The 69,408-nt window shown below is 50.1% G+C and overlaps 3 protein-coding genes across 10 annotated transcripts in view; 2 read left to right on the plus strand and 1 right to left on the minus strand.

Annotated features, from left to right (window-relative positions):
* Positions 1–472: 472 nt before the first annotated feature.
* Positions 473–19,627, minus strand: ZNF605 (zinc finger protein 605). Of its 2 annotated transcripts, XM_044243599.1 has the most exons (7): positions 19,539–19,627; positions 16,539–16,651; positions 14,906–15,002; positions 14,517–14,691; positions 8,403–8,523; positions 8,085–8,174; positions 473–2,966 (listed from the first exon to the last, which is right to left on the minus strand). In XM_044243599.1, the coding sequence occupies exons 4-7, from the start codon at positions 14,529–14,531 to the stop codon at positions 1,171–1,173; spliced, it is 2,022 nt and encodes a 673-aa protein (XP_044099534.1). In that variant the 5' UTR covers positions 14,532–14,691; positions 14,906–15,002; positions 16,539–16,651; positions 19,539–19,627; the 3' UTR covers positions 473–1,170. The 2 variants fall into 2 exon arrangements, with proteins under 2 accessions (XP_044099534.1, XP_044099535.1); XM_044243600.1 differs by lacking the exons at positions 8,085–8,174; positions 14,517–14,691; positions 14,906–15,002; positions 16,539–16,651; positions 19,539–19,627 and having other exon boundaries at positions 473–2,963; positions 8,403–8,538.
* Positions 19,628–24,403: 4,776 nt separating this feature from the next.
* Positions 24,404–46,928, plus strand: ZNF26 (zinc finger protein 26). 6 transcript variants are annotated; one of them, XM_044243611.1, is made up of 6 exons: positions 24,404–24,570; positions 24,778–24,830; positions 27,651–27,749; positions 39,005–39,131; positions 39,393–39,488; positions 44,973–46,928. In XM_044243611.1, exons 4-6 carry the CDS (start codon positions 39,032–39,034, stop codon positions 46,322–46,324), a joined length of 1,548 nt encoding a protein of 515 aa, XP_044099546.1. In that variant the 5' UTR covers positions 24,404–24,570; positions 24,778–24,830; positions 27,651–27,749; positions 39,005–39,031; the 3' UTR covers positions 46,325–46,928. The 6 variants fall into 6 exon arrangements, with proteins under 6 accessions (XP_044099546.1, XP_044099544.1, XP_044099545.1 ...); XM_044243609.1 differs by lacking the exon at positions 27,651–27,749; XM_044243610.1 differs by lacking the exon at positions 27,651–27,749 and having other exon boundaries at positions 39,023–39,131.
* A 21,804-nt stretch (positions 46,929–68,732) lies between these two features.
* ZNF84 (zinc finger protein 84) overlaps positions 68,733–69,408 on the plus strand; it is a 27,139-nt gene continuing 26,463 nt past the window's right edge. The window contains exon 1 of one of the 2 annotated variants that reach the window (XM_044243604.1): positions 68,733–68,816. The gene's annotated coding sequence lies outside the window, so the exon portion shown is untranslated. The remainder of the gene's footprint in view (positions 68,817–69,408) is intronic. The other variant, XM_044243603.1, reaches the window with a different exon arrangement.

Raw genomic sequence — 69,408 nt, forward strand, 5'->3', positions numbered from 1 at the left:
CTGGCACTGATTTCTGGGAGCTGTTCGGCCTCCTGCTTTCCAGCACGACTTTTCCTTTCACAGACATGCCAATCAGCGCTAAGCCAAAAGACTCAAGGGGATTCCTTGTAGGTTTCTGCAGCCCTCTCTCTAGAAAGCTCTCTCCTCTCCCCTCCCTATAAATTCTAGCTACTCTGGCCTCTCCAAAGGCCAAGTCAGCAGCTCTCTTTGACAAGACCGCATGTGCCCCCTTCCCGGAACGGTAGCCTGGGAGCGCACCTCACTCTGTCCACTGTCTGCCGGGGATCACAGACACCTGCTTGCCATCGGTCTCTAACCCATTCTTTTTTTTTTTTTAAAAGATTTATTTATTTATTTATTTATTTGACACAGAGAGAGAGAGAGATCACAAGTAGGCAGAGAGGAAGGCAGAGAGAGAGAGAGGAGGAAGCAGGCTCCCTGCTGAGCAGAGAGCCTGATGCGGGACTCGATCCCAGGACCCTGAGATCATGACCTGAGCCGAAGGCAGCGGCTTAACCCACTGAGCCACCCAGGCACCCTCTAACCCGTTCTTTCACAAACATTTTACGGTTTCTAGCTGCTGAAGGCAGGGGAGTCAATCTGGTTCTTGCTGTACCAACACAGCAGAGGTTTTCATACTTAAAACACATCTACCATTTTAAAATAACCATTTTCATAACAACTTATATACAACAAACACAACGTTATAGAATTCTTTCAATAGGATCGCGCTTATCAAAATTCTTCCCATTAGGACCTCTCCTCCATACGGAAATCTCCAGTCCAGACGATTCAGCATTTCCTTTGTGTATATATCCTCTAGTGTACTGCTGAGTTACCCTTTCTTGATGAAACCTCTCGCTTGGTTTTTACAGCAGTCCAGTTTCCCCTCAAGTGTCGGTCCTCGAACAATGAGCTGTCACTTCTGACTACAGGGTCTGCTCCACGGCACTGCGAAGACTTCCACGTTAAGTCATCAGTGGGTGACAAGCTGTGTGTTCCGGGAGAAGGCTCCCTTACACTGTCTACTTAAACAAATTCCCTCTCTGAATCGGGTGAGACCTGCCTTCCCAGTGCACGGACGGGGTTGCTCCCGTGTGTGTGTCCTTGGACACATCAAAAGGCGACATCGGATGCCAGATTTCCCACGTTCACGGCACCACGCCGTTTCTAGAGTGCGTGAGTCCTCTGGTGAAGCGTGAGCTGTGACTCCCTGCGGAAGGCGGTCCCATACTCACCGCACCCAGAGTATTTGTCTCCTGTGTGAATTCGCTGATGCCTCATAAGGTGAGACTTTCTAGTGAAAGACTTCCCACATTCACCACATTGATAGGGTCTCTCCCCTGTGTGAATTCTCTGATGGATAACGAGCTGTGCCTTCTCAAAGAAGGCTTTCGCACACTCACTGCACCTGTAGGTTTTCTCTCCTGTGTGATTTCTCTGATGCTTAATGAGCTGCACTTTCTGAACAAAGGCTTTCCCACATTCACTGCATTCATAGGGTTTTTCCCCTGTATGAATTCTCTGATGCCTAAGAAGCTGTGGCTTCCAGGCAAAAGCTTTCCTACACTCACTACATTCGAAGGGTTTCTCTCCAGTGTGGGTTCTCTGGTGATGAATGAGGCTTGACTTTTCACTGAAGGTCTTCCCACACTCCGTGCACTCATAGGGCTTCTCCCCTGTGTGTGTCCTCTGGTGTGAAATCAGGCTGGACTTCTGGGTGAAGGCCTTCCCACACTCACCGCATTCATACGGTTTCTCGCCAGTGTGAGTTCTCTGATGTGTTAGGAGCTGGGACTTCCCAAAGAAGGTTTTTCCACATTCGACACATCCGTAGGGTTTCTCCCCCAAGTGAGTCTTCTGATGGCGGAGCAGCTCGGACTTCTTAAAGAACGCCTCCTCACAGTCACCGCACTGATAATTCTTCTCTCCTGTGTGCGTCAGTTGGTGCTTGATGAGCTGCGGTTTTCTGATGAAGGCTTCGCCACACTCACCACACTCGTAGGGCTTCTCCCCCGTGTGGATCCTCTGATGCCTGATGAGCAGTGAGTTCCTGCTGAAGGCTTTTGTGCACTCGGTACAGGCATACGGTTTCTTGCCCGTGTGAGTCCTCTGATGCGTAATCAGCTGTGACTTCCAGAAGAAGGCTTTCCCACAATCACTGCAGTTATAGGGCTTCTCCCCAGTGTGAGTTCTCTGGTGGGTAATGAGCTTGAGCTTCTGGGAGAAGGCCTTCCCGCAGTCGCTGCAACCGTAGGGCTTCTCCACCGTGTGGGTTCTCTGATGTCTCTTGAGCTGCGACTTCCTGCTGAAGGCTTTCCCGCAGTCGCCGCAGCCGTAGGGCTTCTCTCCCGTGTGCGTCCTCTGGTGTAAAATGAGCAGGGACTTCCTACTGAAAGCTTTCTGGCATTCTCCACACCCGAAGGGTTTTTCTCCCGAATGCGTCCTCTGATGAATAGTGAGCAAGGACTTCTGGGAGAAGGCTTTCCCGCAGTCGCCGCAGCCGTAGGGCTTCTCTCCCGTGTGCGTCCGCTGGTGGACGATGAGCTGTGACTTCTTACTGAAAACGTTGCCACAGTCCACGCACAAGTGGACTCCTGTGTGTGTTCTGTGGTTTGCACGGGGCCATGACCCCGTCTGGCTAGCCTTCCTACATTTACTGCAATCACAGTATGGCTCTCCACCATGGGTTCTATCAGCTTTGATATACAGTAAGTATTTCTTATTGAGCTCATCAGGTTTCTTTCTTCCACGGTAATTTTTTGGAATAAGAAACTCAAAAGGATGTTTCAAACTTTTTTCACCTGAGCCACATTTATGGTGTCTCATTGCTAAATGAACAAAGTTAATGCTTGAATGAAATATTTTCCTAAAAACATCATATTCATGGCCTCTCTCCACACTTCTAAGCTTGTCTTGATTATCCTGGTGCCACATTTTGAGACTGTTATCTAGCCAGACTTCTTCTAAAAAGGAAACAAATGAATCATACTGTGTAAATCTCCCAATGATTATACTCATTGAATAAAACTGAAATGAGCCTAGGATCCCAATTAAAACAAAACAAAACACAAAAACCCTCCCAAATATAATATCTATTTACTGGACTCTAGAAATTCTGACAGACACCGTATGTTAACTAACTGGATTTAAATAAAAGCCTGGGGCGCCTGAGTGGCTCAGTGGGTTGGGGCCTCTGCCTTCAGCTCAGGTCATGATCCCAGGTCCTGGGATCGAGCCCCACATTGGGCTCTCTGCTCAGCCGGAGGCCTGCTTCCTCCTCTCTCTCTGCCTACCTCTCTGCTTATTTGTGATCTCTGTCTGTCAAATAAACAAATAAAATCTTTAAAAAAAATAAAAAATAATAAATAAATAAATAAATAAAAGCCTTAAAAAATGTTTAAACAGAAATGAAAACATTTAAAAGTTACAAGGGCTTAGAAACATGAATTTTTAAATGAGAAAAAATGAAATCCACTCAAGGAGCCGTGACCATGAGCAATTTATACTCAAATGCTGGAGAGACTATTAATCACTAATGTGATTATCTGCTCTATGTCCAGAGGGAAGACGAGGAAGAGCACGGGTAAGCATGCCCACGCCAGGGGCCCCCCCGGGGACAGCAAGTGCTAGAACAGCCCGTGCATGGAAAAGGACTGGCACACCGCTGAGTGCTACGAAGGCAGAAACACCGAATACAGAGCAGACCCAGGCTACCGAGCTACGAAGGCAGAAACACCGAATACAGAGCAGACCCAGGCTATTGAGCTGTCACTCAAAAGACAAGAGAAAGGTTCCTGTATGATCGTCACAGCTGTAGAACATTCTGGTTCAAGGCTGTTGCTCGAAACACCGCCATCACTGACTTCCCTATAAAGGCTCCTCCTTGCTAGCCAGTTTTATTTATTTTTTTTTGACATTTTAACTCAATCTGTAATCTATAATGAATCTATATGTAATCCCACCTGTGCAAATCATTCCAAACCACAAGAAGCCTGTGCATAACACATTAGGACAGACTCTTCAGGACCCAGTGAGTACAACTCTTTGTGGTTTCCACAACATGGTCATTTATCGGCTATTTTAAAGTGGAAGTCTGTTTACCTTACGATAACTTTACTAGTAATTGTGAGCCAATATTCCCAGGAGGTACTCTGCAAGTCAAAAGATTGGGCAAGAACTCAAATATAAGGCAAATACTTCTTTTCTGCATGATTTTGTGTGTGCGTGCGCGTGTGGGGTAGAGACTTACCTAATTCTCAGACATATCAGAATTTCAGAAAAAAGGACCAACTAGAGCTGCTGATATAGAGAATAAAAGGACTCAGTGTTTGGAGCTTAAGTGAGTAGAGATATTAATACTATTCATTGAGATGGGGCGCCTGGGTGGCTCAGTGGTTTAAGCCGCTGCCTTTGGCTCGGGTCATGATCTCAGGGTCCTGGAATCGAGTCCCACATCGGGCTCTCTGCTCAGCAGGGAGCCTGCTTCCCTCCCTCTCTCTCTCTTTGCCTGCCTCTCCATCTACTTGTGATTTCTGTCAAATAAATAAATAAATAATCTTAAAAAAAAATACTATTCGTTGAGATGAAAAAGACTGAGAAAAAGTTTGGAGATCAAAACCAAGAGTCATACGTAGACATCTAAGTGTGAAGTCCCCCTTAAGTGTTTATAAAAAATAGTTTCGGGGCGCCTGGGTGGCTCAGTGGGTTAAGCCGCTGCTTTCGGCTCAGGTCATGATCTCAGGGTCCTGGGATCGAGTCCCGCATCGGGCTCTCTGCTCAGCAGGGAGCCTGCTTCCTCCTCTCTCTCTCTGTCTGCCTCTCTGCCTACTTGTAATCTCTCTCTGTCAAATAAATAAATAAAATCTTTAAAAAAAAATAGTTTCATGAAATCCGAGTAAATAAATGAAAATTTTAAATTAAAATCAAAACGAGAAATAAAATTTAATATATATACAAGTTAATAAATAACATAAAATAATATTTAAGGAGTTCAACTGTATCAAAAAGTATTTAAGAATTTAAAAATCTTGGGGCGCCTGGGTAGTTTTGGGGCGCCTGGGTGGCTCAGTGGGTTAAGCTGCTGCCTTCGGTTCAGGTCATGATCTCAGGGTCCTGGGATCGAGCCCCGCATCGGGCTCTCTGCTCAGCTGGGAGCCTGCTTCCTCCTCCCTCTCTGCCTGCCTCTCTGCCTACTTGTGTCTCTGTCTGTCAAATAAATAAATAAATCTTAAAAAAAAAAAAAAAAAGAATTACACTGGGGGACTCAGTCAGTTGAACGTCCGACTCTTGGTTCCTGCTCAGAGCATGATCTCGGGGTCCTGGGATCTGACCCTCCGTCAGGCTCTGTGCTCAGCAGGGAGTCTGCTTGGGATTGTTTCTCCCTCTCTCTTCCTCTCCTCTGCACCCCACCCCTGCTCTCTCTCTAAAAAAAAAAAAGAAAAGAAAAAAAGGAAAGGAAAGGAAATAAAAATCTTGTCGTCTGGAAAGCGAGTGTGTGGCTTACAGGCATTACGCAGGGCCAGGCACGGGTGAACCCACTTCTTTGTTGCACTCTGGTCCACACCGCCTGCATTCCACTTTAGTTTTCAAACTCATATTCCTTCTTCCACCCTTGCTCCCCTCCATTCTAGTTTCCAGAGAGCCAGTGAGCAAATCAGAAAACATGATCAGGCTTTTTACCCCCTTGCTTAAAAAGAAAAACCCTTTAAAGGGTGCCTGGGTGGCTCAGTGGGTTAAGCCTCTGCCTTCGGCTCAGGTCATGATCTCAGGGTCCTGGGATCGAGCCCCACATCGGGCTCTGCTCGGCGGGGAGACTGCTTCTCCCTCTCTCTCTGCCTGTCTTTCTGCCAACTGTGATCTCTCTCTCTCTGTCAAATGAATACAATCTTTAAAAAAAAACCAAAAACCCTCTGGTAAATGCAAGCTTTTACCATGGCTCAAATGCACAAACACACGCTGGTCTCTTCCAACCGCTCCGCCTTCCTCTCCACACTCGCGCTCGCCGCTGCTCAGCCACACTGAACTCCTTCGAATCCCTCTGATCCCAAAGGCCTCTTCTGCCTCCAGACCTGTGCAATGGCTGCTCCTTTTTTTTTTTTTTTTTAAGATTTTATTTATTTGACAGAGAGAGACACAGCGAGAGAAGGTACACAAACAGGCGGAGCGGGAGAGGGAGAAGCAGGCTTCCCGCTGAGCAAGTAGCCCAATGCAGGACTCCCGGGACCCTGAGATCATGACCCGAGCCAAAAGCTTAACGACAGAGCCCCCCAGGCGCCCCGATGGCTGCTCCTATTTTTGGCGTGCTCTTCCCAGCTTTCAACGTGGCTCATTCAAGTGCAAACATCATTTCAAGGGCATCATAACAATCTAGTGTTTATTTCCTTTCTAGCACTTATCAAACAGGCAATCACTTTACTTCTGTGTCCCCCACTAGAATGCAGACCTGAGGGCAGGGAGGGGTCTGTACTTCTCACTGACGTGTCCCAGCGCAGGCAGGGAGCGAGGCCTCAGTACACGGAGGACCCTGTGCACTCACGACTGCGCTTCTAACGCGCTTCCTTCCTGTATCTCGAATCTTCATAAAGAACTCTGCATTTTAATACACTTTCTGTGCAAATACTGAGTGACGAATAAATAGTTCTGCATTTCCTTCTGCGTTAAAACCCCTGCTCCCACAAGGCTGCGTCATGACCCTTTCACTCGGTTCCTTTCGTCCCACAGGACAGCGGTCATTCTAAACTAACGGGTGAACACAAACATCTACCTTCGCACACAGTACTTTCTGAGGAACACATACCCGGACCGAATCACCCCTAGGAACGGTACCTAGACCTCAGTCATGTGACGTATTTCCTAGGGTGAGCCGAGACACTGGGAGGTGAAGACCATTGCACTAACAGATAGAAAGAAGAAAGGCCCCGCCTTACCTGGCCCCACAACACTCCACTAGTGAGACACTGAATCATCACACACCATAAGTTCTACGGGGAGGAGAGAAGAGCAAGTCACCTGCCATCTTAATACGTGGCGGGAGATTGTTACGACTTCATGGTTAAAAACTGGTGAAAAATTCCAGGTAACCCCTGACCAGGGCCAGGGCTCCTCAAATACAACTGAGCGGCCAGAGATCTCCGAGAGGCTGCGAGTTGCTCTCGCCGGGGGGAGAGAGGGCTCTGACTGAGCAGCGACACCGGGTCTCCGTGGCAAGGGTATGATAACCAAAGGCTCACGTGTGGAGAAAAATGTATGAAACATGTGAAGACACTAGTTCTAAGGGAGGCAGCCCTGACTTCTGGGCACAGAAATCGAAAACAAAGAAGAATGGATAAGACGTTGCCATTTCATGAGGTTCTTCCACAGAAATGTCGTGAAAACATCAACCCAGCCCACGGGGTTAAACCCAGCAGACTCTTGGCGGGTCACTGAGGAGCCTGAAGAGGGACATCGAGGCACCGCAAGGTGCCCGGGAGCCACCCACGCGGACGAGGGATAGAGCGGGGCCTCCCCACTAGGCTCCCGGTGCTCGGTTTTTGCTCTATATGCACGGATTCCCCTTCTACTCCCTTTGGGTCCAAGACAGAAATGTGACAAACGAGAGGCAGAAAAGAACACTAATAGAGGACTGGCGGGTACCCTGCGACAGGACGGGAGGAGCCCTGAGGAGGAGGCAGGAGGCACACCCTGTGGAGTGGGGGTGCAGGAGAGGAGGAAGGGAGCCAAGGAGACTGAAAGAGGACCCTTGTCCCGGAAAGCAAGGTCCGCCACGCCGGCCACCAGCTCGTGCGGCTGGGCAGGGGGGGGGGGGGGGAAGGGGGGGGAGGGCGTGGTGGGGCAGGGGGAATGTGTCACCGCCAGCTCCACGCAAGAGGACACAGCCCGCCGTGCAGACCGGGACAGAGCGCTCGTTAAAATGCAGGAAGCACTCAGGTCCCCAACCTGAGCCAACTCTAAAGACGCAGGAACTTCAAACAGTTTTTACAAATAACATTTCCAAATAACTCTTCAAAACATCATACACCAGCTCTCGTCAGAAAGCCGTGATCCAGCGGGCACCGGACGCCCCGCACCCGGGGGCCTCTCACCTGCCGCGGCCCGACGCGGGGCTGCTTCTATGACCCATGGCTCTTCTGGCTCTGGCTTGAAAACCGCATCAGGTCTGATAATTTGATAACCTGTCAGTTGGAAACATGGACAACTTGGACCCGACTCCTCGGGTTGACAGACTCTTCCACACGGAGGAGATTTACTACAGAGGCTTCAAGACAAAGCAAGTGGCCCAAAATCTGTCAGGTGGGCATAGAAATCAGAATCTTTGACATCGGAAACTTAACCCCCAAGTCAGTAAACCTGAGAGCCCCCCAGGTAGTGAATACACATGGTTTACACACGAACACGCTTACCCAAGAAAACCAGATTGCTGTAGTTCTCCAACATCACGTCTCTGTACAAGCTCTTTTGAGTAGGATTAAGGAGCTGCCACTCCTCCAAGGTGAAGTCCACAGCCACATCCTCAAACGAGATCTGGAAAAGTGTCATCACGGTTAGAGCTGCGGAGGGGCTCCTGTGGGACACAGGCCTTCTTCTCCAGCGAGGGAGGCAGCCTCGCCCATCTCCCCTTTGGTGTCCCGCTCCCCTCCAGAACGGGCGCTACCCTTACTAACTCACTCCCTCTGGGGAGCCCTGTCCTGCTCTCCCTGGGCCTGGGGGAGGTCAGCTGCCTGTGGCAAGGCGACCAACTCCCATGTGACTGCGCCTGGAAGGGGCTCACTGTCCTGCTGCACCCTGTAAGGGAACCAGATGTAAGCTCTGCTGGCAGACTTCTAACCCAGAGAAGCTGTGGGAGAAACTGTGCTATTAGCCACTGAGGTTTGGGTGACTTGTTACATAGCAATTGGTAATGCATAGGATACCCTAACCTTGCATTATACTTTGAGAGAAACACTAATGTCATCAAGCCATTTTTCATTTTGAATTCACTCATCTACCCACCCACCTATCCATTAAGATACTGGATAGGGACGCCTGCGTGGCTCAGTTGTTAAGCATCTGCCTTCAGCTCAGGTCGTGATCCGCATCAAGGCCCCTTGCTTGGCAGGGAGCCTGCTTCTCGCTCTGCCTGCCCCTCCCCCTACAGTGCTTCCTCTCTCTGAAAAATAAATAAAAACCTTAAAAAAAAAAAAAGAAAAGAAAAGAAATTGGAATACTTTGTGTTTAAATAAGCACAGTGCTTCCCGAAGAAGGTGCCACTGCTATGTGGGGACAATTTTTAGCCGAGTCCCATGCAGCGTCAGACCTATAGCACGCCTGGTGCCCACTCGCTCAGTTAGAGTCCTGTTTTACGGCTACTGCCAACACCAATGTCGACAACATCCCCATCTCCCACACGCTCCTCCCCCCGCGTCCGCACCCACGTGCTAACAACTAGCGGGTCCTCCCCGTATCTTCTGGAACACATACAGGGAGCAGCTGGAGCTCCCCGAACCACAAACTGTGCCAAAATATGCAGACGAGTAGAATAAAAAGCATGCTTTTAAAACTTTCCAGTCTTTTCAGGCCAGGAAAGAAGGTGTTACAGAGGCCATAAAACAAGTATGCAGAGGGTTTTGGGACAAAAGGCAAAGGAGCCTCAAGGTGAATCCAGTGTGGACGAAGAACGTTGTGGGACTCCCCCTACCTGACCTCACGACCTCCTAAAAAGCCACAACAGTCAGGACAACCTACTGTTAGGCAAGGGATAAGTACACAGACAAGCGAACAGAACAGACAGCTTACAATTACACCCCCCAAGTACGCTCAACTAATTGTGACAAAAGGGTTCCACGAAGAAAGGAGTGTTTTTTAAAAATGATGCTAGAACAATGGCGTGCCCATAAGCAAAAGAATAAACCTCAACACAGACCTCACACCTTATATAAAAACTAATTCAAGGGCGCCTGGGTGGCTCAGTGGGTTAAGCTGCTGCCTTCGGCTCAGGTCATGATCTCAGGGTCCTGGAATCGAGTCCCGCATCGGGCTCTCTGCTCAGTAGGGAGCCTGCTTCCCTCCCTCTCTCTCTCTCTGCCTGCCTCTCCGCCTACTTGTAATCTCTCTCTGTCAAATAAATAAATAAAATCTTTAAAAAAAAATTAATTCAAAATGGATCACAGGCCTAAAGGGAAAACATAAAAGTAAAAAGCTCTAGGAAAAAATCTGCATGATGCTGGATTTGCCAGTAAATTTTTAGGTACAACACTGAACACGTGGTCAACTTTAAAAAAAAAAAAAAAAAAATCAGGGGCACCTGGGTGGCTCAGTGGGTTAAGCCTCTGCCTTCGGCTCCGGTCATGATCCCAGTGTGTCCTAGGATCGAGTCCCACATCGGGCTCTCTGCTCAGCGGGGAGCCTGCTGCCCCCACCCCCGTCTGCCTCTCTGCCTACTTGTGATCTCTGTCTGTCAAATAAATAAATAAACTCTTTTAAAAAAAATCAATGAAATGGGCTTTTTCAAAATCATTTTTCTATGTGAAAGACACTTTAAGAAAAAAAAAAAAGCACAGACTACGAGAAAATATTTGAAAATCACTGAGCTGACAGAGCACCTGTATCCATAATTAAGAATTCTTTTTTTTTTTTTTAAAGATTTTATTTATTTATTTGACAGATAGAGATTACAAGTAGGCAGAGAGGCAGGCAGAGAGAGAGAGAGAGAGGAGGAAGCAGGCTCTCTGCTGAGCAGAGAGCCGATGCGGGACTCGATCCCAGGACCCTGAGATCATGACCTGAGCCGAAGGCAGCGGCTTAACCCACTGAGCCACCCAGGTGCCCCCATAATTAAGAATTCTTGACACTCGGTTTGAAGTGGCGGGGGGGGTGGGGTGGGGTGGGGGGGTGGGAGGTTGGGGTACCAGGTGGTGGGTATTATAGAAGGCACAGCTTGCATGGAGCACTGGGTGTGGTGAAAAAATAATGAATACTGTTTTTCTGAAAATAAATAAATTGGAAAAAAAAAAAAGAATTCTTGACACTCAACAACAGCAAAAAAATACACTTAAAAAATGGACATTTCTAGGGCATGTGGGGGTGGCTCAGTTGGTTGGGCGACAGCCTTCGGCTTAGGTCGTGGTCCTGGAGTCCCGGGACTGAGTCCTGCATCAGGCCTCCTGCTCGGCAAAGGGTCTGCTTCTCTCTGACCCTCCCTTCTCATGCTCACTCACTCTCATTCTCTCTCTCAAATAAATAAATAAAATCTTTTTTTAAAAGTGGGCATTTCTTGGAGGGAAATATGAGCAAAAATAAACTATTAGGATGTCATAAAAATAAAAAGCTTCTGCAAAGCGAAGGAGACAATCACCCCAACTAAAAGACAATCCAGGGAACGGGAGATGTTTGCAAGTGACAGAGCTGACAAAGGCTCAGTGTGTCAAATCTACAAGGAGCTGACACACGGCCCAGAAAACACATCATCTAATTTACAAGTGAGCAGAAGACATAAACAGACATTTCTTCAAACACAACATCCAGATGGCCAACAGACTCATTAGAGTATCTCGATATCCCTCATTGTCAGGGAAATACAAATCAGAGCCACAGTGAGATCCCACCTCACACCGGTCAGCATGGCTAAGACCAACAAGTCAGGAATGACAGGTGTTGGCGAGGACGAGGAGACAGGGGAGCCTCCTACACTGCTGGTGGGAATGCAGGCTGGCACAGCCACTCTGGAAACCAGTGTGGAGGTTCCTCAGAAAGTTGAAAGTAGAGCTGCCCTATGACCCAGCAATCGCACTACTGGGTATTTACCCAAAGATACGAAACAGTCATTCGAAGGGACGCATGAAGGCCAGACTCGGGGAATGTCTCTGGAGACCTGGACCTGTTCCAAGTCCTGACTGCGATGCTGATGGCATGAATTTACACACGTTTGGACACTCAGGAGGAGTCAGTCTCCTGGCTAAATACTGAGGCCTTTGAGGCCCAACCACAGGCAAACCGAAGGCTTTACCTGACCGGCCTCCCAGGGGAAGCTGCCCTACCACACAGATGTGGCACCATCAGTGGGGACTAGTATTCGGGTCTTCACTACTGAATGGGCTATTGGTGCTGACTTACCACCCATGTACACCCCAGCCAGCCTTCGCCCCCAAGCCCAGACAGCAGCGGCCACAGCCAGGGCCGTGATGGCGAACACACGGAAGATTGAACCTCCCTCGTGGGGTCTAGCTCGTGCCCGAGGCGAGCCCCAGACTGGCAGTTAAAGGAGCCCTCCTGCAGGATGACATGAGTAAGTTCTGCTCCTAATAAGCTTGATTTTTTTTTCTTCAAAGATTTTATTTATTTATTTGAGAGAGAGGCAGTGAGAGAGAACATGAGCGAGGAGAAGGTCAGAGGGAGAAGCAGACTCCCCAAGGAGCTGGGAGCCCGATGTGGGACTCGATCCCGGGACTCCAGGATCATGACCTGAGCCAAAGGCAATCGTCCAACCAACTGAGCCACCCAGGCACCCCTGATTTTTTTTTTTTTTAAGATTTTATTTATTTGAGGGGTGCCTGGGTGGCTCAGTGGGTTAAAGTTTCTGCCTTCGGCTCAGGTCATGATCTTGGGGTCCTGGGATCGAGCCCCGCATGGGGCTCTCTGCTCAGCGGGGAGCCTGCTTCCCTTCCTCTCTCTCTGCCTGCCTCTCTGCCTACTTGTGATCTCTGTCTGTCAAATAAATGAAATCTTAAACAAGAAAAAAAAAAAAGATTTTATTTATTTGAGAGAGAAGGCAAGCATGGGGGCCCAAGGGCAAAGGGAGAAGCAGACTCCCCGCTGAGCAGGGAGCCCCATGCAGGGCTCGATCCCAGGACTCTGTGATCACGACCTGAGCCAAAGGCAGACGCTCAACCAACTGAGCACCCCAGGCACCCCAGCCAGCTAATTCTTAAACGTGATGCAACTTTCTGGTTAAGTTATGTAATATTTGTTCTTCTTGCATCTAATCTTTCCAGACAAAGAGTCTAGATGAAAACAGATGAACTTTTAAATGTTTTGATTACTAAATGGGACACGCTGATATTAACAACAGAAAAACAAAAGCAAAATAAACCTAGCACAGGGGTGCCTGGGTGGCTCAGTGGGTTAAAGCCTCTGCCTTCGGCTCAGGTCATGATCTCAGGGTCCAGGGATCGAGCCCTGTATCAGGCTCTCTGCTCAGCGGGGAAGCAGGCTCTCTTCCTCTCTCTGCCTGTCTCTCTGCCTACTTGTGATCTCTGTCAAATAAATAAAATCTTAAAAAAAATAAAAAAATAAACCTAGCACCAGGGAAGCATGGTGCTGGAGAAGGTCACGGATGGCCTTTGTTTTTTGGACTTGTTCCTGAAAGCTTTCTCCTCCTACTGGAGAGAACAAAAACCAAAAGAAACAACTCTCAGGGCTGCCTTTCGGAGACTCTCGAGTAGGCCGATGGCTGAACCAACAAACACGTGACCGGGAGACGGCGAGGACAGACCATGCTCCTGCGCTCCGCAGGCCAAACACGCCCAGATGCTGCCCACATCTAACGAAGTCTGGACTAATGACCTATGGTCATGGACAAAGTGACTTGGAAGGAAATGCCCCCAGCAGTCCCTCTAAAACCACATTACCCAGACGGACTAAAAACTGCAGGGCAGAAGCGCCCACACTGGGGGCCGTGTTAACCTAACTTGGACAAAAGCAGGCCCTGCCAGGGGTCCCCTCTATAACTTCTGTTTCCAGGAGACCATGTGTCCTCTGGGATCGCGCTGATGTGTGTGCCTCAACCATCGTAACACTCTGTTAAGTCAAAAAGTAAAAACCTAAAGGTACATACCACCATGCTCAGCTTTTATCAAAAGAAGCAAAAACACTTCTACCTAAAAAGTATTAAAATTACAACTGAGTGAATATTTATGGGGCCATTTGAAGGTTATTTGTAATGTCAGTTCTGCCAGGTGACTTGGGTTTCTTTCCTAACGCTAGAACATAGGTAAGACGGGTGGTCCAGGCCCACTGGTTCAGTCCTGTATCGAACTCTGAGTTCTGAATTTTACTTCAGATTCAAGCCCTTCGTTCACACTGAGGAACTCTGTAAGGAACAGCACTGGGAAGGAAGCTCATCAACTGCAGGATTTATGCCTCCCGGGGCAATTGTTCAGGACTTTGTCCACTTATCATCCACATGAACAACACGCCAGATGTCTTCACTGGAAGCCATCATCTGCAAACGTCAGCTGTACTGAGTAGGTAGTCTGCCTTCTGTCCGAGGAAAGCACGTACCAGCACTACCCGCGCTTCCCTTCCCGTCTGCACTCCGGGACTGAGGACAGCCTGCGGCTCACCTCTGGCAAGAACGTACCTCGTTTCCCACAGATCCGTGCTTCCACTGAAGACTTCGTATGATTCCATAATCCACCTTGTTCTCTGACACCGTCATTCCCAAGCTCATGTTTCTGATCATGGTTTAACTGTATTTAAGAGCTTTCCTATAAGCCTTGTCACGCCTATGGAAGAAGACTGTTGGAGAACAAAGAACTCACCTGGGACTTGAACATTTTCTGCGGCTTGGAAAACCGGCTCCGTTCTGCGACTCCTCTCCGTCCCACTGCTCTGCAGAGGCCTCCAGTCAAATGTCTGTAAACTGAGAGGACACCCCTAGTCCCGAAGCCGCCTCCTTCTTATTTCACACGAGTTCTCTTGCTCCTCAGTCATGGCCTGGAGATGCAGTGGGAATTTTATCTTAGATGATGTCATTAATCTGGGTTCTCTCTTACTGGGAAATCAAACAACTTGAATCAGGGCTGCAGGGTAAGAATCAGATGCGAGAGGACCTCCCGGCAAGCCTGCATCAGGCCAGGTCTGCACCAGCCTGCAATCTGCAGCCCCTGGCTCCCGCCCGCCAATGCCAGATTCCATCCACGCGCCCCACCGGTGCTGTGCCATCAGACGTGCGTAGAGAAGGATCACCACACCAAGATGCTCTCCACAAACAGACCCCTGGCTCACTCATTGTGCAGCAGTATTTTCTGGAACAATGACATGAAGTTACTAGTATAGGTGCTACAGAGTAAAATGCAACTTTCTTTCCATTTATTTTTTTTTTAAATAAAGCTGTTTTTTTTTTAAAAGACTTTATCTATTTGAGAGAAAGTGAGTGAGAGAGCACAAGCAGGGGGAGCAGCAGGCAGAGAGAGAAGCAGACTCCCCACCCAGCAGGGAACCCAATGCAGGACTCGATCCCAGGACGCTGGGATCATGGCCTGAGCCAAAGGCAGAGGCTTAACCCACTGAGCCATCCAGGTACCCCTAAAGCTATTTCTTAAGATTTTGTTTATTTGGGGTGTCTGGGTGGATCACTGGGTTAAGCCTCTGCCTTTGGCTCAGGTCATGATCCCAGGGTCCTGGGATCGAGTCCTGCATTGGGCTCCGTGCTGGGTGGGGAGCCTGCTTCTCCCTCTCCCTCAGCCTTCTGCTCTGCCTGCTTGTGCTCTCTCTCAATCTCTCTGTCAAATAAATAAATATAATCTTTAAATAAAAAAAAAAGAAAGGTAAGAAAAAAAGGTAATTCTCTCTCATGCAAGAAAGGGAGACTCCTGTGACTTCTATTCAAAAAAGTACTTTAGAAAACCCATAACTGTACATTCATTCTCTGCCCCTTGGAAAAGTATGTAAATCTTCCCTAAAGCTAGTAAGCCTTGTCTGGTTTATCACCCAGTATGTCTTTCCTAAGGGCCTGGGAGCTCTCCCTTTGATGTCATCCAGGAGGATCAGCCCCTATTTCCCAATCTCAGAAAGGACAGGACCCTATCCAAGTGCCTGACTTTGGCACCTGCTCCCCCCACCCACCCGAGGTGTAAAACTACCTCTTATCACGAAGATATGAGAAAGCGATTTTTCCTTTGGACAAAGGCAAAAGGCTAACACAATAGCCACCTCAAGTACTGGAAAATGCAGTATGAACTGCATGTAACAAATTATCCTTTATCTTGAGAACGTGTGTGTAACGGGTGTGCTGGCCTGGCTACAGAGAATAGTGAGATTCTATCTCTGTGATCTCTTCAGTGCGCTGCCTGCAGAGCTCAGTGCAGTCTTGTTTCAGGTTTAATTTTTACGCAACAAGAAAACTGCTTTTCTTTTTCTTCCACTTTTGTGAAGAGACTTTTGGTTGGCTGATTTGGATTTTCATTATTTCCCCAAGACGCCAAAGAACCAAGTACTACTGCTATTCTAAGAACTTTTTAAGAGAATGCAAGCTACGTAAAGGTATCTTAGGCAGAATTATTGGAAAAAATAAAACCAAGATTTCAGCTCAGTATAATAAACAAAAAATACAGGACGCCTGGGTGGCTCAGTTGGTTAAGCGGCTGCCCTCGGCTCAGGTCATGATCCCAGTGTCCTAGGATCGAGTCCGTTGCTCTGTGGGGAGCTTGCTTCTCCCTCTGCCTCTGCCTGCCAATCTGCCTCCCTGTGCTCTCTTTCTTTCTCACTCTAACTAATAAATAAAATAAAATCTTTAAAAATAAATAAATAAATCCGACATCTTGACACACACACATACTTACACCGTGAATTCCTTCACTGCTCACGGACCAGGTCACTTACGTTCAACAGAGAGGAGACGAGAGCCAGAGGCATGAAATCACACCGAGATGTTATTTCCTTCCTAAGAACATACCTGAAAAGAAATGTCCAAACATCATAGCACCCAACTTGGGGACAAGAGGGACAAATTCCACCTCTCCTAGCAATCCTGCTGGAGATTTGTCCAGAACTGGTGGTCTGTACCTGGGGTCTAGGAACAGCCATTGAGCACCGTGTCCACAGGCTGACAGGCTAGCGAGGAAGACTGAACGTGGTGGACAGGGCAGTGGGCACCTTTCCAGAAAATAAGCTGAACAAAGAGAGTATATAGCACCTGTAGAAGATGGACAGCAAGAGCTCTTTGTCCAAAGGCTCTGTTTCGGGACGCCTGGGTGGCGCAGTTGGTTAAACGACTGCCTCTGGCTCAGGGCGTGATCCTGGAGTCCCGGGATCGAGTCCCACATCAGGCTCCCAGCTCCATGGGGAGTCTGCTTCTCCCTCTGACCTTCTCCTCACTCATGCTCTCTCTCACTGTCTCTCTCTCTCAAATAAATAAAATAAAATCTTAAAAAAAAAAAAAATTCAAAGGCTCTGTTTCATTCACGCAAGGGGGGGGGTCTCCAATGTCCCAGTGGATATGGAGAAAAGTCAGCCATAAATGAAAATTATGCCCGGAGGTTAGCCAACTGCTGGGTTCTGCCCCAGGGCAGCTGACCAGAGCACAGCCGGAACACCGGCCCCTTTGAGGCAGTTACAACCCACCCCAACTTGGGCTGAGGGCTAGAAACAGATGAGACAAGGCTGCCCCCAACACCACATGCTCGAGAACCCTCCGCAGCTCAGTCAGCAAAGCGCCCGCCCCGTGCAGACCGTGAGCAGGAAGCGGAAGGCTGTGGGAAGACCATGCCCATCACAGCACACTACACGCAGAGGGCTGGAGCCAGACGCAGCTAAGATGCTTCAGGGATGGAGGAGGGCACGGGGACTGAGCCAGCAAGGGAGAGGACCGTATAGCCAACGGGGTCACCGAGAACACTTAAACAAGGTAATATTCCAGTAAAAGAAGCAGTCACACATCAACAATGTGATGTGCGGGGTGAGAAGAAACAAAGAACAAAAAAAAATATGTCATTCAACAGAAGTCACTATGTGGAAGTGCTGCCTGAGCCAGTGTGCGACCAAAACTCACCGGGACCCCCCCAAACCCACAAATACAACTCACACAGGCCCTATCACAAAGAGGGCCTCAATCACACACAAGCCCCCACAGAATGACCGGACCCCCTCGCCCCCAGCCCCCAGACAACTTCACCCCCGGAGGCTCCCACTTACCCACACTGATCACCTGAGAATTCTCCAGCCCCTCCTTCACAGACCACTAAGAGCCCTCCCAAGTCTCCAGACCTCACAGCCACCGAGTGCCACAAGCCCCACTGTCACTCACCCCATTCGCCCCTCATCCCACCAGGACTGACGGCTGACCTTAAAGGCCGTCCCTCAGGATCTTCACTTACACATACACATCCCCAGTGACTCCTCTAGCAAAACCCCCATCATCACTCCCAAGTGGCCCAGGAGTGCATCCATCAATGAAATCCGAAGCCTCTCCCCAGCCCCACCCCCAAGCAGATACCCATAGGACCCTCCATTCCTGACCATTGCAGGCTCTTCCTCACTCGGCCCCAAGCCCCAGCCAAGGTCAGCCGGTCATCGCCGATTCCCACCAGTTTCTCAACACTGACGCCACGAAAGCCATCACTGGACCCCCACATTGGACCCCCCACATTCCTACCCAATAACCTTGACAGTCTACTCCATCCGTCGACTAGAAGCAGAGTCCATGAAATCCGCGACACAGAATCCCAAGTCCTCCTTCCTATAGTAGCCCGCCCACTCACCCTAAAGTGCCCCAGTCACTGTTCTCCGAGCCCCTCAGCCTCGCTAGCCTCCATCACCACACTCAAGGGACTCCCAATGCTTAAGCATACACCGCTCCAACCATTCACTTCCACGATACCCTATTTTCTAATCTCCCCCATGCTCACCCACCACTCACGAATACCCCCACAGTCCTTCTAATCAACACCCGAAAGGGCCACCAGCTCTATATAAACACTGATGGGCTGATACCTCCAATTCCTACCCCACTGTCTGCTCACTCACAACCCCGGACAGGCCACCCAGCAGCGTGCACCCAGACCCGTTGTCGAGCCCACGGGTTCTGTCCTGATCGATCAGCAGGCACTCCAGTCCGCCGGCCGCTGATGAGGCACAGGACGAGAGTCTGGAGAATGGGTATCTGGCCTTGTCATAAGCCAACAAGGGGGCATGTGTTTCGGGGTCCTCTGCAGCGCGCTCCTCCCTGGAACACACGGGGGCGGGGGGAGACCTCTCAACCTTCCTGCGCCCCAGAAGCCCAGGGCTCAGGTGAAATTCAACACTATCAGGAACCAACATGCCTTCCAGGCAACGAAATCCTCGGTCCACCAACCCTGAGCCCTCTAAACACCCCAAAGCAGGCCCCCCACAAAGGCCTTAACACTTGTCAACGCAAAGGCACCTCAAGCACCCTGTTCTTCCCGCAAGGAGCCCTCAAGCCGCATCCCCGACGGCACACACCGTCTCCCCCAGTCCGGAGCGCAGCCTCTGGAGGCTCCCGCGCCCCCGTCCCAGCCTACCCCTCCAGTCTAGGCCTCCGTCCACAGCCCCTCCCAACAGAGGCACCCCAGAGGCCTCCCCCACCACTTAACGCCCTCCGCCGGCCCCGGCCCCAGCCCCAGCCCACACGGACTTATCACACACACACCCGTATTTGGGCCCTCCGGTGCCCCCTGCTCCTGACCTCCCTCGGGGTCCTCATCACGGCGCCCGCGGACGGCCCCCCACACCCGCCCCGTCCCTAGCACCCCCAGCCCCCTAAACGCTGTCCCCAGACCGCGCCGCCCCCACGCCCTGCGCCGCCGGGCCGTGCCCCAACCTACTCCTGGTCCTCCTCGCACCCGGCTCCGGAGCCAGTGGGCGCGTGCTCCGCGGTCACCGCGGGGCCCGCACGGACACCGAGGCCGCACCAGCCGCGCCGCCTCGCCGCCCCGCCCTCGCCGCACACACCCTTCGGCTCCGGCCCACAGTTGCGGGACTCACGCTGCCGACGGCGGAAGGGCGAGCGCGGAACTACATTTCCCAGAGAGCGGCTCGCCCAGAACTGCATCTCCCAGAGGGCTCTACGGCGGGCCTCTTCGGACGGCAGGTCGGCGGTTTCCGGTTGTCGGGCTCTCTGCGCGCCACCCGGGGGCTTCCCGCGTCTGGGGCCCCCCAGGCATGTGGGCTGCGCCGCCCGGAGCGTGCGCGCGAGCGAGTGTAGGTGGGTCCAGGGGAAGGTGTGTCCGGCCGGTTGTCCATGCCGGGTCGAAGTCCTGTGCAAATGGTTTCGGCAAGTTTTGGGACATCCAGCCCACAGCACTGACAGACGGAATGAAAATCAACGAAGTGAGGCGTTTGGGGAGAACGTGTCACTGTGGAAAGAGGAGGAAGTCACGAGTCTAAAAGCAGAAGTCGGGACCGAATAGCGGAAAACAACGCGATGAGCCAGTTTTTTTTGTTTTTTGTTTTTTTTTCTTTTTGTTTTTGTTTTTAAGGATTGTATTTATTTATTTGACAGAGATCACAAGAGAGGCAGGCAGAGAGAGGGAGAAGCAGGCTCCCCGCTGAGCAGAGAGCCCGATGCGGGGCTCCATCCCAGGAACCTGGGAACATGACCTGAGCCGAAGGCAGAGGCTTTAACCTACTGAGCCACCCAGGCGCCCAGGCGCCCCGCGATGAGCCAGTTAAAAAAAAAAAAAAAAAAAAAAGGTATAAGCTCCTGCTAGCAGTTTTTATCCGACGGGGAGGAAGCCCTCCGGGAGGTCGCGCCGACGCGCGCCTGCCGTCCTCCGCTCCGGGTCCAGCTTCTCCAGACGCCGCTTCCCGGGCCCGCCGCGTCCTGCCCTGCGGGCTCCTGGCGCGGCCGCCGTGGTTACCGACGACAGCGCGGGCTCCTGCAGCTGCTGGTGGTGTCGAAGGCCCCGTCGTGGCAGACCCGAGAGCCGCTCTGGCCCGAGGATTCGCGGCAGGTGCCCGGGAGCGCGAGGGGACCGGCGGCTTCCCAAGGCCCGCAGCGCAAGGTCGCCCGGGCCGTAGGGTGCGGCTCGCGCCAGGCCCGCTCCGGGTCCGGTTTCGACGGCTGATAGACGCAGCTGCTTGGAAAACACGATGCTCCGCGGCCTGCTTATCCTTAATGTTGTTCTTCGTGGCTCTGTCTTTGGGACGAGTCCTCCCCTGGACGCAGTTTGCTCACGGTTTGACTTAAATGACAGGTTCCGGGCGCCGGGGCGGCTCCGTCGGTTAAGCCTCTCCTTTGGCTCAGGTCCTGAACCCGGAGTCCCCAGATGCAGCCCCACTTGGGGCTCCCTGCTCCGTGGGGAGAGGGCGTCTCCCTCTGCCCCTCACTCCGCTCTGTGCTCCCTCTAGCCCTCTCTCACATAAATAAATAAAATAAGATCGACACGTAAGTGTGTAGTCACTTTCCACCCGACTCACTTTGGTACTAATTTCTTGATGAATTAGTTGATTTCCTGAGTGAATTGGATCAAACTGTTGAGTGTGTTTTGAAAAGAGAAGTCTTTTTTCAAGTACACAATTTTTTTCACGTTTTTATTCAAATAACAGCTGGTTTACGTACAGCGTAACATGAGTTTCAGGTGTAGAATCTAGTGACTGATCATTCACATCCAACACCCAGTGCTCACCCCAAGTGCCCCTCTCATTTAAGTAGTTGATTTAGTTAATACCCCCATATCTAGTTAATCATACTTCACAGTGGGAATGGGACCTGTTCTCTCGGTTTATTTTGGGTAAAGTTGGATCTTGGTCTAGAAGTCTCTGATGTGTAATGAAATCTCAATGGTATCTAGAGACTTAATGAGGTTCATAGAGTATGAATTCTTCAGTATGAATTCTCTGATGGCTTGAGCAATAACTAAAAGTCTTCCCACATTGCGTATACTTAGAAGCTCTATACTTAGCCTAAATATCCTGTCATTTGATAAGGGGTGAATGACAGTTAAAGGCCTTTCAATATTCATTGCATTTACAGAGGTTTTCTACCTTATGAGCTATCGTGAATACTGTCTGTTCTGTACATATAGGAATTATCTTTGTAGAGCTTGAGTCCAGCTCGAATTTTCTGATACTGGGTTAGAAATCACTAAAGGGGGCGCCTGGGTGGCTCAGTGGGTTAAGCCGCTGCCTTCGGCTCGGGTCGTGATCTCAGGGTCCTGGGATCGAGTCCCGTATCGGGCTCTCTGCTCAGCAGGGAGCCTGCTTCCTCCGCTCTCTCTCTGCCTGCCTCTCTACCTACTTGTAATCTCTCTCTGTCAAGTAAATGAATAAAATCTTAAAAAAAAAAAAGAAATCACTAAAGGTTTTTTTCAGATCTAAAATGTTCATAAGTGGGGTGCCTGGGTGTCTCAGTCAGTTGAGTGTCTGCCTTTGGCTTAGGTCATGATTCCAGGATCCTGGGATGAAGCCCCACATCGGGTTCCCTGCCCAGCGGGGAGCCTGCTTTCCCCCCCCCCCACTGTTGCTCTGCCTGCTTGTGCTGTCTCTGTCGAATAAATAAAATCTTAAAAATTTTTTATTTTATTTTTTAAAAAAGATTTTATTTATTTATTTGACAGAGAGAGATCACAAGTAGGCAGAGAGGCAGGCAGAGAGAGAGAGAGGAGGAAGCAGGCTCCCTGCTGAGCAGAGAGCCCGATACGGGACTCGATCCCAGGACCCTGAGATCACGACCCGAGCCGAAGGCAGCGGCTTAACCCACTGAGCCACCCAGGTGCCCCTTAAAAAATTTTTTAAATGTTCATAAGCTTTTTCTCAAGTAAGAATTCTCAGATAAAGACTAAGTTTTGTGTATTGAAAAGCAAAAGGCATTTTTTGCTTGGTGCTGAAATGTCTTCTGATTTTCCTTATGCTCTGTATACAGCTTTTACATTCCTAATTCTCTCTGAAACAGGAACATTTACGCTCATAGCTTAAAAGTTGTTCCATTGTTTTTGTTTGTTTGTTTGTTTGTTTAAAGATTTTATTTATTTGACAGAGATCACAAGTAGGCAGAGAGAGGAGGGGGGAAGAAGGCTCCTACTGAGCAGAGAGCCCAATGCGGGGCTGGATCCCAGGACCCCAGGATCATGACCTGAGCCGAAGGCAGAGGCTTAACCCACTGAGCCACACAGGCACCCCAAGCCAAGTAAATTTTAAAGATCTAATTGACTTTATTATTCGATTCATGAATCCGGCACCATCCCATCTAGCAGGTAGAGGGGAGCTCCAAAGGACTACAGGAAGGGAAAGGTTTTTAAAACCAGAAGAAGCCATAAATAGAAAAAAGGATTATTTTAGGTGAGGTCACCTCCTTTTCGTTTGAGGGATGAAAAGGGCCCTGTGACAGATGATCTTATCGGTGCTGACCCGTTAAGATTACATTTCTGAGAAGCTGAAACTGCTAGTGTTAGGTTACATATTCTGTCTGGGTTTACAGACTTGGGGCCTTCACCTAAGTGTCCCCACTTTGGGCCTGTGGTTTTTTCTTTATCAGTGTTCTCTAGATGTCAGGTACTCTGTGGCTTTTCATTTCTGATTAATTTCCTCTAGTTGTTTGCTTTTATCTTTAATATATCCTTTGCCTTCTTTTGGCTTATTTTGTTGGTTTTTCAGTACATTTCTGTGATTTTAATTTGCTCCTTTTTAGTGTTCATTTTTATAATTACTCAAGATTGTGAGATCTTGGGGCGCCTGGGTGGCTCAGTGGATTAAGCCGCTGCCTTCGGCTCAGGTCATGATCTCAGGGTTCTGGGATCGAGTCCCACATCGGGCTCTCTGCTCGGCAGGGAGCCTGCTTCCTCCTCTCTCTCTCTGCCTGCCTCTCTGCCTACTTGTGATCTCTCTCTGTCAAATAAATAAATAAAAATAAATAAAAAAAAAAAGATTGTGAGATCTTCTGTTATCACTGCTGTTTCTCCCATAAATGCTTATAGAGTGTTGTCTACACTTTTGTCTTTATTTCCCTATCTCATTAAAATACTTGTTGAATAGGAAGCTGTTGGGAGGGATGTCTGGGGGGCTCAAGTCATGATCCCAACGTCCTGGGTTCGAGTCCTGCCTCGGGTTCCCTGCTCACAGGGGTCTGCCCCTCCTTCTACCTGCTGCTCCCCCTGCTTGTGCTGGCTCTCTGACAGATAAAATCTTAAAGGAAAAAAACGCTGTTTGGAAAAAAGATTTTCAGGCAGAAAAGACTTCTAAACTCGTGTTATTTAGAGTTTCATTGCATTGTAATAAGATAATTGTTTGATCTATTTTGGACCGGCAGTATGTTCCTGTCTTTGGTGTCATTCCGTCTACCGCAGGGTCCCCTGGACGCAGCGCTGACTGCGTCGGCCAGTGCCCTGCTGTGCAGGACTGTCGTGTGACCCTGTGGCCTGCAGCTTGTGGCCTTACGAGCGTCCTTCTCTTCTATGCCTGGGGATCGGACCCCCGTATTGCTTGACCTCAGGCCTCAGCATGTTCGCCCTGGCACTGAGGCTGGAGTGCGGCGAGGCCCGACGGAGGGGACGAGAGGCCGCCTGCGGCGCCCGGGCCCAACCTGTGGGTCCCTTGAGTCTCTGCCCGTCTGTGCAGGTCAGCCTTCCCGGAAAACCCCGGCGAGCAGCCGGCCCCTGCGCAGAGGATTCTGGGAGGTGTAGTTTTCTTTGGGCGCCGTCTCCTCGGGTGCCTCGGCGCATGACGTACTTCCTCTGCGCCGCACCCGCCGCAGTAGTGGGGTACGCGCCTCCAGGGCTGCTTCCGCCTGGGCGTTTGTGGACCGGAGCGGGCCCGGGGATTTCTGAATTTCTGTGGCTCCGGACCGGGCGGAGGGACAGAGTGAGCCCCCGCCCGGAGCGTCCTGTGCAGACCAGCAGCTTGGCCGGCTGAGCCCCCACGGTAGGTCTGGGGCGTGGTCGGGGCCAGCCTGGACTCGGGGTTTCCCGTGTCAGGGCCGCTCCGACTGCTTGTGTCCAGGCCCGGAGGCCGTGTCCCTGTGAGGGACTCCGCCCCGGACCCTCCCTCTGTGGGGCGGGAGGTCCCCGGTGGGTGGGCGCGGATGAGGCCAGCAGGGAGACCCTCACGGTTCGGTCCTCTGCTCCGCAGCCTGCAGGGAACAGCGCGGGATGGCCGGCACGTTCCGGACAGCTTCGTGTTGGGTAAGTAGGGATGCTCTCGTCTTTAAACGCTGACTGGGCGCTGAGGACGGGCACTGCCATCTCTTCACCGTCACCGCCGGCGCCCGAACTCGCGTGCCCTCCCCCCGCTTCCTTCCCCGTCTCTGATCTCCAGAAACGATCCTGGTTTCTGCACCCTCGGAAGTTGCACTTTGTTGCCCGCCGCGGACCCTGAACCCTGAGGATAGTGAGGGTCCTTGTTAAGGAAGCAGGAAGGAGCAGTTTTGGAGCGGGGGAAGGCCGTGGACCGACGGGGCTGTGCAGCGGTTGGCGGGGTCAGCAGGTGATGGCTGCGCTCCTGACCTCTTGCACGGGTAGCGATGCTTCCCGCCGGGAGCACTGTTAGGAGAGGCGCCCAGGACAAGGGTGCAGCTGTGTAGGCGTTGGCTTTGTGGTACCTGCACCGAGTCTGCAGCTCAAGTGGGAGTTCTCACCTGGAAATACCCAGATTAAAGGTCCCTATGCGAGTGGAGGCTCAGGTGTGACGGAATAGAGCTCTGAGAAGTGGAGAGTTTGTGGCAAAGACAAGGAACGACAGCGGTGCGCAAGGCCTGGGGTGCAAGAGAGGTGTAAGTTTGGAGAGTGGCTGTTTCCCTGCAAATTTGAGAAAAGGGAACTTCGTAAAAGCCGTGACATGAAATCCCTCAGAGGGGGCGCCTGGGTGGCTCAGTGGGTTAAAGCCTCTGCCTTCGGCTCAGGTCATGATCCCAGGGTCCTGGGATCGAGCCCCGCATCGGGCTCTCTGCTCAGCAGGGAGCCTGCTTCCTCCTCTCTCTCTGTCTGCCTTTCTGCCTACTTGTGATCTCTGTCTGTCAAATAAATAAATAAAATATTTAAAAAAAAATGAAATCCCTCAGAGAATTATTTCATGAGACAAACAGTATTTCTTGGACTTGGGTATTTATAAGTCTTTTTTTTTTTTAAGATTTTATTTATTAGAGCAAGTGAAAGAGCGCATGCTAGCGGGGGCGAGGGAGAGAGAGAAGGAGAGGCAGACTCCCTGCCGAGCGGGGGATTCCCCACTTGGCACTCAATCCCAGGGCCCCGAGATCATGACCTGTGTCCACCGCAGGCACTTAAGGATTGAGCCGCCCCGGTGCTTTGCATATTTATGTCTTTTTTTTTTTTTTTTAGATTTTATTTATTTGTCAGAGAGAGAGAGTGAGAGAGCACAGGCAGACCGAATGGCAGGCAGAGGCAGAGGGAGAAGCAGGCTCGCTGCTGAGCAAGGAGCCTGATGTGGGACTAGATCCCAGGACGCTGGGATCATGACCTGAGCTGAAGGCAGCCGCTTAACCAACTGAGCCACCCAGGTGTCCCGCATATTTATGTCTTAAGCAATTTTTCTGTACCAGAAAGAATGTCGGAATGGTCACTTCCTGAGAGGTGATGGCGTTGTTGCAAACTGGATTGCAACAGGTTGTGGACGGTGGAATGTAAAGAAATGATTAGTGACAGTAAAGACATTTTTTAGGTGGTAAGATGCTTCAGGTGTGACAAGAAGAGTATGGGTGCCAGGAACAAGGCAGTTCACAGAGTGACATGAGTTAGATAATTAACCTTAAAATTAAGGGTCTTTTCATTATTTTCTTTTTTAAAGATTTTATTTATTTATTTGACAGATCACAAGTAGGCAGAGAGGCAGGCAGAGAGTGAGAGAGGAGGAAGCAGGCTCCCCACTAAGCAGAGAGCCCGATGCGGGGCTCAGTCCCAGGACCCTGGGATCATGACCTGAGCCGAAGGCAGAGGCTTTAACCCACTGAGCCACCCAGGCGCCCCTCATTATTTTCTTTTCTTAAGTAATCTCAATGCCCAGTGGGGGACTCGAACTTACAATCCCGAGATGAAGAGTGGCATGCTCTAACAACTGAGCTGTCCAGGTGCCCCGGGATATTTTTATTCTTTTTCTTTTTTTTTTTTGGATATTTTTATTCTTAAAACCATATGCAAAATACAGTGAGAGAAAATATTGTATTTCCAATAGCAATAAATAAAGATGAAGGAAGTGAGCAGAGTCATACCTCATGAAGAATAAGTAAGTAAACAGACTAAACGAAGACTTTAAAACTATTGGATAGTATTAGTGGGTACCATTCTTTTTTTTTTTTTTTTAAAGATTTTACTTATTTATTTGACAGGCAGAAATTACAAGTAGGCTGAGAGGCAGGCAGAGAGAGAGAAGGAGGAAGCAGGCTCCCCACTGAGCAGAGTGCCTGATGTGGGGCTCGATCCCAGGACCCTGGGATCATGACCTGAGCCGAAGGCAGAGGCTTTAACCCACTGAGCCACCCAGGTGCCCCAGTGGGTACCATTCTTAACCAGGCATTTCATGTGTATGTAGTTGTTAAAGTCTCATGACCCTATGGGGCAAGTATTTCCCCACTTTACAGGTGAGGAAACGAGGAAGCCTGACCATGACCCCAAATTCGTAAAGGATCCAAGGAGACTAGGGTTGCAGAGCTAGGATTCAAACAAGGCAGTATCTTCAGAGTTGTGCTCTTAATGCCTCTTACATTTTCTGTTTTTAAAAAATACTTTACTTGATAGAGAACAAGCAAGGGGAGCAGCAGGCAGTGGGAGAGGGAGAAGCAGGCTCCTTACTGAACAGTGAGCCCGACCCTGGGCTGAATTCCCAGGACTGTGGGATCATGACCTGCGCCAAGGGCAGACGCTTAACCAACTGAGCCACGCAGGTGGCCCTATGCCTCTTACATTTTAATGTGAATAGCGTTTCCTTGTTTTTGAGTGCACATGTTAATTGAACAAACGTTAATTGATTATTACACCAAGTAATTTTTCTAGGGCATGTTGGGACGGACAAGATTGACAGGGTCCATGACCCCATGCTGGGTATGGGAGATGGTCAGACATACCAGAGGAGCATCGTAAACAGACAGAGACGTGAGTGTTGAAGCATGGGGAAGAGAGCGACTGAGTGGCCGCTTTGCTTAGGTTGGCACCTTTCTTGAGGCGACATTTACACAGCACCTGAGTGACGACTTGACGATCATGGGATGCTGAGGGTGGTGGGGGAGGGAGCCTTCCAGACTTTTATTTCTAGGGTTGTATTCCAAGCAAGCTGCAGCCGCCTCTCACGGAAGGAAAGCCTGTGGCTGGAGTGGAGAGGGAGGGTGCGGCAGCCGGGCCAGACCAGCAGAGCCCTTGAAGTAAGGGAACGGCTCATACTGGAAGGCCCTAGGAGTTTTTAATTTTACTTCATCTCAAAAGAATTTTGAAACTAGAGAAATCACAAGAATGGTATAAAAAAACTCTTGTACAGCGGTACCTGGGTGGCTCAGTTCATTAAGTGTCTGCCTTTGGCTTGGGTGGTGGTCCTGGGGTTGAGCCCCGCATCAGGCTCTCTGGCCCTCTCCCTGCCTGTGCTCTCTCTCTGTGTCAAATGATGGGTGAACGGATGGAATCTTTAAAAAAAAAAAAAAATTACTCCTGTGCACTGTTGTATAAAAAACCTCTTTACCCAGAATTGTCAACATTTTAGCATATTCACTCTAGTACTTTCTCTCTGTGTGTGTGTGTGTGTGTGTGCGCGCGCACATGCATTCCGCTCTAACTTTCCTCCCTTCTTTACTGTTCCAGCCCGCATCGCTTCATCTCTGTAGGCCAGCTCTTGCCCACACACCTCATCCTTTCTCCCCAGGGCTCCCTCCCTCCCTCCTTTCCTTCTCCTCTTTCTCCTCCTTTCCCTTCCCTCTTACTTTTATTGACACAAATGTGTCAGTGTTCGTGTCAGAGTGCTTCACCCTCCTATTCTGCTCCCCAGAAAAGATCGCCAGCCATGGTTTCTGATGGAACTTTCCCATTGTTTTTCTCTACATTTTGCATGTATGATCATGTACCCTGGTGGCTGTTTTGCATTTTAGTATGGAAATGGCTTTATTGCTTTTCCTCTTTAATATAAAAATTTTTAATGGCCTCCTTTTAGAAAATGGGATTCTAAGTAACGCAGCCAAAGCCATTTGGTTATCATTTCCTTCCTCTAATATCGAGGTAGTCAGTCAGTAGCAGGCTCCTGATCTCAGGGTTATGAGCCAGGCCCCAAATTGGCATGGAGCCTACTTAAAGTTAAAAAAAAAACCTAAAAGTTTGAAAAAGAGGTAGTCAGTAGCTTGGGGGTTTCTGTCCAGATTGTTTCTACAGGAAACAAGATTTTATGTTTTGTTCTCTTCTATGAATTATGTAGTTTGCCATTTCTTTTACATTTATTTTAGCTTCTTTATGGTAATGCGTATAGATGGGCATTTCCTTTTATAATAGCTCCATTTTTATGATCCTGCAGAGCGAATGGGCCACATTTTATTGAACTGTTTCTCCACTGATGGGCATTTAAGCCCGTGGACTCGCCTCCTGGGTCCCACAGCTGGTAACCACTAGGGCTTCGTGCTTCCTGCTCTCAGGCCTCAGCTTTTGATCTGCTGAAATTTTGTATTCTTTTGAGACACAAATACATTTAAATTTTAAAAAATAACTAAATAAAATTATTTATGAATATTATAGTGATGGTGTGGAATTTTAGGTGTGCTTAATTAAACATTGGAAAAGCTTATTTTTATAATTTTCTTTTAAGGTTTTATTTATCTATTTGACAGAGAGATCACATGTAGATAGAGAGGCAGGCAGAGAGAAAGGAGGAAGCAGGCTCCCCGCTGAGCAGAGAGCCCGACGCGGGGCTCGATCCTGGACCCCGAGATCATGACCTGAGCTGAAGGCAGATGCTTTAACCCACTGAGCCACCCAGGCGCCCCGGAAAAGTTTTGTTTTTATGAATTGCATCATTCTGTATATAATTATTCTACAGTTTGAAAATGTCTCTGTAAGATGAACGTACCATATTCTTATTTAGGTATTCTCTTGTTGGTGGAAATTTAGGTTGTTGAGCTAGTCACTGTTACAGACTTTGAAACCACGAACAGCTCTGCGCATGTATGGATATATTCCTATCTCTTAATTTTTGGTGACATATGATACTTTTCTGCATTCTCTTAGAACACAGTTAAGTCTTTTTTTTTTTTTTTAAGATTTTAATTAATTTAGGGACGCCTGGGTGGCTCAGTTGGTTAAGCAGCTGCCTTCGGCTCAGGTCATAATCCCAAGGTCCTGGAATCGAGTCCCACATCGGCCTCCTTGCTCGGCAGGGAGCCTGCTTCTCCCTCTGCCTCTGCCTGCCTCTCTGTCTGCCTGTGCTCGCTCGCTCTCTCTCCCTCTGTCTCTGACAAATAAATAAAATCTTTAAAAAAAAAAGATTTTAATTAATTTATTTATTTGACAGAGAGAGAAAGAGATCACAAGTGGGCAGAGAGGCAGATAGAGAGAAGCAGGCTCCCTGCCAAGCAGAGAGCCTGATGCAGGACTTGATCCCAGGACCCCAAGACCACGACCTGACCCCAAAGCATAGGCTTAACTCACTGAGCCACCCAGGTGCCCCTACACCTGTTTATATCCTTAAAATGTTTAGTTTGTTTGGGTTATTACATAAATGGGTTTCACACTATGTAACATTATTTCTGTTTTTCCCCCATGCAAAAAAAATACATTTGTAGTTTATCTGTGACAGTTTTATACATATATATCTATTTGTGGCTTCTTTTGGCCACCCAGGTGCCCCAAAACACAGTTAAGTCTTAAATTACCCTCCTGTCCTAATCCCTTTTCTCCCCTCAGAGATAGTCAATTTGGTCTGTATTCTAGATCTTTCTACATATGTTTGTCTACAGCCGTTTATATCCTTTTTTTTTTTTTTTAAAGATTTTATTTCTTTATTTGACAGAGAGATCACAAGCAGGCAGAGAGGCAGGCAGAGAGAGAGGGTAACCAGGCTCCCTGCTAAGCAGAGAGCCCGATGTGGGGCTCGATCCCAGGACTCTGGGATCATGACCTGAGCCGAAGGCAGAGGCTTAACCCACTGAGCCACCCAGGCACCCCTACAGCTGTTTTTTTTTTTTAAAGATTCTATTTATTTATTTGACAGACAGAGATCACAGGTAGGCCGAGAAGCAGGCAGATAGAGAGGAAGGGAAGCAGGCCCCCTGCTGAGCAGAGAGCCCGATGCGGGACTCGATCCCAGGACCCTGAGATCATGACCTGAGCTGAAGGCAGCGGCTTAACCCACTGAGCCACCCAGGTGCCCCCTACAGCTGTTTATATCCTTAAAATGTTTGGTTTGTTTGGGTTATTACATAAATGGGTTTCAGACTATGTAATGTTGTTTCTGTTTTTCCCCATGCAAAAAAATACATTTGTAGTTGTATCTGTGACGATTTTTTACATATAAATCCATTTGTAGCTTCTTGTGGCTTTTTAAAAACTTAATTGAGTTCTAAATAACAGTAAAATGCATAAACCTTAAGTAGAGTGTTTATATTCTTTTAAGTTCCTGGACCCAATTCCAGCGAGAGGGTTGGGGGTGCAGTTTCCCTACACACAGCATCACGCAATTCTTGGACACCAGCAGGTTGTCTGAGAATTCAGTTTCATTCTGTCACTGTGTACCCAGAGATGGGGGACACTCTGCTGGGAACCAGCTGCCCTTTGGTTGGGTACCTCTTGAGGCTTTCCAGAAGTTGCATCATTAACATAACGAACGATACCGTGATCACACTTAGGGGATTCCAAGGGTTTTAGGAGTTCTGAACCAGAAAACCATGGATGAAGACCAAATACATATGAGAAACGTTTTGGACATCTGAATGACCAAATATTCTTCCACACCACAGAATCGGAGCGTGTGCTAAAGGCAAATCAATGTCAAGAATTCCAGTGGCCTAGCAGGTTCCATTTTTCTCCTTGTCGCCACTCCCCCACCCCCAGGGGTCACTGCTTTATTTATACTTTTTTACTCCTGTTGCAACATCATTAATTTTGCCTTTTTTAACTTAATATAATTGGAATTTTACAGTAAAGTATCTGGCTTCTCTTAGCATAGTTTGTGACTGACGTCCAAGTTGTATGATAGACTCTGTTGTATGAGTGGTTTCCAATGTATCTGTATTCTGGTGTTGGCACAGACGCAGTCATCCCCAGCATCGGGCTGCGTCCAGTTATTGGCTGTTATGAGTAACACTGGTATAAGCATTTTGTACACGACTTTTGAGGGACATCAGTTCTCGTTTCTGTTGGGCAAACACCAGGACTTCTCGGCCTCAGCACTGTTGTTGTTGTGGACTGAGTTACTCTTCGCTGTGGAGGATTGCCCTGTACATCACAGGACGCTGAGCAGCGTCCTTGGCCTCTGCCTGTTTGGAGAGCCCCAGCAGCTCTGTCCCCACGTGACCGGCACAGAAGTCTCAGTGCCAGACATTCCCAAGGGCGCAGACTCTCGCTCCCGGTGGACAGCCACTTGGTGTATGTCTAGGAGTGATGCGTGTGTGTGTGTTTAAGTTCAGTGAACACGACCAGACACTTTCCCGACGCGCTGAAACGGCTCTGTGCCCCGTCAGCACAGGCCAGCGGTGGTTTGTCCCCTTCGCTTGGAGCATCTTTTTTTTTTTTTTTTAAAGATTTTATTTATTTATCAGAGAGAGAGAGGGGTAGAGAGCGAGCACAGGCAGAGAGGCAGCAGAGGCAGAGGGAGAAGCAGGCTCCCTGCTGAGCAAGGAGTCCGATGTGGGACTCAATCCCAGGACGCTGGGATCATGACCTGAGCCGAAGGCAGCTGCTTAACCAACTGAGCCACCCAGGCATCCCTCGCTTGGAGCATCTTCCCAAGGATGGGTGTCCTGCACTCAGCCATCGTGCTGGTGCTCGCTTAGTATGATACCCAGTCTTTATTTCTCAGTGTCTCCTTGGGTTTTTAAAAATAAATTTCTAGTTCCCTTTCAATCTATTGTATACTTCTATACTTTTAAGTATTTGTAATAGTGTGTCTTACGACAGTTGTTTCTAGTGTGTCTGCTTACGTCTGGGTCATCTGTGAGTCTGTGTTGTCTGCTTTTTCCTTGGATTTCTCCGTCTTGCTTTCTTGCCTCTTCACATATCTCACAAGTTTCTCTTTTCTGCCTACGTTGGTACAGCCACTGAGACCAAAGTTCAGTGTTACCTTCCACCAGAGTGTTTCTCCTTTCCTCTGCCATGCAGATAGGGAGATGACTGATGATGTCGTCAAACAGGCACCAGGGTGCCGCTTTATTGTGGGGCCTTCACCTGCGGTCTCAGCGGTAAGGGTGGGGACGGTTACTGCGGGCTCCTCTCTATGTTCTTTGCATCCTCAGTGCCTTGAGACTGGGAGAATCCGTCCGCCAGGCCAGCCCAGCTCCTGTGCTCACCGGCCTCCGCACACGCACTGAGGGAAAGCCCGCTGTCCGTGGGGCATCAGAGGCTCCCTGTCTGTTCTCAGGCTGGACGGATGCCCCCAGCGACAGAAACACCCAGCACTTGACTCACCTGGGAAGAGCTGGGGTTTTTAGAAGGGTTGAGTTTCACCGCATTACTTTGTTTCATCCAATGAGATGACTGGTTGGCTGTTCTCTGCTGCGCACTGATGTGGCTTATTTCATAGACAGGTTTTTTTGTGTTTTTGTTGTTGTTAATTTTGGACCATGCTTTAATTTTGTAGAGAAATTTCTTTGTCATAGTTTGCTCCGTATGTGTGTGCAGGGCTTATACTCTAATAGTATTTTTATCCGGATAATTTGATCAAAGTTAATGGTAAACGAGTAAGACCGTAGTTCATGCTGTAGTTGCCTGGTTTGTCTGGGAGGTTGTGCAAGTCTGTGCCATGCACTGTAGGGCATCCTGTGGCTTCTGGGCACCTCGTCGGGGGAGACATGATGGGAATTTGATGTCCCTGCGATGTCGATAGAACTTACTGTCAGGTGCAGTGTGGGCGCGCGGCCTCTCTGGACCGGAGGGTGTATCTTCGGTTGTACTTCTGTGTGCTTTCTGATCATGGATTAGTCAGTCTTGCTTTTTTTACTTCCTTCTGGGCCAACTTGGGTTCTTTCTACTTTCTTAAAGAATTTTTATTTCTTCTAAGTTTTAAAATTTGTTGGAATAAATTTTGGTTTTTTATTTTTAAGATTTTATTTATTTGACACAGAGAGAGAGAGATCACGAGGAGGCAGAGAGGTAGGCAGAGAGAGAGAGAGAGGAGGAAGCAGGCTTCCTGCTGAGCAGAGAGCCTGATTCAGGGGTCGATCCCAGGACCCTGAGATCATGACCCGAGCCAAAGGCAGAGGCTTACCCCACTGGGCCACCCAGGCGCTCCTGGAACAAATATCTTCAGGTCTGCCACCATGTTTGCTTTAAAAACGTGAATTCAGCACCATGGATTTGGTAGGGAACAGTGTGAGCCTTCTGTCTGGCTTCACATAGCCCTCTTTCCACCACTTTATGATCAGCTGCAGCCCCTCTTATGTCCAAACACCAACCAGGTCTTTTCCAAGGTAAAGTGGTATCTTGTCATTTTATTATTTCTTAAACAGTAAACATGGGAAACTGCTACTATGTTTGATAGGTTCCTGGTGTTCTTTCTTATGTGTTGCTGACAAAGGTGTCGTGCCCCATCCCCATTCTCCCCAGATTCCCTGTGGGTTTGCTGCGTGACTTTGCACGGGGTGATTCTTTGCTGCACACAGTAGAACTGCCTCTGTGTTATAATCTCATGTATTTAAAAATCTTTATCTTAGAGTTATGGATTCTCTCTTGCTCTTAATAGTTTTCTATTTCTAATTTCTTCACGTCTTTACCATTCTTGACCAATAAAATTTTTTTAATGGTGTCTCTATATTTTATTTTTGTGCTTACCAAGTTCACAATACAGTAAAAAGCTTAGAATAAGCCTCACAGTTTACTCTCACTCTCTTCTTCCATCCTGTGTCCATACTCAGCCGCTTTGTCTATGTTCATTCTCGTGGCATCTGCCTGAAGCTTTTACACGATCACATGGTGTGCCATGCTTGGGTTTCTCTTCCGCTGAAAAGTCGCTGATTTGACAAGTGGCCTGGGCGGGATCGGAATGCAGGAAGTCACAGCCTCGTTTTTCTACAACATGGCCTCAGACGTACTGTCCACTCTCCCTTTCCTTGGCCACAGGGGTTGTCTTAGTGAGCACTCATGATGTTCTGGTCTCATCTTCTCTGGTCACTTTTGGGCTTTGGGCCTCCAGCCCACACTCTTAATTCCTCCTCCTCTTCTTCCCCACGCAGGCTGCAGAGGAGAGATGGGGGACTTGTCCCTTCATTCTCACCTCCTGTGGGGGCTCCTCCTGGGTTGGGAAGCCCAGTGCTTAGACCAGAGAAACTCCTCTTGTCAGGTGGGTGGTGCTCAGCACCCGGCGGTTGCTTAGGGCCCAAGACATGACCTTACGCTATATGGCCATGTCGTGAGTAATTCTCTCACTTACCTCTGCAGACTCCCCCAGAACTGCACTCACTGTCTCTTCCCTCCTGGGTCTCTCTGTCTGCAGCCAGTGCCGTTGCATCAGGAGCCCATGAGGGGTGCTTAAGTCCAGGAATCTCTGTACTTCACTTCTCAGCTGCCTTTACAGAATGTTCCAGAAGCCTCCATCTTCAGAAGTTCCCAGAGGGCAACAGATACCAGATTCCTGGTTTACTGAAATCCATGAACACAGACCAGTTCCTCCTGACTGTGGCCTCAGTGGACACCCAGATGGTTGTCCCAGATGTTCCCTCCCTTCCCCCAGTGGCCTGCTTCAGGGAATTCTGTCCAGCTGCTTCTGCAGCCCCTCATTCCCCTCGTTTCTCATCCCTCAGGCACCCCTCCTTGTTAAAGGGCAGCGTCTTCAGTTTACTTGGCTGGGATCCTTGCTGTCCTCCTCAACATCGATCTCCGTGTGCGGGTCATCTCCGGTCAGGATGTTGTCTGCTCTGTCTTCACTTGATGCCTGCAGTCCAGCCACTGCGTATTACTCCAGTTTTCCCACCCTGGCTCCAGCTACCTCCATCGCCCCCAGATCCAGGACCGTCCGTTCTCCACAGCAGTCGGAATGATCTTGGGTGGGAATCAGAGCATGCCGTTCTTGCTCGATGCCTTGGGGTGGCGTGTCCTCGCTTGGAGTGAAATCTCAAGTCCTTACCATACGCTGTGAGCCCCGAAGGCCTGGGCTTTCGTTTTCATGCCTCCTGGAAGGCTCTTCTGCACAAATCTTGGTATCATTCTCCCATCGGTTGGGTTTTTAGCTAGGTAGTCCCTTACCAGAGCGCTTCCTGATCACTCCATCCGCCTGCACCTGCCTGCCTGGGCTCTCTCCCCTTACCCTGCCTGAGTCTTGGTAGAGTGCTGTCACCACCTGCTTGTTGGGTGGTTATGTGTTTACTGCCACCTCCCCCTGCAAGGACGGAAACGCACCAAGTCCAGGAACTGTGTCCATGGCTGAGCCCCCAGCATGTGGAACAATTCTGGCCCATGGGCGGTGCCTCAGAAATGCTTGTTGAATGATCTCGTGAGGACCTGCAGCTTGTTAGGAGTTTCTTTCGCTCCCGGGAGAGGAACTTACTACAAGCATTTTGGGAGGGTCACAGAGCTGTCGGGAGCCTCACTGAGAGGTTGAACAGACAGAACTGCCCCACAGCTCGAGGTGGGGACTGCTGTACCCGGCCCGCCCTCTCTCCGGCATCTGCAGCTCTGCAGCACTGGTCTGGCTCAGGGTCTGTGAGGGAGTGAGCCCTGGTCGACCTCAGCAATGGGTAATGGGCCCCTTATTTTCTCGAAAGAAGGCTAGGAGTTTATCTGTTTGGCCTTTATTTATTTATTTATTTTTTTCTTTGTTCTTTCTTTCTTTTTTTTAAAAAAAATTTATTTACTTATTTTTATATATTTTATTTATTCGTTATTTATTTATTCATTATTTATTTATTTATTATTTTATTTATTTATTTGACAGAGTGATCACAAGTAGGCAGAAAGGCAGGCAGAGAGAGAAGGGGAAGCAGGCTCCCTCCTGAGCAGAGAGCCCAATTCAGGGCTCGATCCCAGGACCCCGAGATCATGCCTAAGCCGAAGGCAGAGGCTTTAACCCACTGAGCCACTCAGGCACCCCTCTTTTTTTTTTATTAGATTTTATTTATTTATTTGACAGAGAGAGAGATCACAAGTAGGCAGAGAGTTAGACTGAGAGAAACGGGGAGAAGCAGGCTCCCCACTGAGCAGAGAGCCTGATGCGGGACTCGATCCCAGGACCCTGAGATCATGACCTGAGCCGAAGGCAGAGGCTTAAACTACTGAGCCACCCAGGCACCCAATTTATTTTTTTTTCTAATCGTGCCAAGTTCTCACTCTGTGTAAGACTCAAGATGGGTTGAGCACCTGTCAAGATGACAGTTCAGAGAGTCACACCTTCCCATGTGTTTAGAATTGTTCTCTCCATTTCTGGGCAAAATATATCCTGGATAATTTTTTTCTAAGATTTTAAAGAAGATTTTATTTATTTATTTATTTGACAGTCAGAGATCACAAGTAGGCAGAGAGGCAGGCAGAGAGAGAGAGAGAGAGAGAGGAGAGGAGGAAGCAGGCTCCCCGCTGAGCAGAGAGCCCGATGTGGTACTCGATCCCAATATCCTGAGATCATGACCTGAGCCGAAGGCAGCGGCTTAACCCACTGAGCCACCCAGGCGCCCCGATAATTTTTTTTTTCTTAATCAAAGACTTGCAACACCTGTTTTGTCTCCGTGTATAGTTGTTTGTTTCCCTCTATAAGACTGGAAGCTTCTGGGACACCTGGGTGGCTCAGTTGGTTAAGCAGCTGCCTTCGGCTCAGGTCATGATCCCGGCGTCCTGGGATGGAGTCCCACATCGGGCTCCTTGCTCAGCAGGGAGCCTGCTTCTCCCTCTGCCTCTGCCTGCCATTCTGTCTGCCTGTGCTCGCTCTCTCTCCCTCTCTCTCTCTGATAAATAAATCTTAAAAAAAAAAAAAAAAGACTGGAAGCTTCTTTTCATCTTATTCTGTTCTGTTCTATTTTCTGAGAGATTACCTGAACCAAGAGCACGGGGAGGGGCAGGGGAGAGAGAACCAGACTCCCCACTGAACAGGGAGCCTGACATGGGGCTCCATCCCAGGACCCCGAGATCACGACCTGAGCCAAAGGCAGATGCTCAACCAACTGAGCCACCCAGGCGTCCCAAGACTGGAAGCTTCTTTTTTTTTTTTTTTTTTTAAGATTTTATTTATTTTTTTGACAGACAGAGATCACAAGGAGGCAGAGAGACAGGCAGAGAGAGAGGCAGAGAGAGAGGAGGAAGTAGGTCCCTGCTGAGCAGAGAGCCCGACGTGGGGCTCGATCCCAGGACCCTGGGATCATGACCTGAGCCAAAGGCAGAGGCTTTAACCCACTGAGCCACCCAGGCGCCCCTTTTTTTTTTTTTTTTAAAGATTTTATTTATTTGACAGAGAGAAATCACAAGTAGGCAGAGAGAGAGGAGGAAGCAGGCTCCCCGCCGAGCAGAGAGCCCGATGCGGGACTCGATCCCAGGACCCTGAGATCATGACCTGAGCCGAAGGCAGCGGCTTAACCCACTGAGCCACCCAGGCGCCCCAAGACTGGAAGCTTCTTGAGGGCAGAAGTTGGTTGTGTTCATCCTGAAATCTTCAGGACCAAAAACAATATATGGCACATAGAAGCTCAAAAGTTTTTCCTTTTAAATAGCGAGTGAGGGGCGCCTGGGTGGCTCAGTGGGTTAAGCCTCTGCCTTCGGCTCAGGTCATGATCTTGGGGTCCTGGGATCGAGTCCTGCATCGGGCTCTCTGCTCAGCAGGGAGCCTGCTTCCTCCTCCTTCTCTCTCTACCTGCCTCTCTGCCTACTTGTACTCTCTCTGTCAAATAAATAAATAAAATCTTTAAAAAAAAATAAAATAAAAAAAATAAAGAGCGAGTGAGTGAGAGAATGAGCAGGGGGAGGGGCGGGGGAAGAGGGAGAGGCAGGCTCCATGCTGAGCAGGGAGCCCAGCAGAGGGCTCCATCCCAGGATCCTGTGATCATTACCTGAGCCAAGGGCAGGTGCTTAACTGACTGAGCCACCCAGGTGCCCTGGTTTTTGTTTTGTTTTGTTTTCATTCTGGAAGTCAGTGCTGACCTGGGCACAGGAGCCATTCCGGAGGAACATTTCTCCTTTCTCAGTTACTGTACATCTGTTCCATGTCATCTAACGTGATTGTATCCTATTGAATGGGATGTATATTATTCCAGGAATTATTGTCATTCAAGGATATATCTATGGAGTTCACCTGGGAAGAGTGGCAGTTGCTGGACTCGACGCAGAAGTACCTGTACAGGGACGTGATCCTGGAGAACTATAGCCACCTCGTGTCTCTGGGTAAGTGCGGCTTCTCTGCGATGTCAGGCTGCGCCTTTCGAATTGGCACCCTTGTTCTTTTGTTGGTCTGTCCCCAGGTCTCCGGAGTACTTCACGGTTATGGGCTTGAACGTCAGAGAGCAAAGACTCCGAGTGCCTGGATGGCCCTCATCCTCACTGCAGTCTTTCCCCCAAGTGCGAGCGAGCAGTTTCACTGTGTAGTTCTGGGTCCCTTAGTCCCCAGCAGCCTGGCCCACATCCTTTATGATTTTCCACCAACAGGGTATCATGGTACCAAACCCGATTTAATCTTCAAGTTGGAGCAAGGAGAGGAGCCATGGATAATAAATGCCCAAGTTTCCCGTCAGAGCTGTCCAGGTGGGTGCGCGGGGACCAGGAAGCTGGGCTGTGGGCGTGGAGCTCAGGCAGTGCTGTGCGGATGGTCCGCTTCCAGGCCCTCGGACCCCGGGGCGCGGGGTAGGAGCCCGGGCCGCTGCTCCGGGAAGGGGAGGACCGGACTTGGCCCACACTTGCGCTGTCCTCTCCGCGGCCTGAGCGGAGGGCGCGCCCGTGTGACCCGCGCTCTGCCAGGATGTCACCTTCGGGGTTCGTTGCTTTCCTTCACGAGGTCACGGGCGGCGTTGGCCGGCCGCGCCTCCAGAGTTCGTCTCCGCCGCCGTCTTGTGGCTCGCGCTGTCCCTGTCCCTTCCACCCACCCCCGTTTGCCTCCCGCGGGGAGACGCCTCGTCTTCCCCGCCCCGCACGCCTGAGATCGCGCTGCCTCCGTGCCTCTCACCGACGTCAGAGCTCTTGCTTTCGCGGACGGTTCTGAATGCCAGCCCCGTGTCACCGGGTCACGACGAGTTGCCTGCACCTGCGTTCCCCGCCCCCTGTAGCGCGCGGCGACGGGCCCCCCCCCCGCAGAGGCGCTCTTCCCGCATCCTCCCGTCTGTCCGCCGGGCAGCCGAGCGTCCTCCAGCCCAGCGGTGACACCCCGCATGCCCTCGGCCTCGGCCCTCTGCTCCGGTGCCCCGGGTTACCCCCTCGCGGAGGGCCCCAGGCGGCCCCACTCTTCACTCCCAGGAGCTCTTCGTCTCCGGCTTCCCCGCGTTCCTCACGCGGCTCTCGCGCTTGGGCTTGCTCTGCCGGCTCCCGGCTAGGCTCTGCAGTGGGTGCGGCCTTGCCACGGTTCTGCCTTTCCACGGTTCCGTCTTCGGAGCTCCTGACCCTCGGGTGTCACCCGACTGGATCGCTGTTCTCTCGGGCACGGGCAGCTCAAGCTCTTGGTCTTCTCCTTAGCTGTTCCCGCTGGGTTTATGTTCATAAGCATCCTGTCCCCGGGCTGAAAAAATAAAGTGTCTTAGGTTTCTGATTCAACCGGAGTAAGGAATCGGGAGTTTATAATCTCAGGTGACTGTTGTCTCCCGCAGTACGCCGCTGCACAGCGGCTGAATTCAGAAGCTTAGTGATGCCAGGGGCGCCTGGTGGCTCAGTCTTGATGTCGGCTCAGGTCATGACCTCAGGGTCCTGGGATGGAGCCCGGCTTTGGGCTTGCACTCCGTGCGGTCTGCTTGAGACTCCCGCTCTCTGCTCCCGATGCGTTAGGTGTGTGCGGGCATGAGGCTAACTTCCTTCAAACAGACGAAACAAGCAGCTCGGTGATGTCAGCGATCCATGCCTCCTTTTTCTCACCCCAGATGCTCTGCTTTTCTTTTCTTTTCTTTTTTTTTTTTTTTTTAAAGATTTTATTTATTTATTTGTCAGAGAGAGTGAGCGAGAGCAAGCACAGGCAGACAGAGTGGAAGGTAGAGTCAGAGGGAGAAGCAGGCTCCCCGCAGAGCAAGGAGCCTGATGCGGGACTTGATCCCAGGACGCTGGGATCATGACCTGAGCCGAAGGCAGCTGCTCAACCAACTGAGCCACCCAGGCGTCCCTCTGCTTTTCTTTTCCTTTGTCCTGGTGGATTCCTCCCTGCCAGGTGTCACACACAGACACCGAGGGACTCAGGGATCTAAGTCCTGTTTCTTTCCCCACACTCCCTTTCACCAGTCCCCAAACTGGGTCTCAGAAGCCTGCCGGCATGTTGTCTTACAGCTGACCTGCCGGCGCCTGAGCTGGTCACGAGGCGGGAAGGGGTCTTGGGGGAGCACAGGGACTGTCCTCACCGACCAGGCCTGGTGCACAGAAGGAGGGAAGTTCCCGTAGCTGTGCGGTACATGGTGTGAGTCCTGCCTTGGAGTGTGCCGCACGCAGGCCCTTCTCTCCACCTGTGCAGCTTCAGAAATGCAGGTGTCCGCATGTGTGCTGATCGTCCCCTCCCCAGCCTGGGTGGCACGTGTTCTCGTCCTGGACCTGAGTCCAGTTGCGAGCCCAGGATTTCTTGAGATGTGTGTGGTGCCTTCAGACTGGTGTGGCTGCGGCCGCACAGTCTGAACGGATATGGGATTACAAGACCCCTGGTCTGTTCTGTGTGCAGTAGCGGCGAAGGGTTCAGAAGCCGTCACGGAAGCTCCTCTGCAGAGGGGTGGAGGCCGAGTAGCGGCCCTCACCGGCCCATCGCACTCTCCTCTTTGACAAAGAAAGTCAAAGACGACTTCCTGCTCTAACACTGGCATACTTTCCTGTTCACTCCAGTCTTTTCTTTTTGTCCTGCATGGCCAGGGATAAGGTGACGCTCAGGGAGAATGGTCCCGTCTGTTGGTGTGGATTTGGGCATGTTTGGGGCTACAGAATCATAGGCTGTTGTCACACCAGGCTTAGGTTTCCTTCAGAACCTAACAAGCGGGGATGCCTGGGCGGCTCAGTCGGTTGAGGGGCTGCCTTTGTCTCAGGTGGTGATCCGAGGGTCCTGGGATCAAACCCCGCTTTGGGCTCCGTGCTCAGTGGGACGTCCGCTTCTCCCTCTGCCTGCCCATCATGCTCTCTCTCGCTATCTCTGTCTCTCTTTCTCAAGTAAATAAATAAATAATTAAAAAAAAAAAAATACCCAACAAGCTTCCAGTCTGTCTTCTTTTTTTCTGAGTAATTCTGTGAAGCCAGTACCAACTACCGAAAGTTGTCTGAACATATATTCAAGCCTGAGAAGTCTTCTAGCCACTGGTCTTGGTATTCTCACCCCTGTCCTTGAGTGGCCCTGCTTTGAGGCACAAACCATAATGCGAACTGTTGCCACATGAGTGGGGAGAGAGGGTTTATCGGGAGGTCCCGAGGAGGCAGGAGATTCCCTGGTGGCCCCCCAGGACAGCTGTAGTGACACGATGAGGCTGTCCCCTGACGAGTGCATCTTTCCTGGTGCCCTGCGGGCCTCACACTCAGCATCATATTCCTGTTGGGCCTCATCCTTATCCGGCCACACTTGTCCTCTGCTCACCTTTCCTGGAAGGTCTCGTCCTTCATGGTGTTTAAGACCTTTTACATGTTGTTGACTCTTGCTTTTCCCTGAGCACTAAACTTCGGTCTGCTGCCTACGTGCTGTCTCCTCTCCATTTGGGTATTTGCTGGGATCTCTAGTGTATCAGTCCCCAAATAAAGTCCTTCATTTTTCCTCCAAACATTCTCCCTTTCAGAGAACAGCACCTCCTGTTTCTCAAGCCTAAAATCTGGAGTTCTTGGAGCCTCCCCTTCGCTTACCTTACCCTTCACCCAGTCCTTTAGATTTTCTTGGTTCTCTCCAGATGCGTTCCACATGCGCTCAGCTCCGGAATTTAATCCAAACCACTATGACGTCTTCCCGCACTACTGTAAGGGCTTTCTCGTTTGTCTCTCAGCCCTTCTTCTATTCGTTTTCTACATAACGGCCAAACATCTTTAGAAAGCACCACACGAGGGGCGCCTGGGTGACTCAGTGGGTTAAAGCCTCTGCCTTCGACTCAGGTCATGATCTCAGGGTCCTGGGATCGACCCCCGCATTGGGCTCCTTGCTCAGTGAAGACCCTGCTTCTCCCTCTGCCCCTCCCTCCTGCTCGTGCATGTGCGCGCTCTCTTTCTCTCTCAGAAATAAATAAATAAAATCTTTAAAAAAAAATACTCTAAAAAGGGCGCCTGGGTGGCTCAGTGGGTTAAAGCCTCTACCTTCGGCTCAGGTCATGGTCTCTGGGATGTGGAATTGAGCCTCGCATCGGGCTCTCTGCTCAGCGGGGAGCCTGCTTCTCCCTCTCCCTCTGCCTGTGTCTCTGCCAACTTGTCTCTCTTTCTTTCTGTCAAATAAATAAATTTTTAAAAATCTTTAAAAAAACAAAAAAAACCCCTCTAGAAAAGCACAACACGAATCAAGATGTCCTCTAATTAAAACTGTTTGGGTAAGATGAAAACTTGTTGCCTGGCTATTTGGTTCTTGCCTCACTCTGTTCACTCAGTGGGTTTTAGCTATCCCAGGCTTTTTTCAAAATATTTTTCTTTCTTTCTTTTTTTTTTTTTTAAAGATTTTATTTATTTATTTGACAGACAGAGATCACAAGTAGGCAGAGAGGCAGGCAGAGAGAGAGGAGGAGGCAGGCTCCCCGCTGAGCAGAGAGTCTGATGTGGGGTTTGATCCCCGGACCCTGGCATCATGTCCTGAGCTGAAGGCAGAGGCTTAACACACTGAGCCACCCAGGTGCCCAATATTTTTCTTTTTTTAAACTTGTACGCTTCACACCCAATGTGGAGCTCGAACTCATGACTCACAGGACTCACAGGCTGCAGTCTGCACTGACTTCCCAGTGAGGTGTCCTGTTTTTTCTGTTTCTTAACTGTGCCAAACAGGTGTTCCCTTCTCAAGAACTTTTTGTTTTTTTATTAAAGATTATTTTTACTTTTATTTATTTGACAGACAGAGATCCCAAGCAGGCAGAGAGGCAGACAGAGAGAGAGGAGGAAGCAGGCTCCCCGCTGAGCAGAGAGCAGGATGCCGGGCTCCATCCCAGGACCCTGGGATCATGATCCGAGCCAAAGGCAGAGGCCTAACCCACTGAGCCACCCAGGCGCCCCCTTCTCAAGAACTTTTTATGTGCTTTTCCATCTGTTTGGAATGCTCTTGCCCCTAATTTTCCTATGGCTTACTCAGTCTTAATTTTAATGTCTCATTGTACCTATCCGAATGTTACACGCTGGTTACCCTGTATCCTCTGAATTCACTTTTTGAGTAAGCTGCTGTAATAATAACATTCAGATATAAGATTAATGCTCCTAAGTGCACGCTGAGTTTTTCTTTCCTTTTTTTTTTTTTAAGATTTATTTATTTATTTGACAGAGAGTGCACAAGCAGGGGGAGCGGCAGGCAGAGGGGAGGAAGAAGCAGGCTTCCCGCTGAGCAGGGAGCCCCATGTGGGGCTTGATCCCAGGACCTCTGGATCTTCAGCTGAGCTGAAGGCAGGCACTTAACCTACTGAGCCCTGCCACGTGCCCCTAGGCTAAGTTTTTTAAGCCTCTTATTCTCTCTTTTCTTTTTCTTTTTCTTTTTTTTTTTTTTAGAGAGCATGGGGGGAGATGTTGAGGGTGGGAGGGAGCAGAGGGAGAGAGACTCTCAAGCACAAACACAAGCGCAACGTGGGCTCCACTCACCTGAGCTGAAAACCAGACTCGGAGCTCAGCACACTGAGGCCACCCGGGTGGCCCTAAGCTTCTGTTTTAAAAACCGCTTTTGATCACTGTTAATTTGCCATCCATTTCCATAATGGAATTTTGTTTGACGCGGTTCTGCATGCTCCAAAGCTCGGATACATGGCACGCCTGGGCTTGGCCAGTATTTCTTTGGAACCAGTGTCTGAGGTCTGTTATTTAGAAAAAAACGCTCATTACTTGGCAGTTCCGTAGCTCTCTAATTCCACATCAGCTACATCGACAATTAAAAAATATATATGCATATATATTTATTTTTCCTAGAAGGTTGGAAAGAATGGTGCCAGGAAAATGAAGAGGAGTTTGAAATTGTTGAGAGAAGTTTCGCTTGTGCTGTGTTTGGAAGACGTCGTCTGAGCAGAACCCGTGTTCCTTCAGGACAGAGAATCCACAAGTATAGCACACATGGAAGAAGGCTGACCCAAAGCTCAGCTTCAGCCAAAAGCTGTCTGAGAAGAAACCCTGACAAGTTCCACGGATATGAAGAATCCTATTTTCTCAAGCATCAGAGCGTTCATAGTATAGAAAAAAACTGTGTGTGTAACGAATGTGGGAAAGCCTTTCGTTGTAAATCCCAGCTGATTGTGCATCTCAGAATTCACACAGGAGAGAGGCCTTACGAGTGCACCAAGTGTGAAAGGGCGTTCAGTGCCAAGTCCAACCTGAACGCTCACCAGCGGGTGCACACGGGAGAAAAGCCCTACTCCTGCGGGGAGTGCGGGAAGCTCTTCTCCTTCAGGTCCCAGCTCATTGTCCATCAGGAAGTTCACACGGGAGGGAAGCCGTACGGCTGCAGCGAGTGTGGGAAGGCCTATAGCTGGAAGTCACAGCTGCTTTTACACCAGCGAAGCCACACGGGCGTGAAGCCGTACGAGTGCGGCGAGTGTGGGAAAGCCTTCAGTTTGAAGTCACCGTTCGTCGTCCACCAGAGGACTCACACGGGGGTAAAGCCCCATAAATGCAGCGAGTGTGGGAAAGCCTTTAGGAGTAAGTCCTACCTCCTGGTTCACATCCGAATGCACACCGGGGAGAAACCCTATCAGTGCAGCGACTGTGGGAAGGCCTTCAATATGAAGACGCAGCTTGTCGTCCACCAGGGAGTCCACACGGGAAATAACCCTTACCAATGCGGCGAATGTGGGAAGGCCTTCGGCAGGAAGGAGCAGCTCACCGCACACCTGAGAGCGCACGCGGGCGAGAAGCCGTACGGGTGCAGCGAGTGTGGGAAGGCTTTCAGCAGCAAGTCATACCTCGTCATACACAGGAGAACGCACACGGGAGAGAGACCGTACGAGTGTAGTTTCTGTGAGAGAGCCTTTTGTGGGAAATCCCAGCTCATCATACACCAGAGGACTCACTCGACGGAGAAACCCTACGAGTGCAGCGAATGTGAGAAAGCCTACCCCAGGAAGGCGTCGCTTCAGATCCACCAGAAAACTCACTCAGGAGAAAAACCTTTCAAGTGTGGTGAATGTGGGAAGGCCTTCACTCAGAAGTCGTCCCTCAGTGAGCATCAGAGAGTTCACACCGGAGAGAAGCCTTGGAAATGCTCTGAATGTGGGAAATCCTTCTGTTGGAACTCAGGGCTTCGGATACATCGAAAAACTCACAAGTGAGAAATTAGAATGAAGGAGATGTTAGGAACTTTGTCACGGATGTTGACCCTCAGGGGACTTTCGATGATAATGGAGATGGGATGTAGAAGCAGGAAGTCCTAAAAATACACTCCTGTCAACCAAGTCAGAGAGAGACCATCGTGTTTGGAATGTGGGGGCAGAAGCTTTTAGAAATAAGTCCTATGAGACTCTGCAGATGAGAACTGGAGGAATGAGGAGTAACTACGAAGGGCAGCGCCATCATGGTAGAGATAAAATCCGGAGAATTCGTATTTAAAACCTAGGAAAGCATTTTCCCATAGGAAATGTGTTACGTGTGGAGAGTTACATTCCAGATTTGAAGCTACTTGAAAAACCATTCCAGGTTTTTTCAGGATGGAGTATAAAGTTGTTTTTTATTTTAATATGTAAATAAAGCAATGGTCAGGAAAACATCAAGGAACATATTCTGAAGGTTAAAGGACATTTAGTGTGACTTTCTTAAGTCACACTGAATAGCATTTTTTAAAATTTTGGTATTTTTTAATGTAATTTGTCATACATATATTTGGTAGCTTATGGAATAACATCCCCTAATATTCTCCATATTAAATGCTAAATATCAGTTTTGTCTCTTTATTTCTTAGCAACTAAAGTGATGTGGCATTTAATAAATGGAAAGAATTTGCTCCCCAAATGAGTTTACTTACTCTGCAGTCTGCGGGAGTGGGTCTAGCGGTTACCACGGGGCTGTGTGAAGAGCAGGGAGAGACTTTTAGCCGTTGAGAGTGTGTTCGCCGCTGACTGGCGAGAGCTCCCTAGTCTCCTCTGGCTGGGCGCCTCTCTGGTGTGTGCGTGCCTGGTTTGGTGTCCCTCGGCGCCTGTCCCGCCAGCTACTGGTGACCCACTGCCGGGTGGGGGTGCCTTGTTCCTGGATCCTGAGTCTCTGACTCAGCCTGTGAACCAGAGGGGACCTGTGGGCCTCACTTACTCTTGCCTCGGCTCGGAGGTCCTGCTGGATTGGTGTCCCAGACTAAGTCTGGGTGTGGTCCCTCCTTGAATCTGATTTTCTGCCTCTCTTCAGTAAAAATGGTTTTTTTCTGCTCAAGTTAAGGACAGTGAATTTCTATCTCATATCCCTGAAGGGCTTTAGTTAGTAAATTGTTGCTGGGAGTAGTGAGTAAGTCACAAAAAAGGGCTTTTTTCCTGAGGCAAGAAGAAAATCAGATTCTTTTTTTTTTTAAAAGATTTTATTTATTTATTTGACAGAAATCACAAGTAGATGGAGAGGCAGGCAGAGAGAGAGAGGGAAGCAGGCTCCCTGCTGAGCAGAGAGCCCGATGCGGGACTCGATCCCAGGACCCTGAGATCATGACCTGAGCCGAAGGCAGCGGCTTAACCCACTGAGCCACCCAGGCGCCCGAAAATCAGATTCTTGTTTACATTACAGTGTGGAAACTTTAGCCCAGAGTGTGAAGTGCTATTGCTTGTTTCCACCAAGAACCTTGTGGCTCCTGATGATCAGATTCTGGGAACACTGAGGGCTGCTGTTGCCATAGGAGAGTTTTAACTTATGAGGAAATCGGAGACAGGAGATGCAATGGCTACTTTGGTCCTGTTAGCTCTTAATCACAACAATCAGACTTGAGGCCCTGAACACCCCTCAAGGAAGAGCATTTTCTGTGACGTTGCTGAATTCAGCCACCATTTCATGTGCTTGCTAATCCCTTATAGGAGCCTGTATTGGTCTAGAAAAAGTAGACTCTTTAATAATTATTTTTTTTTAAGATTTATTCATTTGCAAGAGAGAGAGGGAGCATGAGCAGGGGGAGGGGCAAAGGAAGAGGGAGAAGCAGGCTCCCCACTGAGCAGGGAGCCGGATGCAGGATTCTATCCCAGGACCCTGGATCATGACCTGAGCCAAAGGCAGACGCTTAACAGACTGAGCCGCCAAGATGTCCCTAACAAATCTTTTTTGAAGGACATAATCCAATGTGTAAGTTTGCCTTCTTGCTCCCCACCCCCTCCATGTCCTTTTCACATGCAGAATACATTCTCCCCACCCAACACCCCCGGCTTCAACTCTGAAGTCTCTCAGTACCATCTAAATCAGTTGTGGGTGAGGTGGGCACGCGGCGGCAGGGCAGTATTCCTCTCTGTTTCAGAATGTGTGAAACCAGACCGGTTACCTGCTTCCAAGATCCAATGGTGAGACAGACATGAAATAGACTACCCTGTCCTAAAAGGGAGAAATCAGGAAAAACGGTTGGGAGTCCCGCGCAAGTTAAAACCTCACAGGGCAAATTCCATTAGATTTTAAGGCCTGGGAATAATTCTCTTTGGCCCAGTGCTTTGTCCTCTGAGCCCACTGGTGGTGGCCATGCCCGTCATCCCTGGATGCTGGACAAGCCTCTGGAATTTGAAAAGGGGGCTTCACGCTCTGAGACTGAGGAGGTGGCTCTACTCCCAGAGTCACTCTTCTTTTGTCTTTAAGGATGACCCACATGCCCATCTGGAGAGCTCTGCTGGCCCGCTTCCTGGACAGCCAACGAGCTTCTTCATCCGTCTCTCTCCCCTTCAGTCCAGTTGGTAGCATTTCTGCTGAGATGGTTGATGGATTTACAAGGTACACCCTTGTTCTCGCCAGAGCAGAGTTTCTCATTTTTTTACAGTTATGGATAATCTGAGAATCTCAATTTTCAAAATCTATTTCCTTTATTCTTAACAATTCATTTTTCAGTTTATCTCTGTCCTCCCAAATTGTACTATTAGCAGCAAGAAGTCAGGCCATGTCGTCAACACTCTGCTTAGAAATCTGTTCAGCTAAATGTTTCAATTCATTAAAAGTTTGTTTGGAGCGCCTGGGTGGCTCAGTGGGTTGGGCCGCTGCCTTCGGCTCGGGTCATGATCTCGGGGTCCTGGGATCAGGTCCCACATCGGGCTCCCTGCTCGGGGAGGAGCCTGCTTCCTTCTCTCTCTCTCTCTGCCTGCCTCTCTGCCTATTTGTGATCTCTCTCTCTGTCAAATAAATAAATAAATAAATAAATAATATTTTTTAAAAAAAAGTTTGTTTTACAAAACACTAGGACACAGTTTAGCCAAATTCTCTGTCACTTTATTAGAAAAAAAAAATTTTTAAAGAGCTGCTTGTTCTTTTTGAAGATTTTATTTAGGGTGCCTGAGTGGGTCAGTCATTAAGCATCTGCCTTCAGCTCAGGTCATGATCTCAGGGTCCTGGGATCGAGTCCCGTGTCGGGTTCCCTGCTGGGGGGGGGCAGGGGGCAGCTACTTCTCCCTCTGCCTCTCTCTGCCTGCTGCTCTGCCTGCTTGTGCTGTCCCTCTCTGTCAAATAGATAAATGAAGTCTTTTAAAAAATGAAGATTTGGGGGTGCCTGGGTGGCTCAGTGGGTTAAGCCTCTGCCTTCGGCTCAGGTCATGATCTCAGGGTCCTGGGAAGGAGCCCCGCACTGGGCTCCCTGCTCAGAGGGAAGCCTGCTTCTCCCTCTCAGTCTTCCTCTGTGTTCCCTCTCTAACAAAATCTTTTTTAAGAAAGAGAATATACTTCTCTTGAAAGGTAGAAGCACAAGTTGCTTCTGTAATTCCGTAATTCCTCTATACTCCTGAACACCGCAGAGACTGTCTCCAAGGTCTTTCCACTGTCTAACCACAACCAATTATCAAATTGAGGAAATGAACCTAAATGCAGTACTATTATCAAATATACAGAAGTTATCCAAATTCCATCAATAATCCTCATAATGTCCGAGAAACAAAATTTGGATTCAATATCCAATTTCATGTATCTTTACTTAACTTTAAATTAAAAAACTTTCTTTTAATTTTAGGCAAACTCTAGTCCCCACACAGGGCTCCCCTCTTTAGTTACCTTTAAACTGGACCAGTCTTTCAGTCTTTCATGACCTCGACATTTTTTTTTTTAAGATTTTATTTATTTGTCAGAGAGAGAGGGAGAGCGAGCGAGCACAGACAGAATGGCAGGCAGAGGCAGTGGGAGAAGCAGGCTCCCCGTCGAGCAAGGAGCCTGATGTGGGACTCGATCTCAGGATGCTGGGATCATGACCTGAGCCGAAGGCAGCTGCTTAACCCACTGAGCCACCCAGGCGTCCCGACCTCGACATTTTAAAAAGTGCTGCCATTTTCATGCTGAATGACTCTCAGCCCTTGTTTGTTAGATGTTTCCTCATGATTTAGATTCAGGTCATGCATTTTTCACGGGAATACTTCGGAAGTGGTGTCTTTCTCAGAGATCTGTATCAAGAGTTCCATATTTGTGTTAATAATAGCAATTTTCGGGGCGCCTGGGTGGCTCAGTGGGTTAAGCCGCTGCCTTCGGCTCAGGTCATGATCTCAGGGTCCTGGGATCAAGCCCCGAATTGGGCTCCCACTCTGTGGGAAGACTGCTTCTCCCTCCTCCACTCACCCCTGCTTGTGTTCCCTCTCTCACTGTGTCTCTGTCAAATAAATAAAGTCTTAAAAAGGGGGGGGGCACCTGGGTGGCTCAGTCATTTAGCATCGGCCTTCTGCTCAGGTCTTGATCCCAGGGTCATGGAATCGAGTCCCACATCGGACTCCCTGCTCACCGGGGAGTGAGCTTCTCCCTCTGCTTCTGCATCTCCTCCCTGCTTGTGCTTTTTCTTTCAAATTAATAAAATATTTTTTAAAATAAAGTAAAATATCACTTAATACATAAGAAGTGACATAATTAGAAAAATCACCACTTGGTAGCTAGCACAGTAGTATTTGTCTTAGGCAAGAACTGTCTATGAACGCTAAAATTAGGCAAGTGAGAATTTTATGAGGGAATATTTAATTAGTCTTAAAACATCTGCCTGTGAGATACTTATTAATTACAATTGGAAAAAATAATTTTACAAAAGAGAAATCTGGCATTTATCACCTTAATTAAGCAATCAAGATGAAAATTGCTATTATTATTATTTTTTTAAGATTTTATTTATTTGACAGAGATCACAGGTAGGTAGAGAGACAGGTAGAGAGAGAGAGAGAGGGAAGCAGGCTCCCTGCTGAGCAGAGAGCCCGATGTAGGACTCAATCCCAGGACCCTGAGATCATGACCTGAGCCGAAGGCAGCGGCTTAACCCACTGAGCCACCCAGGCGCCCCGAAAATTGCTATTATTAACACAAATATGGAACTCTTGATACAGATCTCTGAGAAAGACACCACTTCCGAAGTATTCCCGTGAAAAATGCATGACCTGAATCTAAATCATGAGGAAACATCTAACAAACAAGGGCTGAGAGTCATTCAGCATGAAAATGGCAGCACTTTTTAAAATGTCAAGGTCATGAAAGACTGAAAGACTGGTCCAGTTTAAAGGTAACTAAAGAGGGGAGCCCTGTGTGGGGACTAGAGTTTGCCTAAAATTAAAAGAGAGTTTTTTAATTTAAAGTTAAGTAAAGATACATGAAATTGGATATTGAATCCAAATTTTGTTTCTCGGACATTATGAGGATTATTGGTGGAATTTGGATAACTTCTGTGTATTTGATAATAGTACTGCATTTAGGTTCATTTCCTCAATTTGATAATTGGTTGTGGTTAGACAGTGGAAAGACCTTGGAGACAGTCTCTGTGGTGTTCAGGAGTGTAGAGGAATTACGGAATTACAGAAGCAACTTGTGCTTCTACCTTTCAAGAGAAGTATATTCTCTTTCTTAAAAAAGATTTTGTTAGGGGCGCCTGGGTGGCTCAGTGGGTTAAGCCGCTGCCTTCGGCTCAGGTCATGATCTCAGGGTCCTGGGATTGAGTCCCGCATCGGGCTCTCTGCTCAGCGGGAAGCCTGCTTCCCTCTCTCTCTCTGCCTGCCTCTCTGTCCACTTGTAATCTCTCTCTGTCAAATAAATAAATAAAATCTTTAAAAAAAAGATTTTGTTAGAGAGGGAACACAGAGGAAGACTGAGAGGGAGAAGCAGGCTCCCCTCTGAGCAGGGAGCCCAGTGCGGGGCTCCTTCCCAGGACCCTGAGATCATGACCTGACCTGAGATCAACCGACTGAGCCACCCAGGCATACTGAGAAGTATGTTCTTTTATAGGGAAAGCAGACATGGTAAAAATGTTAACATCTGGGGAACATAGGTAAAGTTTATTTAGGAATCTTCCCTCTTCTGTAAATTCTTTAAATCTGTGATTCTGTGATTTTTTTTGACTTTTCATCAGTATGGGTTAAGCCGCTGCCTTCGGCTCAGGTCGTGATCTCAGGGTCCTGGGATCGAGTCCCGCATCGGGCTCTCTGCTCAGCAGGGAGCCTGCTTCCCTCTCTCTCTCTCTCTGTCTGCCTCTCCGTCTACTTGTGATTTCTCTCTGTCAAATAAATAAATAAAATCTTTTAAAAAAATGTTCTAAATACTTAAATGAAAAAAATGAATTTAGCAAGGTCATCAGATATCAGGTCTATGTATATAAATCAATTCTATTTCTACATGCCAGCAGAACTTTGCAAAATGGGATTTAATAAAATGAATCCATTTCCAAAAGTATCAGAGTACAAAATGTACCAAAAAAAAAAAAAAAGCCTTGTGCTGTGGAAAAGGGTCAATGTCATGACTGTGGCTGTTGATACATGAACTCACACAGGTGATAACACTGACTAGAACTTCACACACAAACACGAGTGTAAGTGAAACCAGAGAAATCTGAAGAAGTGTTAAGGTCAATATTCTGGCTGTGATGTGCTGTAGTTTTGCAAAATGTTAACACTGTATAAGTATAAGGATCTATTATTTTTTACACTACAGCTGAATTTACAGTTGACTCAATAGAAGTTTCATTTAGAACAGATCTAAGAAAGTTGTAAAAGAATGAATAAACTTATATAGAGCCAATGGAATGTTATGTACTACTACATAAACTATAGCTGATCTATGATATTCTCATTAAAGGCCCAAATTAAGTGAAATGGAATTACGTATTATTTAGGCAGGCGTGTTTCTGTGGTAAAATGATGGAACAGGAAAAGCAAGAGAATGATAACCCAAACATTCAGGATGTCATCTGCTTCTCTGGAGGAGAGAAATTATTTAAATTATTTGTAATCTGGGTGACAGATGCATGAACATTCATAAGAAAGTCCTTGTCAGTGATGTGAGATGAAAAGAGGACATAAATACAGATAATTTAGATTGTTAAAATTATAGGATAAATTAAGGATATTAATGTACCACTAAATATGAAAGGTTAGATCAAATCTCTTGATTTTCAGGACACCTGGATGGTTCATACATTAAGCGTCTACTCAGGTCACGATCCCAGGGTCTGTGGGATGGTCCTGGGATCGAGCCCCTGCTCAGCGGGCAGCCTGCTTCTCCCTCTGCCTCTGCCTGCTCCTTACCCTGCTTGCGTCTCTCTCTGTCAAATAAAATCTTTTTAAAAATTCTCTAAAAAAGTTCTCAATTTTCTCACAAATTATACATGACCAAAATCGACCAAGCAGAAAAAGCAAGACTGAATAAATCAGTTAGAAATATGGAATTTGAGGGGTGTCTGGGTGGCTCAGTGGGTTAAGCCTGTGTCTTTGGCTCAGGTCATGATCTCAGGGTCCTGGGATCAAGCCTGGCATCAGGCTCTCTGCTCAGTGGGGAGCTGGCTTCCCACTCCCCGCCTGCCTCTCTGCCTCCTTGTGATCTCTCTCTATCAAATAAATAAGTAAATAAACTCTTAAAAAAAAAAAAAAGAGGGGCCTGGGTGGCTCAGGTCATGGTCCCAGGGTCCTGGGATCAAGCCCCATTATCGGGCTCTCTGCTGGGGGAGGGGGAGCCTGCTTCCCCCTCTCTCTGCCTGCGTCTCTGCCTACTTGTGATCTCTGTCAAATAAATAAATAAAATCTTAAAAACAAAATATGGAAACTGAATGGTCGTCAGAAATTTCCCTCAATGAAATGTAGCAAGCTTGAAGTACTGAGCAGTAATATTTTACCAAAGATTTAAGGACTGTTCATTGTGACGTTATACAAGCAGTTTTGGAAAATTTTAAAGCCCAAATTCGTTTCCCAGCCCTCCTGTCAACGTCATACCGAACCGGATAGAGACCATGGGAAAACAAGGACTACAGGCCAGTCCAGTGGATGCAAGTTTTTTGGGTAAAACGGAATCCAGGCCTCTTGGCCCACACATCTGTTTGCATCCGTGGGGCTGCGCTGTGTGCAGTTGCCGAGGATGCGCCCAGGTGACCTCGGCGGGGGACGCCGCTTCCCGGGGATGGCTGCGGCGGGGCGCCCGCCTCCCTCACCGCCTCTCTAGGGCGGCCCTCCCGCTGCTGCCACGGAGAGGCCAGTTCACGGGTGGGGGCGGCGGAATGCGGTGGCCCTCCCACGCACGCACACGGACGCACACACGGAAGAGGCGACGCAGCCCCTGCTGTCGCGGCCGGAGCGCTCGCTCGGGGAGTCCCGGCGGCCGTGCGCGGTGGTGCGGCGGGAGCCTCGACGGTCGGGCGGAGAGACTACGGAGGTTCTGAGGCTTCGCGAAGAGAACCAGAGGTCCGCGCACCCCCGCACGCTGCGCCGGACGGACAGACAGCGTCGCATGCGCCCTCCGGAGGCGCGACTGCGCGGCCAGACCCGCCCCGCGCCCCCCGCTCCGCGCCCGCAGAAGCCGGAGAGCGTCCGGGCTGCGGCGCAGGCTCAGATTTGGGGCGACGTCCGGGCCGCAGCTGTGGTCGGCACAGACGTCTGGCCTGGAAGGGGGGTCCCCCCGGCCTCGGCGCGGGGCGGCGAGAGCCTCCGGAAGACCGCAGGGCGCGGAGGCCGTCGGGGAGGCCGTCGGGGCGCACCTGCAGGCATGCGGGGAGGGAGGCTGGAGGTGGAGGGGCCGCGTACCTGCCGCGGAGAGGCCACGCCCGCGTGAGGCCTGCGGCGGAGGCGCCGAGTCTGTCCGCGCGCCGCCCGCGCTCGGCCGTGACTCTCGTCCCGCTCGAGGCCGGGAGAAGCGCCGGAGCCAGACCAGTCCCCGGAAGACGTGCGGGGCGGCGCGACGGCTGTGCGGGCGGCCCCGGGTCCCCGACGGAGGACAACCGCAGGGGGGCGCCGGCCTCGCCTCAGCCGACTCAGCCGCGCTGCCATCGGGCCGCACGTTGCCTCCGGTGCTGCCCGGACGGATCCGCTCAGGCGTCGCCCCGCACCCTCCCCCCCGCCCCCAACAGACAAAATCTTATAAAGAAAAAAACTGAAGCGAGTCAACACGGCCTCCGTGAGGTGAGCCGGGCGTCGGCGCGTGAGCTCCCAGGTCCCGGCTGCCGGTCTGGGGGGAGTCGTTCAGAGACACACGGGTCGCGAGCGGGGCGAGGGCGGAGGCAGGCGGCGCCCCGCGCGGGGCTCGGTCCGGACACGCGCGTCCAGATCCGGGCCGACGCGGACGCTTCACGGACTAGCCCGCGGGCGCCCCCGGGGAGGATCGTTTTGAAGAAAACGTCCGGATCCCAAGCACGTTCTCTGGCACCCGAGGCTGCGGACGTGCTACGTGTTCAGGACAAAGAAGTTGCGAGGTGAGAGGAGGACGCCGGCCGCAGAGTTCGGCGCGGCTCCGTGTAGGGTTTGCGGGGACCGCGGAGCAGGCGAGCTCCTCGTAAGCCGAAACACAGCGGAGGACGCGCAACCGCAACGCCCCGAGCCGCGGTGGTAGCTCGGACCGCGGGGACGCACCGTGCACGAGCTCGGAGGACGCAGCCCTCTGCAGGCGAGGGAGGCCAGGGAGGACCCCTGCGACCTCGAATCCCTCGTGGGGGAACGACGGTGACAGATGGCAGGGCTGGGAGCCAGCGGCTGCCCCGAAGAGCCGGGAAGAGCTCCGAGAGAACAGGACCGTCGGGGGACGCGGATTCAGTGGATTCAGGATTTTCCGTGGACCATTGACTGTTGCGTGGGGACGCCCGTTGTCCCTCGTGTTAAAGAGGACTATGTGTAGCACTTTTCCCGTTTCTGCGCCACTGATGTATTTTGGGTGTATAAGATGGAAATAACCTCATTTAACCTTAATTTCCCTAGGTGCTCATCTCCAACTACAGCCACACTGGGGTTAGGATTTCAACAAAACAATTTTGGAAGGCCGCAGATATTCAGTCCATAGCACATTCAGTAGCCAGTAAACAGAATACACCAGGAGAAAAAAGCTCACGTTCATCATATCAATAGGAATGACAAGCTTTTTAGGAATATATCTGATACAATGTTGAATTTTTTTCTAAGATTTTTTAAAATTTATTTATTTGTCAGAGAGAGAGAAGGCACAAGTAGGCAGAGTGACAGGCAGAGGGGGAGAGAAAAGCAGGCTTCCTTATGAGCAAGGAGCCCCATGTGGGACTCTATCCCAGGATACTGGGATCATGACCCCAGCTGAAGGCGGCTGCTCAACTGACTGAGCCACCCAGGCGGCCCTCATTGTTGAATTTAAAAAAAAAAGACTTTATTTATTTGACAGAGCACAAGAAGCAGGGAGGGGCAGAGGGAGAGGGAGAAAGAGACTTTTTAAAAAATCTTTTATTTATTTGGGGCCCCTGGGTGCTCAGTGGGTTAATCCTCTGCTTTCAGGTCAAATCATGATCTCAGGGTCCTGGGATTGAGTCCTGCCTCAGACTCTCTGCTCAGCGGGGAGACTGCTTCCCCTCCCTGTCTCTCTGCCTGCCTCTCTGCCTGCTTGTGATCTCTGTCTGCCAAATAAATAAATAAAATCTTTCTTAAAATTTTTAAATTTCTTTGTCAGAGAGAAAGCACAAGCAGGGAGAGGCAGAGTGAAGCAGGCTCCCCACTGAGTGAGAGGCCCGATATGGGACTCAGTCTGAAGACCCTGACATCATGACCCGAGGTAAAGGCAGCAGCTTACTCAACTGAACCACCCAGGCATTGCAAGAAAGGGAATTCTACGGAGGCTCCATGCCCAAAACAGAGCCCAGCACAGGGCTTGATCTCATGACCCTCAGATCATGACCTGAGCCAAAATCAAGAGTCCAGGGGTGCCTGGGTGGCTCAGTGGATTAAAGCCTCTGCCTTCGGCTCAGGTCATAGTCCCAGGGTCCTGGGATCGAGCCCCACATCGGGCTCTCCGCTCAGCAGGGATCCTGCTTCCTCCTCTCTGTCTGCCTGCCTCTCTGCCTGCTTGTGATCTGTAAAAATAAAATCTTTTTTAAAAAAATATTTTATTATTTGACAGAGATCACAAGTAGGCAGAGAGAGAGAGGGGGAGAAGCAGCCTCCCTGCTGAGCGGAGAGCCCAATGCAGGACTCGATCCCAGGACCCTGAGATCATGACCTGAGCTGAAGGCAGAGGCTTAACCCACTGAGCCACCCCGGTGCTCCAAGAATGTGACTCTTTTTTTTTTTTTTTAAAGATTTTATTTATTTATTTGACAGAGAGAAATCACAAGTAGACGGAGAGGCAGGCAGAGAGAGAGAGGGAAGCAGGCTCCCTGCCGAGCAGAGAGCCCGATGCGGGACTCAATCCCAGGACCCTGAGATCATGACCTGAGCCGAAGGCAGCGGCTTAACCCACTGAGCCACCCAGGCGCCCCAAGAATGTGACTCTTGATCTTGGGGTTGTAAGTTCAAGCCTCATGTTGGCTGTAGAGAGAAGTTAAAAATAAAATCTTAGGGGTGCCTGCATGGCTTAGTTGGTTGAGATCTGCTTTCTGCTCAGGTCATGATCTGGGGATCCTGGGATCCAGTCCCACATTGGGCTCCCTGCTCCCTGCTTGTGCCCGCTCTCTCTCTCTCTCAAAATAAATCTTAAATTTCTATTAAAAAATTTTTTTTAAGGGTTAAACAATTTTTTTTTAGATTTTATTTATTTATTTGACAGAGATTACAAGTAGGCAGAGAGAGAGAAGGGGAAGCAAGGCTTCCCGAAGAGCAGAGAGCCCCATGCAGGGCTCCATCCCAGGACTAACTCTGGGATCATGACCTGAGCTGAAGGCAGAGGCTTTAACCCACTGAGAGACCCAAGCGCCCCAGGGTTAGACAATTTTTAAAAAGATTTTATTTATTCATTAGACAGCACAAGCAGGGGCAGAAGCAGACTCCCTGCTGAGCAGGTGGCCCCCCTCGAATGTATTTTTAAGTTTAAAAATTTCGTTTCATTTTATTGAGGTAATTATATTTTCCTTTCGACTTATTGATATGGTAATATTTTTTTTTTAAGATTTTATTTATTTATTTGACAGAGAGAAATCACAAGTAGACGGAGAGGCAGGCAGAGAGAGAGAGAGAGGGAAGCAGGCTCCCTGCCGAGCAGAGAGCCCGATGCGGGACTCGATCCCAGGACCCTGAGATCATGACCTGAGCCGAAGGCAGCGGCTTAACCCACTGAGCCACCCAGGCGCCCCTTGATATGGTAATATTAATGAATATATCAACTTTCCTGTATTTCCACTTCATTATAATATATTTTTCTAAGGTATTGCCAGCTTCTCTCTTGATAATTTCTCAGGGTAGTCCTAATTTTTGCACCGGTAATCATAATCACGTTTCGTCTGAGCTCCTTTCTCAAACCATACATTTGTCAATTTTGGTGTCTTTATGGTGATTAATCAATAGAAAACTTCCTTCTTCTATTTCCTCTGAAAATTTGTACATGTAAGAATTCTCTGATTACTGGATGTTTAAAAGAATTCCCCGGAAACTCAGTGATGCTTTTTGGCACAGGATCTCTGAAACTGTCTTCATCTTTACTCATGAAGTGGTTTCTCCTTTCTTGAGTCAAATCTGACCCATTCATTCCTGGAGAATCGTTTGTTTCACCCAGAATTCCGAGTTTCCTAGTACAGATGGCATGCTCACTGGGCTTCCCACATGTCTGCGGTTATTCCTGTTCCATCATCCTACCCTCTGTCTGTGTAAGGTGACAGGTCCCCCAATAATGGGTCCGTGATCAGCGGAGAGACACTAATACAAAGTGAAGGTCAAGCAAAGCTTTATTTTGCGCCAAGCATTGAGAATCAAACTGACCAGTTGGGGGGTCTCTTACAAAGAGGCGACCCCTCCCAGCCTCACAGACTAACTTACAGAGGTGGTTGAGCCTGGCCGCACAGAGGTGGCCAATGAGATTGCAACACACAGAGAAAACTGCACAGTCCTGCTAGGTCACACACATGGGCAGCCAATGGATTTCCATTTACCCTAGTAGATATTTGAACTGGCCTAGCACCTTGGTCAGATTTGGCATAAGGCGGGGCCCACTCTCCTTGGTAGCTTGGTCTCCTTGGAGACAGTATGTGCGCCCCACTGATTGGACGTCTCCACCTGGCCTGACCCGCCCTTGTATCTGGGCTTTGCTACCTGGGACTGGTTTTCCGGACTTGCTTTTAAGTAAGTTCCTCTGGGAGGGGCAGGGTCAATCTAAGTTTACTGCATAAACAACAAAATGGCTCCCTCTGGCTAAGTAGGCTCTTACATTCCCTTCTTCTTTGGAGATTTAGTCAAATCCTTGACTTTTCAGCCAGTTCTATATTTTCCTGTTGTAAGGGGTTAATTGAGCACGTTCGTCTAATTTCCCACCTTTACTTTTTTGTTTTATGAGGTGACTCAGAAGCTCTTACACAGACAGGTAACAATAGGAGCAAAAATGAACTCATAGTGTAAGGGCCTGCCCCTCCCAGAGGAACTTGCTTGTGGACCCCGGATGTAGGGGTGGGGCAGGCCGGGTGGAGATTTTCAATCGGTGCGGCATGTGTATATGCACTAGGGTGAATTGAGATCCGATTGGCCACCTGTATAGGGGTGGGGCTCAACCAACCGCATAAAGGTTGCTGTGCGAGGCTAGCAGGGAAGAGGAGAGGAGAGCTGTGACCGGAGTTGAAGGAAGAGTCGGCGGAGTGGAGGAGCTGTAAGAGCTCTTGGAAGAGCTATAACTGCTGCCAGCGGTCCCACCACTGGCGGTCCCTGCCCCAGCAGCCTCCAGCCATCTGAGGTCCCTCCGCCTGCAGCCACCAGCCGCCCGCAGCTTCCAGCCGCCTGAGGTCCCGCCACCTGCAGCTTCCAGCCGCCTGCGGCCCCGCCTCCAGCAGCCCCGAGACACCGCCTGTAGGCCTCCAGCTGCCTGCAGCTTCCAGCCGCCGCCTGCAGCTTCCAGCCGCCGCCTGCAGCTTCCAGCCGCCGCCTGCAGCTTCCAGCCGCCGGCGGCGGCCCCAAGCCGCCGCCTGCGGCCTTCAGCTGCCTGCAGCTTCCAGCGGCCCCGAGCCCCCGGCGGCCCTGCCTTCAGCAGCCCCGAGCTGCCCAGACACCAGCAGTCAGCAGTCCCCACGCCTGCAGCCCCTAGACGCCAGTGGTCCCGAGACGCCAGTGGTCAGTGGTCCCGATGCCTGCAGCCCCGGGATGCCAGCGGTCCCAAGACGCCAGCGACCCTGAGATGCCAACGGCCCCTAGCCGCCAGCAGCCTCGCCGCAAAATGCCTTGCCACCCTGAGCCACGAGCGGCCTTGTCCGCGGCGGTGGCTTCCTCTGGGTGGCAGCCTTGTCGGAGTGGCATCATGGGGAGCAGAGTCTGTCATCCGGGTTGTCCTCCTTGTCATCGTCGCTGTCATCGTTGCCTCTTCGTCGTCGGGAGCGGCCTCGTCCGGGAAGTGGTCTTGTCCAGAATGGCCTCTTCTTGGGAGCGGCCTTGTCCGGGGAGCAACCTCATCGAGCAGCGGCCTTGTCTTGGGAGTGGCCTCTTCTTGGGAGCGGCTCCAATCATGGAGCGGCCTCATCTGCTGAGCAGCCTCATCTAGAGCAGCCTCGTCTGGAGCAGCCTTCTTGGGAGTGACCTTGTCGGGATCATCGTTATCACCTTTTCGTAAGAGATAGCCCTGACCGGTCAGTTTGATTCTTGATGCTTGGCGTGAAATAAAGTTTTGCTTAACCTTCGCTTTGTATCAGTCTCATTCCTTTGATCACGGACCCTAACAATAGTCTTTTGAGTCTTAGCTTTAGTCCACGGTCAGCGGGGTTCATCACCTGCGGCTTCCATCTCTGGGGGACATCCTCATCCTCGGCTCGTTTGACGTGACCTGCGTGAATCCAGGCTTTGATGCCTTCTACTTTTATTGCCATCAGGATGACAGTAAATGGTCCATTCCAGTGAGGCTCTGAGTTTCCCACTTGATGGCGACGTATACAAACCAAGTTCCCGGGTTCGTAGGGATGTGGTTCCACCTCCATTTCCATCTCAGTGTGGGCAGTTCGGATCCCTGTGTGGGCTCTTTTTAAGACAGACTGTAATGCCTGCAGTGACTAGAGTACAGACTGATCAGTTATTTCTGCTAGGGCAACCTCTTGTAGCAGGGGGAGGGTTTGTCTCCCGAACATTATTTCAAATGGGGTCGCCTTGTTTAAGTAGGGTGGACACCATGCCCTGAGGAGGGTGAAAGGAAGGAGATCCACCCATCCACTGCCAGTCTCCAGAATTAGCTTTGTCAAGTTCTCTCTCTTTTTTTTTAAAGATTTTATTTATTTATTTGTCAGAGAGAGAGAGCGCGCGAGCGAGAGCGAGCACAGGCAGACAGAGTGGAAGGCGGAGTCAGAGGCAGAAGCAGGCTCCCTGCGGAGCAAGGAGCCGGATATGGGACTCAATCCCAGGACGCTGGGATCATGACCTGAGCCGAAGGCAGCTGCCTAACCAACTGAGCCACCCAGGCGTCCCTGTCAAGGTCTCTTTAAGAGTCCGGTTCATTCTGTCGACTTGCCTGGAACTCTGGGGCCAGTAGGCACAATGTAGTTTCCCATAAGTGCCCACAGCCTTGGCCAATGCCTGTGAGACTGAACTCACAAATGCAAGGGCCATTGTCTGACCCGATCGCGAGAGGCAGCCCAAACTTAGGAATTATTTCTTCTAATAGCTTTTTGGCTACCACTCCTGCTCTCTCATGTTTGGCAGCAAAAACCTCTACCCAGCCTGGAAAGGTATCTACAAAAACTAACATATACTTGTGCCCATATTTTCCGGGTTTCATCTCTGTAAAATCTATTTCCCAATAAATTCCTGGTTCCTTACCTCTTTCCCTTTTCCCTCTTCCCATTCTAGTTCCTCCTGCATTAACTGCCTGGCATTGAGCACATCTATCAACTACATCCTGAACCATATGCCCTAATTTAGAGACTAGGAACTGCTTGCCTATAAGCTCCTTGAGTTTGCCTGTCCCCAGATGAGTGCCCTGATGTATCTGGTCTACTAACTTCTTACCTAGTCTTCGAGAAGAATTAACTTTCCTATTTTAGTCTTAGCCCAGTCCCCTTCATAGTCCAATTTAGCCCATTTTTGTAAATACTGTTGGCGGTTTTACCTATGGCCATCTGCAGTGCCTTGGTGAGGGCAATCAGCTCTGCTTTTTGCGTGGAGGTTCCATGTAGCAGGGCTGCCTTCCAGAGTTCCTGCTCAGGGGAAACCACCGCAGCCCCCTGCATACATTTCTATCGACCATGTAGCTACTCCCGTCTGTGAACAGAGTTGTCTCTGCATCTGGGAGGGGAATGTCTCTGAGGTCCGGCCTTATTCCTGTGAATTGCTGCCCGTCAAAAAGGCCGAGACTGGGGAGTACCGACCCGTTCAGGACTTGCGGGAAATTAATAAATGGGTTGAAGATATCCACCCAACAGGGCCTAACCCCTACACATTGCGTTAGGACCTCCCCGCAGTCGTGTGGGTGGTCAGCCAGCTCCACCAGCAGCAGCGTGGCTGGATTTAGCACCGCCGGGGGCCGGAAGGTCACTCTTGGTTCGTTGAGGAGGAGGGCCTGATACCCTGTCACTCAGGCGTTCCTCATCCATTGGTCTTGTGTAGTCCGGAGAAGGCCTCGATAGTGTGGGTGGTGGTTAAGATGAGATTTTGGGGGCGCCTTGGTGGCTCAGTGGGTTAAGCTGCTGCCTTCGGCCAGGTCATGATCTCAGGATCCTGGGATCGAGTCCCGCATCGGGCTCTCTGCTCAGCAGGGAGCCTGCTTCCCTATCTCTCTCTCTCTCTCTCTGCCTGCCTCTCTGTCTACTTGTGATCTCTCTCTGTCAAATAAATAAATAAAATCTTTAAAAAAATTAGATTTTGACCCAAAGTCAATTTACTTGCATCCTTGACCAGGAGGGCCATGGCAGCAATGATGCTGAGGCAAGGGGGGAACCCAGCTGCCACTGGATCTAGTTTCTTGCTAAGATAGTCTACTGGTCTTTGCCAAGGCCCCAGAGTCTGAATTAAAACTCCTTTGGCCATCCCTGCCTTTTCATCCACATACAAGTGGAAGGGCTTCATAACCTCTGGGATGGCCAATGCTGGGGCACGCAGTAAGGCTGTTTGTAATTCCCGAAATGCTCCTTCTGCCTCAGCTGTCCACTCTATCATAGCGAGCCCTCCTTTTGCCAGTTCGTAGAGAGGTCGGGCAACCTCCACAAATCGCGGCATCCACAGCCTACAGTAGCCCACCGTCCCAAGAAACTCCCTCACTTGTCGGGATGTCGTGGGGTAGGGGTATCGGCTGATCACCTGTTTCCTGGACTCAGACAGTGAACGCATGCCCTTGTGGAGATCAAAGCCTAGATAAGTGGCATGGCTCTGACAGAGCTGCGCTTTCTTTGCTGACACCCAATACCCTTTTTCCTGCAGAGTCTGTAAGAGAGCTCTAGGACCCCCCCACCCCCACAAACATGACTCATAGTCCTCGGCGGCTATTAGCTAGTCATCAACATACTTAACAGAGTGCCTCCCGGGTTGGAGGTTCTGTACTCATGCAAATCCTCATGTAGGGCTTCGTCGAAGATAGTGGGTGAATTCTTGAATCCTTGGGGAAGTCTTGTACAGGTGAGCTGGCCTTGGAATCCTTCCTGTGGATCGGACCACTCAAAAGCAAAGAGGGGCTGAGACTCCCTTGCTAAAGATATGCAGAAAAATGCATCCTTGAGATCTGAAAGACCCGCGGATCCCCTTACCCAAGAATTCAACACTGCCACAGGATGCAATCAGCAAGAGGTTCTTTATTGTAGCGCGGGCGCCTGCGGGTGGTCAGCAGCTGCTGCTAGCTGAGCACCCCAGGCTGGGGTGGTGCAGGATTTTTATAGACAGGTACAAACAAGTTTTGGATGGGGCGGAGCTGATTGGCTGACAATTTGAACATTTGAAAAAGGCATACTTGGTGTTTGCGGATTGGCTTTGGAGGACCCGCGCGCGAAGAAAAAGGCGGGAAGGGGGAGTGAGGAGGGGGAGTTGGACCTTATTACTCAGCAGAGAAGCATCCTGCCTACGTGACTATGCGGCCCCCTGCCTCCTGCCTATGCCTCGGCTATTAGCAGAAGGTATCTTGTTCAAACAGGAGGCCAGTGTCACACCCTAAAAGCCAAGCGGTTACAGAAAGGCAAAAGAGCAGTTAATTAGTTAACAACTGGGGGAAGGATCTTTCAATCGAAGACGGTATAGGCAGTTTTTTTGGGGCCCAGGTGGGAGAGGAGGGTATAGGGGTTAGGCCCCGTTGGGTGGATATCTTCAACCCATTTATTAATTTCCCATAAGTCCTGAATGGGTCGGTACTCCCCAGTCTTGGCCTTTTTGATGGGCAGCAAATGTGTGTTCCATGGAGACTTGCAAGGAACTAGGATCCCATCTCCTCGGAGGCGGTTCATGTGTTTTCTGATCCCTTCCTTTGCTTCCCAGGGGAGGGAGTACTGCCGGACGTGAACAGCCATGGCCGTTGCTTTTCATTGCACCACCATTGGAGGCTGTCCCTTGGGCAAGCTAGGGGGCAGGGGGCTTCCCTTCTGCTCAGAAGGGAAACTCGACCTGTAGGGTTTGGAGAAGGCTCCCTTCTCTTGTCTCCTCTGGTTCTGAGACTGGCTCGTAAAGAAGGTATTCATCTACTGCTGCCACAAACATCTGCACAGTGGGTTGTCTCAAGGTTACGGTCATATTTCCTTCCAAGAACTGAATGCCAGCTTGTAAGTTGTGGAGGAGATCTCTTCCCAAGAGGTTATACAGGGCATTAGGGAGGACCAAGAATCAATGCTTGACTACTCCCAAGGCCAAATTTAAAGTCTTTTCTGTTGTCCATTCATGTCTTTCTGTGCCATTCACCCCTTGTACCCAGACTTCCTCTCCAGATAGTTTTCCTATAGGCTTAAGTAATGATGAAAATTGGGTTCTAGTGTCCACCAAAAAATCAATTGATTTCCCCTCCACTTCAATTTTTTACCTCGGGGAGGGGCTCTGAACCATGGCTCCTTCGGTCTCTGGTGGCCATCATTGCCGTCTTCCTTTTGGGGCACTCCCTGGCCCAATGTCCTTTTTCCTTACAGTAAGTGCACTGATCTGAATCTAAGTCTTCCCGCCTGCCTTCTCTGTGCTTAGGCTTTTCCTTCCATTTACCATCCTCTACCAGACTTTTCCCTTTCCATTGACCTCTTTCCCCCTGTGTCCTCCCCGCCTCATGTAATGCCAAAACCGTAACCAGTTTTTTTGTCTGTTTTTCATCCTCTTGTGCATTCTTGTTGTTAAACACCTTTTCTGCTATTCCCACTAACTCAGTCAGATTCTTCCCTTCAAATCCTTCAATTTTCTGAAGTTTCCTCCTTATATTTGGGGCTGACTGATTGGCAAAAGCAAGATTCACTGCCCTCTGATTTTCAGGTGCGTCAGGGTCGATCGGGCTATACATTCTATAGGCTTCAATAAGCCTTTCTAGGAAAGCTCCCGGAGACTCATTCTCACCTTGAGTCAGCACACTAATTTTTTTAGATAGATTTATGGGTCTCCTTGCAGCTGCACGGAGACCTCCCAGTAGAGCCTGGCGGTAGAAGTGTAGGCTCTCCTTACCTTCATCAGAGTATGGATCCCAGTCGGGGGGTTCCCTCGGGCAATAGTCGGGGATTGAGGTCCCTGCCAAGTCTCTCACTTATCACCTTATGGGTTTCTCACGTGATGCGATTCCTCTCTTCCGTGTTAAAGAGAGCCATAAGGAGTTGTTGAATATCCACCCAGGTGGGCTGGTGGGTGAGAAAGACAGTTTCCAGGAGACCAATTAAATCCTGAGGGTGTACAGAAAAGGATTTGTGTTGGGCCCTCCAGTTATAGATGTCAGAAAAGGAGAAAGGGATAGAGGTTAGGTGGGGGCGCCCTCTCCCATCCGGTAGAGCAACCTCACAGAGAGGCAGCTTTGGCACCGAAGTAACTGGTGAGTTAGAGGGAGGCAGAGGGGGATAGAGGAAAGGGAAAGAATCACAGCAGTTTTTCTGCTTGGTGGTCCCATAGATGGACCCTGACTGTGTATGAGGTGAACTGGTAAGGGCATCTTGGGACCAAGAGTCAGGTTTAGGGGACAGATGGGGGGGAATTCCACATCCTTCACATCTGATGGAGGTAGGACGGTCTTCTTTCCTGGTTCCCCCTCATCTCTCTGTTCTGATTTTGGTGATCTAACCTGCCTTAGAGGGAGAGAGATGGTTTCGTTAGCAGGGGGAAGGTGAGACTTGAGCCATGACGGTGGCTTTTCTATCAGATAACACCAGGCCATGATGTACGGTATTTGATCTCAATGGAGATCGAAGACCTTACTCTGGGTAGAGTAGATCTGAGCCAAGGCAAACGTTCCTTCTGGTGGCCACCCTGTGGCGAAAGTGGGCCACTCTAATTGGCAGAATGTTTTTAGTTTTCACGGGTAAACCTTGTCACCCGACTGGGTGGCTTTACCTTGAAAATTCTTGAAATGCTGGAGAACAAGACTTAGGGGTATCTCAGGTCCCTTACTCCCCACTTGCCCCATTTCTCCAAACACAATCAACAACACAACAGACAACAAAAAGGCAAGACAAAGACAACCGCAGGCCCAGCGGTCCTCATCCAGAGCCTGCTGCTGGTGGGGACTTTCTTGTTCCCCTGCAAACACAATAAACAACATAACAGACAAAAAAATGACAAGACAAAGCCAACCACAGGCCCAGTGGTCCTTACCCAGAACCTGCCACAGATGGGGACTTTCTTGATCTCTTGACTACCTAGGGGGACTCGAACCCCCTGACCACCCAGGGGGACTCGAACCCCCTCACGATCAACCAGTGGAGGAATGGGGCATCCCCGCATCCAATCCACCCCTGGGGAGCATGGATGCCTCCATCTTCTCCCCACTGGGCTATACCCTGGAGCTCCACAACCAGACAGACAGACAGGATCCTCAGATCTTACCTCCGGAGGCTTTCCCCAGAAATTCTAATGTTGGCTCAGTTCTTGTGGTTTGATCCCAGATGAGCCCCCAATGATAGGTCCCCCAATAATGGGTCCATGATCAAAGGAGCGAGACTGATACAAAGCGAAGGTCAAGCAAAGCTTTATTTCGTGCCAAGCATTGAGAATCAAACCTACCTGCCGGGGCTGTCTCTTATAAAGAGGCGACCCCTCCCAGCCTCACTGACCAACTTTTATAGAGGTGGTTGAGCTGGGCCACACAGAGGTGGCCAATGAGATTGCAACACACAGAGAAAAACTGCACAGCCCTTCTAGGTCACATACAGGCGGCCTATGGATTTCGATTTACCCTAGTAGATATTTGAACGGGCCTAGCACCTTGGTCAGAATTGGCATAAGGTGGGGCCCACTCTCCTTGGTAGTTTGGTCTCCTTGGAGACAGTATGTGCGCCCCACTGATTGGACGTCTCCACCTGGCCTGACCCGCCCTTGTATCTGGGCTTTGCAAGAAAGTTCCTCTGGGAGGGGCAGGGTCAATCTAAGTTTACTGCATAAACAACAAAATGGATCCCTTTGGCTAAGTAGGCCCTTACAATAAGGTAGTGACTTGTTTATAACTTTCCCCCACAGCTCTCGAATTATGGATCATCTTAACTTTTCTGTTAATTCCTAGCAACTTAGGGTAAATGTACTTGTTCATCTTTTTATTTCCTCAGTTGAAATCTTAAGCCAGTTGTCTTTTTTTTTTTTTTCCCCCTTTCTTTAACATATTGATGGATTTGTATTCTTGGTCTTTTGAAATCCTAATCCTCCACGTTTCTCCCAGACGCGCTCACTGTGCTCCCTCCGGGCGGCGGGGGGTCGCGGATGCGTCTCCAAAGACCTGCCCTCCCCAGACGTAGGGACATCTACGTGCCGCGGAGCCTTCTGGGAAATGTAGTTCAAAAGCGACTTCCTGCCTTTGAGCTGATTTTTAAAAAAAAAGAAAGAAAAAAGAAAAAAAATAAACGCGTCTTTCACTCGCGCACGCGTACTCCCCTCGCACGGCCCCTGACGCTTTCGGGTTGCGCCCCTTCTTTGTCCTTCGCCGCCCAGAGAGAGGCGAGTGTGGGCGTCTCTGCGCGCACCCCCCGGCCCCGCAGCAGCCCCGCCGGGATCCCGCTGACCCAGGGACACCGCACGAGGCCCGTGGGCCAGGGAGGCGTGCGGGCCGGGGGCGCAGGCAGGCCGGGGGCGGGGCGGCAGCGAGTCTGGGGGCGCTGGGGCGGGTCACGTGGTTCCTGGGCCTGCGCGTCCGCCCACGGAGGCCTGGGGTCGGTGCCGGCGTTCGCGGGTTCGGGTCGAATTTCCTCCGGGCCGGCTGGTAGGCGGCGTGCGGGGGGTCTCGCGGGGACAACCTAGGGGCCGTGTCTGGCCTGCAGGCTTGGGGGCCTGTGGGCGCCGGCGCGTGGGCGGGCGGGGGTTCGTCGTTCGCGGGCGGCGCGGCGGGGCGCTGGATGAGTGAGGGGGCGTGGGGTCTGCGCCCGTGACGGGGGCGCTCGCGTTCGTGGGTGAGGCCTTAGAGAGCGCCCCCGCCGGGCGTCCGCGGCTGTCCGGGGGCCGCGAGCCGCGGCACGTGCGCCCCGCGGGGCTGGGGCCACCCCCGCCCCCGGCTGCGCAGAGGGTCTGAGGTCACTGGGACCCCTCCACCTCCACCCATCCCCCTGGCTGCGCAGAGGGTCTGGTGTCTCTGGAACCTCCTGCTTCCCCAACCCCCTCGCCCCCTGGCTGCGCAGAGGGTCTGGGGTCTCTGGAACCTCCTTCCTCCCCCTGCCCCCGGCTGCGCAGAGGGTCTGGGGTCTCTGGAACCTCCTGCCTCCCCCCGCCCCCGGTTGCGCAGAAGGTCTGGGGTCTCTGGAACCTCCTGCGCCCCCGCCCCCCTCCCCCGGCTGCGCAGAGGGTCTGGACTCCTGCTG

This window comes from Neovison vison, chromosome 3, assembly GCF_020171115.1.
Source record: "Neovison vison isolate M4711 chromosome 3, ASM_NN_V1, whole genome shotgun sequence".
Lineage (NCBI taxonomy): Eukaryota > Metazoa > Chordata > Mammalia > Carnivora > Mustelidae > Neogale > Neogale vison.

Excerpts from the sequence above, each read along its gene's own strand:
- ZNF605 (XM_044243599.1), bottom strand. Across the intron at positions 8,175-8,402 it reads CAGCAATCTGGTTTTCTTGG|GTTATCAAATTATCAGACCT; the intron begins GTAAGCGTGTTC and ends TCCAACTGACAG. Across the intron at positions 2,967-8,084 it reads CCCGCGTCGGGCCGCGGCAG|AAGAAGTCTGGCTAGATAAC; the intron begins GTGAGAGGCCCC and ends TTTCCTTTTTAG.
- ZNF26 (XM_044243607.1), top strand. The coding sequence starts at position 35,849 with ATGCCTTGGGGTGGCGTGTCCTCGCTTGGAGTGAAATCTCAAGTCCTT. Across the intron at positions 35,972-39,004 it reads GCTCTTCTGCACAAATCTTG|GAATTATTGTCATTCAAGGA; the intron begins GTATCATTCTCC and ends ATATTATTCCAG. Across the intron at positions 39,489-44,972 it reads TTCCCGTCAGAGCTGTCCAG|AAGGTTGGAAAGAATGGTGC; the intron begins GTGGGTGCGCGG and ends TATTTTTCCTAG.